This window comes from Schistocerca americana, chromosome 2, assembly GCF_021461395.2.
Source record: "Schistocerca americana isolate TAMUIC-IGC-003095 chromosome 2, iqSchAmer2.1, whole genome shotgun sequence".
Classification (NCBI taxonomy): Eukaryota; Metazoa; Arthropoda; class Insecta; order Orthoptera; family Acrididae; genus Schistocerca; species Schistocerca americana.
The window spans coordinates 459,499,224-459,571,312 of NC_060120.1; the positions used below are offsets into that span (position 1 = coordinate 459,499,224).

At 39.1% G+C, this 72,089-nt stretch overlaps 2 protein-coding genes across 2 annotated transcripts; one reads left to right on the forward strand and one right to left on the reverse strand.

The window, feature by feature from the left end:
- Positions 1-11,058: 11,058 nt before the first annotated feature.
- Positions 11,059-36,557, forward strand: LOC124595929 (transmembrane protein 256 homolog). The gene is made up of 4 exons (XM_047134845.1): positions 11,059-11,236; positions 11,321-11,492; positions 11,679-11,797; positions 35,910-36,557. The coding sequence occupies exons 1-4, from the start codon at positions 11,156-11,158 to the stop codon at positions 36,051-36,053; spliced, it is 516 nt and encodes a 171-aa protein (XP_046990801.1). The 5' UTR covers positions 11,059-11,155; the 3' UTR covers positions 36,054-36,557.
- A 4,679-nt stretch (positions 36,558-41,236) lies between these two features.
- Positions 41,237-46,048, reverse strand: LOC124594092 (follicle cell protein 3C-1). The gene is made up of 3 exons (XM_047132443.1): positions 45,794-46,048; positions 41,625-41,696; positions 41,237-41,350 (listed from the first exon to the last, which is right to left on the reverse strand). The coding sequence occupies exons 1-3, from the start codon at positions 46,046-46,048 to the stop codon at positions 41,237-41,239; spliced, it is 441 nt and encodes a 146-aa protein (XP_046988399.1).
- Positions 46,049-72,089: the final 26,041 nt, after the last annotated feature.

Genomic DNA, 72,089 nt, shown 5'->3' on the forward strand with positions numbered 1-72,089 from the left:
ACGAATATTTTCGAGATAACGACAGAGTAAATAAACATGAAACAATCGACAATTACACCAGCGATATATATTGAACCATCACAGGTTAGCCACAACACATACTTTATCTCACATCACTAAAATGTACCTGATGAACACGGATGTTAATAATAACACCATTTGACAGCAGTTTAACAGCTCCACAGTGGGTCACGCCCATGTAGAACACATTTTAAAAAAATTTAAAAATAGTTGTAGTCTTCGGAATTGAATAAATTATATATCTATTAATAGGTAATAGTCTGCAGATTCAGAAAACGCAAAAAAGTAAAAATTGAACTTTTCATGATTTTGAGCCTTTCCTGAGCCCCTTAACACTTCTTAATACAATCTAATTATACTGCACAATGCCCCCAAATGAAATTGGCCCTCCAGTATTGCCTGTGCAGTTCCTTATCTTCAAACAAGATGTTGTTCATTACTTTGTAGTTAGTTTGTATTGAGTCCCACACTAACTCTACACTTCTGCATTCCTATTTTGACTTGTTTGTTTGTTGTTTTCCGTGGAGTATGTTGTTGGTCCTAAGTCGTTGTCTTTGTACCAAGAAACTTTAAAAGGTCAAAGGATTGTTATTCAGATAACTTCTGATGGTTATTAGAATAAATGCAGTTTCTGAACTTTGAATATATATATATATATATATATATATATATATATATATATATATATATATATATATATATATATATACTTCAGTATGTCCACACTCAGCAGTAGTAACATGTAATACCTCTGCCTTCAGCAGCACTACCAAACGATAGGAAGATCCTTTGAAACACCTCTTGTATGAAGAGTTTCCAATCACAACAAATTCTGACCAAGTCTCTGTACCTCCCTTTCAGTGAACAAGAACAGCGATCTCGCACAGAGGTCGAAGATTTTATATCACTATCGATAATAATAGCCAGCAGAGCTTCAAAATATTTAATAAAATGGGTTTATGTGACTTTGAGTGAAATACTCCAACATTAATTTTAGTGTGCAGCATGTAAATATTTTAGTACGGAATTACTCGTTCTTATGATTGTGTATATATCGAAATTACTCTTATCAAACTGAAAAGATCAATACCCACTGGCATTGTACGTTTCTTATTGTATTATTTGCTTGACTGAATCACATTGTCAATCACTATTTCCCTGGTTTTGACAGTCAAACATTTTCAAAGGGCTTAAAGGGGTATTTTTGTGAAGAGATGCTTGGCATATATTTAGTACTACAAAGGATTTGTTACAAATTTCTACTTCTGTCACACTTGCTCCTCCAAACAGAAATTCTTAATCTCTGTTTTCTTAAATTTTTGGTAATTCCTGGTGCATGTCAAGGCTCCTTCTTTCTCCAAATCTACTCTTCAGAGCTGAGATGTTAACCTACATCCAGTAATATTCAACATACCTGTAACAGTACTCACTTGGTACTCATAAAGGCAGATCACATCAACTGTGTTTGATGACTCTAGATTATCACTCTAAAGAAGTAGTTTTAATTTTACTCCTCAGCCAGTATCTTTTAGTATGAATATTAAAATTGTTAGCAAATGTAGAATGAAAATGTCTATGAACATCAGATATAGATAAGGAAATACTACAAGGTGAAAGTCACATGAAGTCCTTCGCCCATGTGGTGCAATCTTTGTCATGAGCAACAAGTTTACAAACGTGTTGTTAAGGATTTGATCACAGCTAAATATTTTTGTCAAATATGACTATAAATATGATTGCTGCTCGTTTCATTTGCAGCAGTTTCTGTTGTGCTCTTAGATTCCTACAAGTTCACAGCGTCGAAAATCGCATCATATTCCGAATAAGAACAAAGAATTGGTGACAAGCAAGGCTATAATCAAATTCCCTTTGTTTTCCCCCAGTAGTTAACTATATATATATATATATATATATATATATATATATATATATATATATATATATCTGATGCCCATTTTACTCGTCACCGTTTAAGCTGTACTCTTAGATTTCTGCCTAATCACACCCTCAGAAATTGCGATACATTCGGAAGGAACCGTTAAATATTTGTTACAAGGAGGAATATAAATGTCATTGATGATTGTTTCACTCACATCAATTTCATTTTTCGTTGTTTAATCAGACTGAAGTCACAAAATAGATGGAGCTCATTACAGAGTGTATAAATAATATCAAACTCTGCAGTACATACTTCTGTTGCGTGAATAATAAACTCCTAGCATGAATTACGAATGTGAAGATGAAAAAATTCCCCAGTTTCAAACCTACTTTCCCATGTTCCACAACAGCACATCTGTAACTACACGACCACAGGAGACACACATGAAGTACTTTTTAGATAACGTTCATAGCAAATTTTCTTAGGTCTCTTACAGGTGATGTGTCATTAACTGACACTTAGGCTAATTAAAATAAATCGGAACTAGAGTGAGACATCTTCATTTCACCTTCACATTAAAGCAATATACTGTCATAACATGCAAGTTAAGATGCAGGAACAACTGAAATGGAATTAATCAAATATGGTGTTCCAAAAGTAGCAAGTGAGGGACATCACACGACCGATTTCAGCCGAGTGCCAGATATTTTTCCTAGTTTTATTCACTTGTGTGTCGACCAAAAAACGATTAAAAGGAGTTCAGTATACATTAGCTCCAAAATATGTATTGTAAGAGCTGAGAGTACTACTTCATCTTCGATACTGTGAAATAAATGTCTCCTGCTCCAAGCTCTTTGTTTTTCATATTTCGAGAGGTAGTAGTATGGAGAAAAAAAGAAAAAAATTGCAGTGAAAAAGGGCTCTAAAGTGCATACCTTAAGAGTTACGAGCACTAGTGGATGCTCATCTACTGTACAAGTGCTCACAGTTTTTGAGTCGAGAAAAAATTAGAAGAAATTTGTTACAGTGGCGAAAATGAAGTGCTCACAGCTCTTAAAGTGTGCATTTTAGAGACCATGTTTACTAGCCATCTTTTCTTGTTCTGGTCCATACAGCCACCTCTAAATCATTGGAATTCTGGTTCATCTTAATTGTGCTATGGGACATGACTTTTGAATCACACTATATATATATATATATATATATATATATATATATATATATATATATATATATATATATATGCTGTTTTCGGTATGAACAGACTCTTACAGTGTATGTATCTGTGGGCTGTTCTGTGTGTTTCAAGCAAATTAGAATAAAGATGAACATAAATTGTTAGTATTTTTTTATTTTTAATACTATGTCTTAATGAATCATTACTACTGGCTCCAAAAATATATCTGATGAGACATCTTGCCACACAAGATTATTTTTGTTCGCGAAGAACCTCCCCATAACAGAACGCCATATGTTAAGTAGCTGTGGAACAAAAAACAGTATGATTTGAGCAGGAGTGTATCACTGACTCACTGACACGGGACCTAAATTTACTTGATAAATATGTAAAACATGTTAAGTTGGTATACAGATATTGATTATTACTTTTCCACATTAATTTTAAGTCAAAATGAATTCCAGGAAGTTTATCAGAAGAACATCCATTGTCATCATCTTTACCACATAAATTAAAAAGAATATTTTTTGTTTTTTGTAATTAAAATATAGTTGATTGACTTCAAATCATGTGTGGGCCACTCTGAGACGATCTTAATTTTAATACCTTAATAGTGATAAGTCTTATCCAGCTGTAATAAATGTCATGTCTACTTCGTACAATGTGGACTTGTAGAACATGATACTAGGCAAGTCATTTATGTAAGTTATGAATAGTAAATCTCTATACACAGGCCCTTGTGGCACATCCCCATGTGAATCCAAAACATTTGATCTGCTGTTGTTTCCTATCAGTGGTGTATTATCTAATTAAAGAGATTTCTGAGCTTCTAAATTCATAGTAGTAAATAATTTTAGCAGAATCATTTGACTGACAGCTTTTTTACTAAGATTCACAAACAAAGCATTAGCAGATATTCTAGATTTAAATGAATATATTACAACTGGGAGAATATCCTCATCTGCTTTCACTGTTGACAACCTAAACAGCATTAAGTAAGTACTTCAAATTATATCCGTAGACAAATGTTAACACATTTGGAGCTGCATGCATTATGTTGGACCTTGCAGAAACTTCCAGTGAGAAACTTATTGAGAAAATTATGAAATTAAGTTTGGTAATATCTGAGACATCATTATTGCATTGCATCATTTATGCATGCATTTTATTTATGAGAGACTCCAAGTATGATGCTGGGCAGATACTTGCAAGCTGCCACCAAGATTTTTGTTGCAATAGCTCTTCTTAGTACGACCGAGAATATTCCCTATCTCCGGAAAAATTTGTTATTTGCAGCTCTTACTGACCCTTACTCACTGCACGCAACACCCGAAATCGCTTATAGATGCTATACAAAAGTCACAGTAAGCAGTTTAAGGCTAATATTGCTGTTGAAGTTGAGCAATATATCTTTTTTCGTTTGTTTTTGTGAAACCGAATCTTTGTCAAAGTATATTACAAGTCTGCTGTTCTCAGCTTGCTGTAAGTGCGTTTCACTCAAGACTTCATTCTTGCTGTTGCAATCTCTCTGTATTCCCGAATGAAGAAGACATATAAAGGAGGTCTCTGAGCTAAAATCATTACTTTTCTCATGGAGACCATTTTGTAGTTTTTTAACTGTTGGATATTCTCATACGTCATAATAACGAAATACAGTTCCACACACAAGCTCGTTGTTCAAATCGTCAAATTCTGTAGAATTTCCGTTCTCATTTATATCTTTTCTTGGAGAATCGAAACACATCTGCTGATGTTACTGATATACTATAGTGCGCATCATTTACGATGGCAGTCGAGTTTAGGTTCGTTCTGCGAATCTGACATCATAAAACACAGTCAGCCTATGACCAGGGAACGACGTTGCCAGAGCTCAACTGCAGTGCAGAGCACGGACGATTGTCTTCAGTTTTAGAAACGTTCAGTCATAAATAAAGTAATTGAAAAAAAGCAATGTCTTGATGGCAGACTTTCTTATACAGAAAGTTTGGAAAAAGCATTCTTCATACCAATTGCTTCATATTCTTTTAATTAATTAAACCAAACAAGCAATAAGCCTCCTAATTCAGGTTACAGCAAGAAAAGGTATTTGTATCATTCTCACGAACCGCTTTTTCGCAATAAAAAACAGTGGTAATTGTTTATTTCCTATTGTACTTCGACGAAACGTGAATAATTCATAGTCATACCAACAGTGTTTGTCGCTATTTTGCGTGATGTTTTAATGTCTTAATGTCTTCCAGATGTTAGTTAGAATGATGAGCTATGTTAGTGTAATGGTTAAGGTGTTGGGCTGCTAAGCGAAAGGTTCTGAGTATGAACCTTAACTGGTGCTTAATATTTTCTTTATTTAAAAACTTCATGAATTTTATTCGTTTGAATGTAATTTTTTGAAATTTCTAGTTCTTTGTCTCTTCATTATAGTCATAATAAGTTTTTGGTTTTTCTAATTTTGTCCTCCAATATTTCCTTTCACAGCAAATGAAAAGGCACACATGCAATATTCATGTTATCTGTTTTGTTTGTATATCTTCTCTTCTGGAGTCGCTGTTTTACTATTAATATTGAGATATATTCTTTGATACAGTATGAAAAGTATTATTTAGAGCAGAATTTCGGCTCGTACGTTGCCGAACTACTTGATTGTCTGACGCAGTTCTTTGCTTCACTGCTTTGGTGACATCATCATATTCAATGTTTTCGTTAACTGATCTATGTTTTGGCAAGTATTTGCTGTCCGTTGTGACAAACACAAATTTTTTAAGCACTGCGCCTCACTGACAGTATATTTTAGTTTCTATGTTTTATTACGTCCACAATTCATTTTTGTGTAATTCGCCAAATTTGTTTTAATCAAAACTTTTTAGAAAAAAGCGAAATGACTCTGATATGAATAAAACTTTTATTACAGTCACGAAAGACGGAATATGTCTCAATATTACATACAACACCTATCTGGTACTTAAATTAAATTAGATATTCTTATACAGTAAATTTTATATGAAATTTAGGTATCTTTTCCACATTTCATTTTCAACATTGTGGCAACAAAAATCGACCATACGGGAAGAATACGCTATGGGCTTCTACCTCTGCAAACTCTTCAAAATTTCATGCAATGGTTTACTATATTTAATGCAGCACAATAACTGCGTTGAACATCGAAACAAAATTAAGTCATTTATGGGGGGAAGGTATCAGTCAAGAACACGTGTAAAAATCAAATTTTTGGGCCAAATAGGTTTTGTGAAATCGAATGATAAGTGTGTCAAAGCAGTTGGAACGCCACGTGTCAGCACAGGCGAGCAGTGCAGTGATGACAAAATCATGCACAGTGTGGAATGCGGGGAGCACGTCTCTGTAGCAGCGAAAGGGTTAATGTGGCCGTGATGGTTTTACTTCATAAACTGCGCGCTCCCCCCTAAACGTAAGTTTGCGAACTATACTTTACTATGGCGCTGCTTCTATAGGTGCGTGCATCATTTGCAACTGGCAATGCGGTAGTCTCCTGCGTTTGGGCGGGCATGCGCGAGCCGCCAAGATAAAAGAATTCAACTATAATACAGCCTACAGTCGACTTCAAAATACCACCTGTATTTGCTGTCAGTTTACAAATTTCCACAAAATTCACACTATTCCTGGGTTCTTCAGTATTGGCCAGATCATTATAAAACTTCAGTACATTCCATACAATGTCTTTTCGCCCTTTACACACACTAACCAGAGTAGCACTACATGTTGGTTCTTGCTCCTGCATTTCGCTTCCTACAAACACATGTCAATGCACCATGCCACAAAAGATTGAAAACACATGTGAACAAACCATATCGCTCAGAAACACTGAACATTCAGTTAATGCTCACCTAATGCACTGTTGACAGTGTACATGTGGCAACAAATCTGTGAGTTGGGCGAACCACAGCACTTAGCACCAGCGCATAGTGGGGAGTGGGTGGCATCTTGAGTTCTCTAATTTCGTAATGGCCACTCTACATAAATAATATTTTAGTGTACAATGATGCTATCACATTAGGTTTTCATACTTAGCATTCCCCAAATAGAGGTGGCCATGACAGGGAGCATTGGTACCACAGCAGCTGTTACACAAGCCAGAGTCACGAGAAGTGACATCACTGTGATGATGGCCTTCTAGCGACGGTAAGGGAAATATAAATTGTAAATATTTTGACTTTGATTGGTGTGAGATGTGCAATCTCTGATAAACAGTTTCCCTAGATGTTCAAAGGCCGATGAACTGTCTGTAAAAGCAAGTTTTCTATTGCTTTGTTATTAATGACACAATATTCAAAGATAGCATGAGAGTGTGAAGCCACATGATGTACTGCATACGAGTACTATGTTAACAAAAAGTGGTGTGTTGCTCAGCAAAAAGGAAATGTGCGATATTGTTAAGTAAGATCTTTGACAAATACCGTGTCACGGAATGTGTAAGCAGTTAGACTGGAGATTAGAGCTAAGCATGGTACTCCTGTTTCTGAATGAGACGGACACACACAAAGCAATTCTGGGGAAAAGCTGGATAATTTCCAAAACATCTGTGATCTATGCAAAGCATTTTGAAGAAGAAGGCATAAAAGAAACTGAGATAGTAAAATATTTGCCTAGAAATGAAGAGCAGTGTCAATGAGCTCAAACAAAGTAACTTGAAAGTGTAATGCCATGGATTTTTCCCAATGTGCCACAGTACATAAATAAATGGACTAAATTTGAGTCTGGAAAACATCCAAATGAATTAATACTGATACACCAAGAAGATATTTATAATGGAAACAAAGAGTGACTAGCAGAAAATCTGCTTAAAAGCTTTACAGATGTGCATGAAAATGTAGATCGAATTATAATAAATAACAAATGGTACCATGCTGCATTATGTTTCTCCAGATTATGACTGAAAGAAATTTTAAAAGCTTCAAATCAGTCTAAACATTGACTGTTAAAAACTTATTGCTACATTGCATATTTCAGCTGAAGAAAAGACAAATAAACCTATATCCAACTAATTTCACAATCTGTTCTCTTACATACATACATCTCATCTTAGTTATTATCGGTAGGTTTTGCTGATTAAGAAACTGTGGTGATAAAACAGAATAAAGTATTTAAAGGATGCATGTGGTATCTTTAGCTAGATGACCCCTTCTGAGGTCTTCGGACATCTGGTACAAGTCTTTTTATCTGAAGCCACTTCAAACACTTAATGATGAAATTATGATGGTGATAACATATACATCCAGTGATAGAAGGGGCACTGCAGAGAAAGCCCACCATTAGACTGAACAACACTACCGTACAGAGAAAAATTACAACAAGAAGCTTCAATATATACCTTGATAAATGATTAACATTCGTAAGACTTATGATTGAAAAAGCGACAATATTAATGCACAAATTTGGCATGCAAAACTCAGCTCACTACAAACTACCACTCCAGACACTACAAATGTATCACACAGCCCTCTTTGAGTCTATTATGTGCTTTGCAGCAAGTGCCTGGGCACGTCGACTGTCACTCAAGACCCACAAAATCGCTATGAAGAATGGACAGAGAGATGTATCGCTAAAATGTCATCTTCATTTGGCACCAGTTTGTGGAATCCTTGTGTGTTGTACTTACAAAATACCCCATTGTCATAACCATTAGACACAGAGCAGCAGCATATTGGCTCAAATGGGGAAGACTGGACAAGGTACATGAGGCAACAGAGGAGCATGTTACAGAAAAACGTCAATTAAATCTTTGAAAAGTTGAGACATGACAAAAAGAATGGAAAATATCTTACAGGGGTCGTCAGGTGTTGTTCTTCTTCCTGAACATAAGGAAACATCTGAGGCTCAGATATGTTGAGCTGTGTCAGAGTATAGTACACTTCCTGATGGGCCATGGCCCTTACCCTACACACCTGCACCACACTGGCGTTAAGCAAAATAATATATGAGAATATAGGGAACGTGCATCCCCCAAAACATAACACTAAAATGCAGTGCTCTCTTCGACATAAGACTGATGACAGAAATTGAAGATATAAGACAAGCTTTAAGAGACCCAGATAAATGGAGTATGCTTCACTGGATTGCTGATGAAACATCAAGAGCACTGCACAAGACATACAAGCAGCAACGGCCATATTACAAGATCACAACCAGGCACAACTCTTACACCACAACATGATATGTGGGACAACAGAGATTCAAACACTGACATGGAAACAGATGATGACATTAACAGGCTGGTATCACTAGATACAGAAACATATTTGGCACAGTAGCAGATCACGCAACTGCAACAATGCGACAAGTAACATATACATGGAATCTAGAAATAATTCAGTAATAAGAAATAAAATAACTAATTTTTCTGTTGTTAGTTGTGTAATGTGTAAACTTTATAAGGCGTAAAATGTGAAACTGTGAATTTTATAATATTGTACATAAACATATGTATGAAGTATAGTAAGACTTAACTGTAGAAACACAAGTGCACAGCATAGATAAGAAGTGCCCTACTCTTAAGGCCCGTCCACACACAACGATCTGTCTGCGCAAATGTCTGTGCACAGCACATCTGCGCAGACAGATCGTTGCGTGTGGACGGAAGATTTGCACCAACCTGAGGTGTGTGCAAACCTGGAAGTTGGAGTTGGAGGTTTGAGCGAAACTTCTCAAATCTGTGGGTTCAAACCACATCTGCGCAGACAAGTCGGAGCGTGTGGACATGAGATCGCCGCGAATCTGGCGCGAAACAGCTGTTTGGTCAGTCTAGTGTTTGTATTTGTGCGCACAGGGCATTAAAATGTCTGATACTCGTCAGTGTTCTCGAGAGTCTGTAAGTGAATTCATTGAAATATACAGAAACCACCCACGTTTATGGAAGATTAAAAGTAAAGAATATAGAGACCCGAGACAAAAAGACAGCAGCATAGAATGCTCTAATTGAAAAATTGCGGGCAGTTGACGCCTCGGCAAACAGAGAAACGGTAATAAAAAAATTATTTCGTTGCGAACTGGCGAAATTATTTGCGGATGGATGTCGAAACTTATAATTATCTCTTAAAGATTGTAACCCCTCATATTATGAGAAAAAATACTTGTATGAGAAGGGCAATTTCTCCTCATGAACGGCTGATGATAACATTAAGATTCCTAGCAACAGGAAGGAGCTACAAGGATTTGGAATTTTCATCTGCAATATCGAAACAAGCATTGAGTGAAATAATACCCAACACATGTGAAGCTATTTACGCTTTCCTGAAGGATGAGTTCATGAAGGCAAGTCAAGTAAATTAAGTCTGTCAGTGAACCTTTTAGCGAAAAGAGTTATCCAAAGTTCAGAAATCTAGAAGATCTGGTGTAGGAGTAGATCAAGTATACCAGCCAACGTTATGATATTTTGATCTGTTTGGCTTTCTTAGTGATCAAGAAACGCCAAGACCAAGCAGGAATACAACTGAAGATGAAATTGGAGTATCAATGTGCGAGGAAATGGAACACGAGGTAATGTAAAACAAAACAGGTTCGCCCTGCAACTCTCGCAGTAAATTTACGCGAGATAACTGCTTTAGCTTTAGCAGCCACCGTCTACACAATTTTGACCGCTTTCTCTGTTTCCTGCGGTTGGTCTGAATGTTTTTTGCAACACAAGTTGCGAACACAGACCACAACAGAACTTCCTCCATTTTTATATTTGAAACTAACTGAATTAAATTTTGACGTTTACGGGGAGCGTAGTCCCTTGCCACTGATATTTCTTTTCTAAACCGACAGATGGCGGGCGAGTAGTAGATTGGGGTTTGTGTCGTGTGAACACACCACATTTGCAGCGATCTTTTGCATGTACAGACATCTGCGCCGATGTCTGCGCAGACAGATCGTTGCGTGTGGACCGGGCTTAAGTCAAGGTGGTTAGATTTGTGTACAATATCTTTTGTGTTGACGTTTTGCTCTTTGCTACGAAATGGGTTTTCTTTGAGTATTTGATCAGTTTCTTTGATGATCGGCGAATTGTGTTTGTAGATGTCACAGTGACATTGTTAAAATGAGTTGTTAATTGAGAGATAAAAACAATGACGTTCTCTGATACAGTGAATTACGTGTTCTTCACCAATCCAGTCGTGAAAACAACAACGGAATATGTGAAATATTTTGTACGTCATCTTTGAAATAATCCGTGCTAATCTTCTTAAGGAAACTTAATGGATATAATTAAGCGTTGTTCTTTTTTATTTCAGTCGTCCGCAACGATTTCATCACTTTCTGGTAGCCCAAAACCGCCACCTGTTCCTAAACCAACTATGTGCGACCTACCTATTTGGAAACATACCTATGGTGGTAGTTCTTTCGTGAGGATCGCAGGCTTGTGCGGTGCTGCAGCAGTTGCACTTGGTGCATACGGCGCTCATAGTATGTATTTTGCGTTTGTATTTTATAGTCTCATAACATAAATTTTACAGATCGTCTGATCGTATTGTACAGGAAACTCTTGAATTTTTGGCTTATTATGTACGTAGTTACATAACTAACTCTTATTTTATAGACATTAGATATGAAATGAGCCTATAGAGTTGTAACGTTTTTGGTCTGTTTTAGCTATTTATCCCAAGGAACATAATGAGGATCTGAAGAGGATTTTTGAAACGGCAAATCGGTATCATTTTCTGCACACGCTTGCGTTATTCGGTGTACCCCTTAGCCGGTGGCCGAAGACTGTAAGTTTTTATTTGAATACGTTTTCATTGTTAGCTCTACTTCTTACTATCGAATTTATGAAATTTTCCGTATGATTCGGGTAGCATGAATGTGAAACAGTGGAAGGACTGAGTTGCATATGTCCCTGATGTTAGTTAGTCAGTATACCTTTTACGGGCAGTACAGGAAACAAAAGGAAAAATTTGGAGTAGGAATTAAAGTTCAAGGAGAAGGAATAAAAGTTTTGAGGTTTGCTGCTGATACAAAAGACAGCAGAGGGCTCCAAAGAGCAGTTGAATGGAATGGGCAGTGTCTTCAGAGGGAGACATGAGGTAGCATGGAGCATAGCCTATGGAAACGATACATGGACAGTAATTAGTCCAGACAAGAAGTACACAGGAGGAGAAGGTTACACGGACAAGTATTGTAACTAAATGAGGAGGTAGCCTACTGAATAGATTTTGGGCAAAAGAAATTTCTCGTACAAGTTTACTAAAAGAAGGGGTCAGTTGAGAGGACAAATTCTGAGATCTCAAGGGATCGCCAAGTTAGTTGTAGAGAGAAGTGCAAGGAGTAAACATTTTACAGGAATACCATGACATGAATACAGTAAGCAGATTCTAAAAACTATAGGTTGCAGTAGTTATTCAGAGATGAGGCTTGCAAAGGGTGGAGTAGCATGGAGAGCTGCCTCAAACCAGTCTTCAGATGAATACCACAGTAACATTTTAATATATTTCAGGCATTTTTCTGATAAAAATGTTTGTCTGGCATACACCTTCCTAGAAATAGAACACTGAAAAGGAGCTGAACATAAATACACCTGTGCCCTAAAAACTTTTGTGTTATGCTGAGTATTGTGTGTTTGAAACTGTTGGAAAGAGGGATGCTACATTTACCCTCATGTGAAAGATGTCTGCTGTTGACATGTCCAACAACTGGTTTGATCCAGCTCTACACACTAGGCCTACTTTATCCCGTGCAAGCCGCCTCTTCTCCAAATAAGTACCATACTGCAATCTATAACCATTTGAAGCTGCTTTGTGTATTCACTTTCCTGTCTCCATTTACAGTTCCCTCCCCCTCCCTCCCACTCTACTTCCCAAAACTAAACAGATGATTCCATGATGTCTCGAATGTTCCCTATCAACTGGTCCTTACTTTAATCAAATTATGCCACAAATTTCTTTTCTGCTCAGTTCTATTCCGTACTTTATCAGGTATGCGATCTATCTATCTAGTCATCAGCTTTCTTATGTAGCACCACATTTCAGAAGTTTCCATTTCTTTTTGTCTACACTGCTTGTTGTTGATGTTTCATTTTCATACACAGCTACACACCAGACAAGTGCCTTCAGAAAAGACTTTGTAGTTCTTAAATTTATATTCAGTGTTAAGAAATTTCTCTTGTACAGAAACACTTTTCTTGTCATTAAGTCTACATTTTATACCCTCTCTAATTCTGCCATCATCAGTTATTTTAATGCCCAAATACCAAAACTCATTTACTACTTATAGCGTCTAGCTTCCTAATCTAATGCTGTGTGCCACTGATTTAATTCACCTACATTCCATAATCCTTACTGCCAATTCTGTAATCTTCTCTTCCAAGTCCTTTGTGTCATGTTACAGAATCAAAGTGCCATTGACAAACCTCAGTTTTTATTTCTTCTCAAAATTGTTCTTCAGTTTCTCTTAATGCTTGCTCGGTGTGTAGGTTTACTATTGTTGGGATTAGTGGGAACTGTGTCTCACTGTCTTCTTAACATGTGCTTCAATTGCTGTATCTGGCTTCTATACAAGTTGCGTATAACCTTTTACTCCCCGTGTTTTACCTCTGCAACTGTCAGTATTTCAAAGTGTGTATTCCAATCAGTGTTATCACAAGTTTTCTCTCTCTTCAAATGCTATGTTCTGAGATAAGTTATTGGGTCAGTATTGCATCATTAGACCATACATCTCTCTGAAATCTGGGCAGATCTTCCCCTTAATGGTTTCTACCACTTCTTTCCATTCTTTTGTAAATAATTGTGGCAGTGTTTTATAAGTATATTTTATTACACTGATTGCTTTTTAATATATACACCTGGCAGCACCTGGCTTCTGCGGAATCGGAATTATTAGAGTTTTCTTGAGGTCTGAAGGTATTTTGCCTGTCTTGTACATCTTCATCTACCTTGTCTTCCCTTTTTACAGCATCGCCTTCAGGTTCGTTTCCCTTGTATAGTCTACCAATATATTCCTTCCTTGTTATAGTTTTTCCTCTGTGTAGTACTGGTTTCCCATTGGAGCTGTTGATGTTCATATACTTTTTATGAAAAGGCCTCTTTAATTTTCCTATAGGTGGTATCTATCTTTCCCCTCGTTACACATGTTTCTGTAGCCAAGGTTGCATGTGTTCTCTTACCATTTCTGCTTTGCCGTTTTGCACTTTTTCGGTCTCATGTTTTGGACATTTGTACTGTTTTCTGTCTGTTTCATTTGATGCATTTTTATAGTTTCTTCTTTCATCAGTTAAATTCACTGTCATCTGTGATACACAAGGATTTCTAACCGGCCTTATTTTTTTATTTAGTGGATCCTCTGCTTCCTTTACTGTTTCATGCCTTAAAGCTGTCCATTCAGTTTCTAACTGTATTCCTCTTCTCTGTAACAGTACATTTATCTTGGCTGATTTAATTTGTAGGATAGAAGGCCATTAGATGTCAAGTGGCCTAAGGGTCCCTAGTTCACACTCTCTAATTGTGATGAAATTGTTTCAGGATATTTGTTTGGGTCTTACATGAAACCATGCCAAGTTGCAGATTGACAGGGTGTTCAGTGAGACCATCATCTATGCTTTTGAAAAGGCCATTTTTTCCATATTTCGACAACTGAGTTTTCATCGTTGTTAGTTACGACCTAAAGGAACTTCCATACTGAAACTCGATGATTATGCTCAACTTTTTAGATAAAATATTCTAGTTGTTTGTACATGTGCTCAGTGTACACCAAATTTATCATAGTTTGCTGCCCAAGTAGATCGTGAATTTTGTCATGACAAATTTGGAGAATGTTTGGACTTGTTGTACCTTATGATAGAATGACATTTTTATGCTAATTTTTTCCTCATTTCAGTTACCCTACATATCGTAAGATTGTTGGGTGTGATGAGGTCCTCCAGTTATGCAAAACATCGTTTTTCCCATAGCTGACAGACCTTACATCCAACAATTTTAACTGCAAACACGAAAGACACAAGAGCTGCAAATCCAAATGATGAATACATACCATAAGGTTCAGCAAGTGGCATCTTGATAAGTCAAATGATTACTGAGTTATCCAACATTAAAGTTGACCCGAAAAATTTGTCAATTTTGTTGTATATCCAGATGACTGTATCTCAGAAGGATCATCTCAGATTCAAGTTTGTTTCATTCTTGTGAAAATCCAGTTCAAAGATAATAAAGAAGTTAAAAAACATGCTTTGACTACTATTACAGGTGAAAAATGTGTGGACTGCTTGAATATGCAAATTTGATAATCAGTCTTTGACTTTGATATTATCATCGGTTTGTTTGCTTCTATGTTATTTTAGAATTCACCACACTTTCCTTCATCTAAGTGCAGTGCAGCTTTGATTTTTGGAGAAAATTCTCTATGCCATCTTACAACATTTGCATCTGAAAAAAAGAAATAAGTGTATTTTTAGTTCAAGAGCAACAATTACAAAATCAGAGAATTGAATAATAATGCCTTACTGATAATGCCTAAACATACTTTCATCACAAAACATTATATTTGGATAACTAAGAACTTATGCAAAAATTCTATTTGTGATACTTTTTGTCTAAAGAATCATTCTATGGAATGAGGTGTATGGGATGTTAACATTAGAAACAGATGAAATGTGCCCAACGTATCAAAAACATTCCTGGCAGATTAAAACTGTATGCCAGATCAAGTCTCGAATTCGGGACAACCATTGAATAAAACAGCCAGATGCGTGGATATCATTCCAGTATGGTGGATGGGGTGTAAAAAAATTATACCCTACTGATCCACTGATGCGGCAAAAATATATGAAATACTTTTCAGACCCCATTTTCAGCTAGCTTAAAACACCAAGGAGTAGTTGCAGTAAAATGGAGGGAAATTCTAAGTGAGCTGGACAAAATTCATCGACTAAATAACTGTTGACAGAAAAGTAGACCCTGAAAAACACATTTACTGCCTCTCCAGTCTATATGCATTCGCAGAATGGGATGCTTGTGCATGCGCTGATGATGAACTGACACAACCGAATGATCGTTGGTCTTTTGAGGTAATGCATGAATGGTAAACGAGAACAGGGAGTATATGGATAACAAATACAAATCCTTTTTGAAAAACAAGACATAGAACATAAGTTACAATTGAATTTTTCCAGTAATAATGCCCGTAAGTTCCGGTACCCTGAAAGAAATTCTTGAACTGTGCCAATTTAACGTCTTACAAGAGGACCATCGGCTGCATATATTGTGGAAAAGGGACAGATCTGCTGGCAGTGCCCCCTAAAGGCCTAAATATACCATACAACTTTGAAAAACTTTAAAATTGCGAAGTTATTGTTTTGTAAAAATGTTCAAAGTATTATTTTATTATTATTTTTGTTATTGTTATATCATCATTATTCACGTATGGGCCCAATAGGACCATGAAAGGTGCAAGCAATCTATGTTGCTTTTAATGATTAGCTATCCATTGTGTCCAAATTTGTTTCATCCTTTCAGAATGAAATCTGTTTAATGAAGTCTTTCTTTCGTCAGACCATGATGTTCCAGTCTGTTTTCTAATTTCCCTCTGACCAACTTTCCAATTGCATATCTTTTGTGTGAATCCTTTATTATACCGCTACATTAAGATCGTCCTTAATCTCAGCAATCCATTTAATTAGCTCAGTTTTGGCCTTCCTTCTGTTGTTTTATAATTCTGCTATTTGTTTTGTCAACGTGGTGGGTGCCATACTTGTAATGTACCCATAAAATTTAAGTCTTCTTTTTCTCATGTCACCATGTATGTTTGTGTATTCTTCTATATCCTTAACTTCTCAGCATATAAGTTTCTCCATCAGTAATTTTGGGGCGAAATATTTTCCTCATAATCTTTCTTTGTTTTGAATTTTTTTCAATATCCCTCTTTCTGTTTAAAATTAAAGGCATTCAGGTTTGAGTACGATGCATTTTTGACAGCGAACTTCATTTGGAGTTTTTTCTAGATTGATTTCCTGTATGATTTCCCACAAGTATTCAAACTGAGAAACCCTTCTTATTTTTCCATATTTCGTGTTCAGAAACTTTGGTGCTTGTATGTTACATGTCATATATTCCATTTTTCTGAATGATATTTGTAGTCTTACTTTTTCTACAACTCTTTAAGAATTACAGTTTGTTTTTGAGCTGTGGTAATGTCCCTAGTTAAAATTGCCAGATCATTTGCAAAGGTGAGTCAATCTACCCTAATATTACTTCTACCTAACCTGGTTGACTGATTTATATTTTGACTCGGATTTTGCTCTCGCCATTCTGTAATTACGTTTCCCAAAACACAGTTAAACAATAGTGGGGAGAGTCCATCTCCCTGTCTAACACCAGTCTTTGCATCAAATGGATCAGAAATTCTTCCTAGGAATTTAACTTTAGATCTAGTATCGGTTAAAGTTCACTTAATCACTGTTATTTCTATAATCTAGCCCTTGTTCCTTTAAAATTTGGAAAAGAAATTCATAATCAACTGAGTCATAGGCCTTCTTAAAATCCACAAATGTACATACAATATTGTTACTAGAAATCCTTTGGTGCCTAAGGATTAGTTTAAATTTAATAATTTTTTCCGCACAGGATTTCTGTGGTCTAAACCTGCTTGGTACTCACCAATCTTAGGTTGTAATTGTTCTTGGTCTCGGTCAAGTAAATACTGCGAGATAATTTCGTACGTGACCTGCAGAAGAGAGATTCCTTGGTAATTATTAACATTGGTTCTATCCCCTTTTTAATGCATTAGGTGAATTAGGGCAGTTTTCCAGCCCTCAGGTGTTTTCTCAGTTTGCCAGATATGTCCTATTAGCTGAGTTATGTCTTATAGTGTCAGGTCCAGCTGATTTTAGTAGTTATGCAATTATACTGTTTTCTCCAGATGCTTCATTGCTTTTAAGTATCGCAATTTGTTTAGTTATCTCAATTTCTTTAGAGTTAAGGTTGGTGTTACTAGTTTGCTGTTTGGTCCCTTAGGAATTAACACAAATTTGAACATTTGAATTTGGCTCTGGAGAGTTTAATAGTTTTTCAAAATAATTTGGACAGGAAAGGAAGATACGACTTACTATACAACAGAGTAAAGACTATGACATGGGAACAAAACAGAGCAGGACGTGCTACTATGGAAATTTTGAGTAAAGACGAAGAGGTAGTGTATAAAGATCGTGACGATGTCCTCCAGAGATGGGAAGAATATATAAAAGAGCTATATGACACAAATAGCAAACCAGAAACTTTGGAACTTGAATCACACAACAGTGTAAGTGATGAAGAGAAAGGACCGACCATCATAATGGAAGAAGTAAAGTCTGCTATTGCTGCAATGAAAAATGGCAAAGCAGTAGGTACAGATACAATACCGGGAGAAATACTAAAATGCTTGAACCACAATGGAATAAGAGAAATATTGAGGTTATGTAATAAAATATATGACAGTGGTGAATAGCCTGAGGACTTTTGACAACAGTAATGATTCCATTGCCGAAAAAACAAGGAACCAAGAAATGCAGCGAGCACAGGACAATCAGCCTCATTTCACATGCAGCCAAAGTGATGTTAAGAATAATTAATAAAAGGCTTGAAAAAGTAATAGAGGAGAATCTCGGCGAGGAGCAGTTTGGCTTTAGACGGAATAGGGGCACCAGAGATGCAATAGGGCTCCTACGAATCTTAGGAGAAAGGTTTATTGAAAAAGGAAGAGACCTATATATGTGCTTCATCGATTTAGAAAAGGCATTTGACAATGTGGTTTGGGACAAGCTGGCGACTATTATGAGGGAAAAGAGAGTGGACTGGAAAACCAGAAGACTTATAAACTCATTGTACCTTAATCAAAAAGTTTCAGTTAAAGTGAGAGGAGAAAGTACAAACTGGATCAGACTAGGGAAAGGAGTAAGACAAGGATGCTGTTTATCACCTACTCTTTTCAACCTGTACTTGGAAAATATGATTGACCAATGCTCATTAGATGACAAAGGAGTAGAAATTGGAGGAAGAAGAGTAGGGTGCTTGAGATTTGCTGATGACATGGTCCTTCTAGCCACAGGGGAAAAAGAATTACAGGATTTGGTGGACACCATTGCAACTAACGGAAAAAAATATGGAATGAAAATTAACACAAATAAAACAAAAGTATTGGCAGTAGGAGGAAATAAGGAACTAAAAATTGTGCTGAATGGAGAAAAACTAGAACAGGTGCAAAATTTTAAGTATCTTGGAAGCAGGATAGACACCGACTGGAAGTGCACCACAGAAATTAAAACAAGGATAGCAATGGCAAAAGAGGCGTTTTATAAGAAAAGGAGAATCTTCTGCAGCGGTGTGGACAGAGAACTCAGAAAGAGACTCATAAAATGTCTTGTATGGAGTGTTCTTCTATATGGCACTGAAACATGGACTATGAGGAAAAAAGACAGAGAAAGGCTGGAGGCTTTTGAGATCTGGACATGGCAGAAGATGGAAGGAATAAGTTGGATGGACAGAGTAAAAAATGAAGAGGTACTGAGAAGAGTGGGAGAGAAACGGCAGTTACTAGATGTAATAAAGAGAAGAAAAAGAAATTGGATTGGGCATATATTAAGAAAGAATGACGGACTGATAAAAACAGTTTTAGAAGGTTATGTAGAAGGGAAAAGGAAGCGAGGAAGGAAGAGATTCCAGATACTGGATGACATGATGGACGGTACAACATACAGCAGCCTTAAGAAGGAAGCAATGGATCGCAGAAAATGGAGAGGCAAAGGACCTGCTAATATAGCAGATAACTGATGATGATGATCTATCAATTTTCCTGGTTGCTAAGAGCCAAAGTGCCATTTTCATTTTTGAAGCAAAGACTTTGAGGTTGGTAACCGGTTAATTTTGTTTTGGGTGTTTCAGAAAAGTTTCTTGTATTGTTCCTTTGGAAGTGTTTTGATTACTAAATGTTTAGCATTTTCATAGTTTCTTTTAATCTGTCGGAGTAATTTAGGATATTTTTTTTTCCCCCAGTTAGGAAAGTGTTGTATGTATTTTCAGTTTTGTTACTATTCCAATTTTTGAATGACTTGTGTTTCACAATCTGCAATCCTCTAAGGATATTTTTGTTTCTTTCAAAGTGGAATTAATTTTTTGCTGTTTTGATGAGCTTTTCCTTTAGGCTTTGCCAATTGTTGGATTGTTTTTCGTCAAGTTCGCTTGTTAGAGGTGGGGTTATTGTAGCACTATCAAATTTAGGGATAACATTTTCTGTTTTGAAGAGTTTTTGAGGTTGAAGTTTTATTTTTATTCACATTAAATAGTGGTCAGAATCAGTATTAGTTCCTTTTCTTACTTGGATATTTAAAATTTCTTTGTAATTAAGGTATGAAATTACTACTTGATCGATTTTAAATTCCCCAATAAATGTGTTGGGTGCCCACAAAGTTTTTTTGTTTTGAAACTTTTTTAAAATGATTTTTAAGGTTAAAATTTTTGCATGTTTCAACAAATCTTTGGCCATATTTGTTTGTCCATTTACATGCAGGAAATCCACCTACTGTTTTCTTATACTTTTTCTCTGTATCAAATCGAGCATTAAAATCATCCATTAAAACTTTAACATGGTTTGAGGGAATTCTTGAGACAATGCTTTCAAACATTTCCCAAGCTTCATTAATTTCTTCAGGTGTTTTATGGTTATCCTCATTGACTGGCATATGGGCATTAATGAAAGTGTATGCTCTATTCGCGCTTGTAACAGAAATTGTCATAAGTCTTATCATTAATGGGTTTTACATCTGTTATTGAATTTAAAATATTTTTGGACACTGCAAAAGCAACTCCCAGAGTGGTGTATTATTGAGCATTCTTTTATCAGTTTTACTCTTAAAAAGACGAGAATTGCGTAAATCTGTGGTGTTATTGACCATCATTCATGTTTCTTGAAGTGCCAAAATGTGAATTTTCTGTTCTTTTAATGTATCTTCCAACTTACAAAGGTTACTTGGTTGCAAAAGTGTTTGTATGTTAGGTGTTGCAAAAAATGTATTTGTTTTGATTTTAAGTTGGCCGGAGGACCCCAACTTCCTCTGTTTAATTGCATTGCATTCTAGCCTGGCTGCCCCAGAATATGAAAGACCAGTTGCTTCAGTATTACTGGTGGTTGATTGACCACCTGGGGTAATATTCGATTATCGAAATGCTCCACGATGATTGTATCTGGAATCAGGTGGGATTGAGTGGACTCATTGAGTGAACTCATAGTGTTAAGATGGGAAAGGTTAGTTCCAGAATATAAATTTAAAATGTGCCACTGGTGAACAGATGCTGACCACTTTGCCACTTGCTACAAGAAAGACCCAAAGTGGATTTGGTTTTGTTTTGTCTTGGTCTGGAAGCTGTTTTACTTTTGAAAACTTTATGCAATTAAAAGAATCAAAGACTGTAGTACATACTGGTACTTTTTTTAAGGAAACTTGAGAATTTTTTAAAATTGTATTTGCAATAAATATGTACAAAAAAACTAGGATAATTATGGTGGGACATAGAATGTGGGGAGGGGAGGAAAAGGGAGAAGCCCAGGAGGAAGGGGCTAGGTAAAAGAACAACAGAGTATTACGTCATCTAACATAGGCAGTCAAAGTGTGGTGCTATAACTCTGTCTGTCAATTTAGGATTTGGTGTTGAAAATACTAATGGATCGCCTAATTTCAAACTCTAGTAAAATTTTTAAAGTGTGACCCCTGTTTTCTTTAAGTAAAATGTTTTACGTTACTAGGGAGATTGGTTATGGAATCTTTCTGCTCACAGAAGTGAGTACTGAAGCCAGGCTTTGAGCTAGAAGCCCCAAAATGTTCTGTAAACGTGGCACTAAAGCTCCTGCCAATTTGTCCATTGCGCCACGTGGGTCAGTCATTGCAAATGATACAATGCACCTCAGTTGTATTATATTTGAAACGAGTGGCATAATCTGTGTGTCTGTACTTTGTACCAACATTGGCGGTAATGAAGAATGCCTGTTCAATATGTTTGGAGCACAACTATATTGCGATCGTTGCTGAAATATTGCCAAAATGCCGCGTTTTATGATATGTGGTACCAGTGGTCTTTGGACTATCAGCATTGATAAGCAAGCTAGCCATTGGGTTATCTTTCTTTATCTCTCTGAGGATACCTTTATTAATACTATTGACAATCTGTCATGACTAGTTTCATAGGCAGTGTACTGTGTAATTTTGCACTTTGTTAAAGGCTTCCTTTGACAACGAGACATTATGGAGCCTGTGTAGAAGCAACGTGAAGGTTGAAGCCTAGTACTTATTAGTGATCAGAAGAGCTGTGAATCGGTATGTCAATGGTGATTGGCTTATGTAAATATTAAATGCAATTTCAGTGGTGATTGCCTTCTGTAAATATCAAGTCCAATTTAAGTACCACGTAAAGTAATATTAAGATCCTGGTATCGTGATGATTTCACATACTCTACCCTCCCCCTCCCCGCAATTCTGCTGAGCAGTAAAGTGAATTCTCATTGTGTAACAATTCAACTCTCACACAAACTGACAACATTTCTTGTGTTACCCGTTGAAAAGAACAGGAATGTCAGCTATGTATCTGTACTGAGGTACGATCTTGCTAGCTTATGTCGGAAAGTAAATTATGGCATTAGACTCGGAAGCTGTCATGAATATATTGGCAAGAAAATGTGATAAGGGGGATCCCATTGCAAGACCTTTAAGACCTTCTTAAAAGGGAGACCAGATTAGTTCCTGGAGGTATGAAAGTTTATTAACTAACTATCCCATGTTGCAAATGTTAGAGCAAATCAGGTGGCGATATAGCTGTTGAGGTACTCTGCGATCCGAACCCCGTACAGGCGTTAACAATTGGACAAACTGGAAAATCAACTTAATGGACTTAGTGAAAGCCTAGAGTCTTGGTCCTGCCAGTTTCATAGGAGCAGTGTTCTTGTTACTGAATGGATTTCTAAATGTATTGGTTGTATTAAGAATCTCTTTTAAACTGGTAAAATATCTATTCATAGGATCTAGATTAGACTTAATAATTCCATAATCTGTTAAGAAGCATTGCACTGTATTCACATAATGATTTTCACGTAAAATAATGTCTGTTTTCCCTTGTCTGACTGGGCAATTAGTGCTTGATGCTTATAGTTTTTTTTTGTTGATACTATCCAAAATAGCCCCTTCACTGTAAGTTGTTCCTTGACTAAACCAGAACCATTGTATTACGTACAACCTCTCTGTTACGTTACTTAGGCTAACAGCTGCTTCATTACTTTCACCTGTGGCTATATTGACACCATCAAGTGAGGAGATAATGTGGGAGATCAACGAACTGATCTGTTGTTGATCGGTCACATTATTAAAGCGGTGAAATTATTAACGTTGTAGGACATTCCTTTTTCTAAAAATATTGTTTCTTTCTCACTGGAATTAATATCAGAAAGGCTGCACACCCTAAGATACAAATCAGAACCACACTCAGTGACATCCTGGTTTAACAGTCGGGTGCCCCTTATTAAGAAACCTACTTAGTTTATCGATATGTATAGCATTCATACAGTCTTTAAACTGTACCACTGCATCTTCAATGTGTTCATGGGCCCAGTGATATACTCAAGCTTTTGGACTTGGTTCTTAGGTTGAGTTGTGGTAGATTTGGGGTACCAAAGTTGGATTTGTTGTTTGCAGAAAGGCAATCACCACTGACATAGTGATTCACAACTCCTCCAACCGCTCTATCAAGCACAAGAAATTAGCCTTCAGGTCATTTATATGCAGGCTCCATAGGGTCCCATTGTCAGAGGAAGCGTCTGTTAATATGTTCTGCAACATAGCCCATAAAAATGGTTATAACAGTGAGTTCATGAATGGTATTGTGAGGGTATTCTCCAAAATATATGGAAGCTAACCCAGTGGCTAACACCCTCATCAATGCTGCTGGTACCAGGTATCATAAAATTCCAAATTTTGGCAATGTTTCAAAAATGATCAGAAGGCAGTTGCACTCCAAGATATTGAATCAGCTTACCTCTACGCTGGTAAAGTTGTTACAAAGTATAGGCTCAGAGAATACTCTACTTGCTCCAAATACAATGCAACCAGGTTGTATTGTACCACTTGCAATCATTGTTTCATGCTGGCAGGAACTTTAGTACCATGTTTAAAGAACAGCTCAGATTTTCTAGCTCAAAATCCACCTTAAGTACTCAGTTTCATGAGCATAGGCATTTAATCACCAATATTCAAAGTAACTTAAAAATTGTAGATTGAGAAAACAGGGATGACACTGTAAACATCTTACAGGAGGTTGAAATTATGTGATCTATTATTTGCTTTCCACATTAAACCCTTATTCAACAACCAGAGTTACAGTACCATAGAATTTTGGTGTGGCAAATTTCGACTACCTAAGTTAGATGTCAAATATTAACTATAATTTTAAAAAGTATCAAAATTCAATACAGTCTTGGATTCTTTTAATGTGTAAGGTTTTAAAAAAATCTGAGTTGTGTGGTTTACGTAGAGGACACTGTAAGCAGATCTGCTCATTTGCCGTAACACAAGGGCTGTCCATAAAGTAAAGAAAGATTGTGCCCCATGCCCGTGGTGAGCCCCCACCCCACTCCACCCTACCCTCTGCCCACACAACCACAGTCACAAATGTCTTAACAGCTCCTCACCCTGTCTCAGTGTGAGCCAAGTTTTGTTGCCAACCGTTCGAAAATTCTGCCATGTGTGTGGTGTCATTCGGCTTTTGAATGCACAAAATATTTGGCCTATCAAATTTTATTGGCAAATAAGGAATTTATGTGGTAATAGTGCAATGAACAGGTCTTCACCGAGGAAATTGAGCATTATGTTTAACTGGGGAAGAAATAGTGTGACAATGAAGATCTGTGTGGGAGCCCAGCAGTCATTAAATCATCAGCATAAACACAGCAAGAACTTCATTGTGCAAGTGATCTCACTTTTTCGTGAAAGTAAAGGAATTTTTGGGTGGCAAAGAGTTTGCAAGCAATGGAGACGTCAAACAAGCAGCGACTTGCAGTAAAGGAGTAAAACATGGGAATAGAAAAATTGGTCCCAAGTTGCAATAAGTGCCTTGACAGCTGTGATGACTACTTATAGAGTAAGTGACTATAATGACTATAACTTTATTTACAAAGCTTGCTGATATCTTCTGTTTTTATTTAGTTACGTCAAAATGTTCTTTACTTTCTGGACGACCCTCATATACACATCCAGTGGTCTTCTTGCAAGTCGTTAAAACACCCTTGGTTCAAGAGTTCCTTTTCAGTTAGCATAACTTATGGGCATTAATAATGAAAATAAGTTTCAACTGTCATTGTTATATTCTATGTATCATTTTTCAAAATGTTTTTAATTATTACCCCGATATTCTTGTTTTCATTCAGCATTCATACTTTCCCCCCGAAACACCACCGATCACTCTATTGTGCCCGCCCATCATCAGCACATGCGCATGCCATCTTCGGGCTAGCTGTTTACTTTTTGGCTATCAATAAGAGACAACATCCAGTCACATTCCGTGATTACATATAGACCGGGGAAGCAGTAAGTGTTTTTTTCTGGTTCTACAGTTCTGTCAGTAGCTATTTACTTGATACACTTTGTCTGGGTTACTTAGAATATCCCTCCATTTTACTGCAGCTGCTTCTTGCCTTTTTCAAGCTAGTCAAAAATTGTGCCTGAAGTCTTTCCTATAGTTTCATCTTAGTAGTGAATCACTATGGGGTAGTTTCTTTACACCCCATCCACCAAACTGGATTGGAAACCATGCATGCAACTGTTTCCTCCAATGCCAAACTGCCTTTCAGCAGTGTTTCATTTTGATAGATTGTGAATGTTGTGTACTAAATTGCAAGCTGTTTAACTCAACTGTTTTGGTTGTGAGTACAAGTATTGTAAAATCCACAGTGCTTTAAGTCTCCATTTTGCCTTCAAACTTTGGTTTCCTTATTTGTTTTGGTATTCTTCCCTCTCCCATTTTTACGTGTTCTTGCCATTTTACCCTGTTATTCTCTCATTCAGCTTTTCTATTCCAGTTTTGTTTCCAATATCTTCATTTCTCACTCTCTCTCCTTATTGTCCCTAACATGCTTCTTTGGAATTTCAATTCACTGGCTTGGATTCTACTGTCCTCTCTTATTGTCATCGTCCAGGTCTCTGATACATATGTCAGCATAGGTATGTCATGTACTGTACTTCCTTACACTTCAGTGGCACCTCCCTTCCCCAGACTAAGCCCCTCACATGCTGGTGAAATGCAGTGCTCTGTTGTATCCCTTGTTAACTTCTTCCTCCATTCTTGCATTCTCCATTAGCACACTTCTTAGATATTTAAAATTATTCACACTTTCCACATCCTGTCATTTAATATTAGTTTGTTCCTTGCCTTCTTTGTCTCCTCTGGTTACCACCATAGTCTTGCTTTGCTCGATAGTTTTTCGTTCCCTTCATTTAAGATGCCTATTCTTTCATTTACATCCTTATTGGTGGTTCCCCACACCTGCAAATAGGAATTTCTTGGTCTTCCTTTCTCTATGACCTTCTTTTGCCTCTCTAACAATTTCAACCATCACCATTATAAATAATAATGCTGACACCATTCTTGTCTCAACCCAGTGACATTCTTAAACTGGTCTGTTCTTCCAACTTGTGTCTGGCCCTAGCTGATGCTTTTATCATACATTGCTTGAAGTATTCAGCTATTCATTTTCCAACTCCCTTTCTCTTCAATCTCTTACCTGAGGACACGATTGTAAGTCTGCACTTAAGTAAAGAAAAGTCATCACCAGCTCTTTACCATACCTCCATTGCCTTTTCATCAACTAACTCATACTGAAGTTAGGCTCTGCTCTTGATGTGCCCATATTGAAAGCCATACCATTCTTCTTCTAACCAACATTCCACATTTTCCCTCAATCATCTTTCCAGTATGCTATCCATTATTTTTGGTACTTGTGGGGTGAGTGTAATCCCTCAATAGTTGTGTCACATACTTTGCCATCTCCCTTCTTGAACACTGGAATTATTATTCCCTTCCCCATTCTTCAGGAACACATTTGAGTCCATATGCATGTTAGCATTCTGTACAACCATTGTAGTCCAGTAGGTCCATCTGCCTTAATAATTTCCACACTTATTTCATCTACTCCAGGGTCTTTCCTGTTCTCATTCCTCTAGCTTCTAATTTTGCTTCTAACATGGTAATATCTTTCACTTCTTGCAAGCCTAGGTCTCCCTGCCATACCTCTACTCCTGTTTCACATTTAATACTTTGTCAAAGTACTCTTTTCATCTTTTCCATAGCTCCTCTGGTTCCATTACTAGCCATCCTTTTCAGTTTTTCACCAGCTTTTGGTAAGTGCTTTCCATTATCTTATTCCTTGTACTTACACTGTTGATAACATTGTTTCCAATTCTCATATGAATTCCTCCCAACTTTTCCTCTAGTCTCCTGCTACCTCTTTCGTAAACTTTTTACTTACCAGGTATTTCCTTATACTTTCTTCCTTTTTATCCCTGATCCATTCATGCCCGGCTTCCTTCTTTTCTTTTACTGCTTCCTTCAGCTGTTCGTTCCACTGTGGTGTCTCCTTGTCTTTCGCCCTTAGATATTCTGCCACAGGTGTTCTCTGCAGTGTTTACAAATGCCTATTTGAATTACCTCAATTCCTCTTCCACACTTGACCATTCAGTGCTTGGGATTTTAAGCTCACTGAACTTTGCTTGTACCTTCATATCATTTTAGTTTCTACACTTCCATTTCCTCTCCCCTTTCTACCTTTCATTTTACCCATTCTTATCTTTGTCACCATTACCCAATGGTCTCCACCAAAAGCTTCTCCTGGGAATGCGATTAAATCCTTCAACTGTCAGTGATGTTGCTCTTCCACCAGAAATTAAATGGCTGTTTTTTGTCCTTTTCTGACCCCTCCCATATCTTGTCATCCTTTGATTATTTTTCTTCCCGAGACACTGTTTCCCACAATCAAACCAATCATTTCCTTTGCAAAAATCAGCCAATTTCTCTCTTTCCGCATTTTTTCTAATACAAGTCTTCCCATTGCAACTTGTGCAGTTATGTTGCCCGTTACTGTTGCTTCCGCATCCTTAATTTCTTATGCTAATTTCTCTAGGAATTCCTCAGTGTTCTGGTCTTTTATTTTCTGTCTGTGGTGCATATACAGGGTGACAATTATTGAACTGTATGAAATAAAATAGTCTCTGAACGGTTTGCGTAAGGACTTTCAATCTGCTCAGTTGGCTGCAATGTGTGAAGAGAATTACTGTGGTTTGGTTTAGCGATGAAGCCCACGTTAATTTGGATGGGTTCATCAATAAGCAAAATTGGTGCATTTGGAGGACTAAGAATTGGCATTTTGTCATCGAGAAGTTTCTTCACCCTCAATGGATGACTGTGCGGTGTGCAATATCCAGTCACAGAATAATCAGTCCATACTCCTTGATGAAACAGTGACTACCGAATGATACATGAAGGTTTTGGAAGTTGTTTTCACCTTCATTGTCCAAAGTGACCCTGATTTTACCAAGAAGTGGTTAATGCAAGATGGAGCTTGATGCTATTGAAGTAGGAGAGTGTTTGATATCGTGGAGGACCACTTTAAGGACCGCATTCTGGCTCTGGGGTACCCAGAGGTCACTGGCATGGGCCTCGATTGGCCACCACATTCTCCAGATCTGAACACATGCTACTCCTTTCTGAAGGGCTACATTAAAGATAAGGTGTACAACAATAACCCCAAAACCTTTGCTGAGCTGAAAACAGCCATTCAGGAGGCCATCAACAGTATCTGTGTTCCGACAGTTCAGTGAGTTGTGCAGAGTTTTGCTATTCCCCTGTGCCACATCACCGGCCGCTGTGGGTGTGCGGTTCTAGGCGCTTCACTCCGGACCACACTGCTGCTACGGTTGCAAGTTCTAATCTTGCCTCGGGCATGGATGTGTGTGATGTCCTTAGGTTAGTTAGGTTTAAGTAGTTCTAAGTCAAGAGGGCTGATGACATCAGATGTTAAGTCCCAGAGTGCTCAGAGCCATTTGAACCATTTGTGCCACATCACCACCAATGATGGCAGGCATATAGAACATCTCATAATCTAAATCCGATTATCTGTAGTAACGTTTACATGTTGAATGAAGTGTGTGCATGCCATAGTTTGTAACTTAATTGTGGTTTTTTACATATAGTTCAGTAATTGTCACCCTGTACTTGGATGAAGCCTTTCATTCCATTACTTGTCAGCAGGCAAATCATCATCATCCTTTCACCTATGTATTCTTCTAGGGTTGGTTTTTCTATTATACCCACTCCATTTTTTGGCCTGTTGTCTGCTACCTCAATTAAATATGTATCCTTCCCTCATTTTCTTCCTTCATTAAGCCCCAATATTTCTACATTCCATGTATCTGTGAAATCTATTGGCTCTTCTTCCTCCTGAGTCAGTGTCATCACATTAGTGATGCCCAACTTCGATGTGTCTCTGAGTTGTCGCACACTTCTCACAGTTCCCCCAGCACCCCAAGAATTGTGCAATGCATGCATGGTATGCCATAACCTTTGCTGGGACTGCTTTTGAAGTGCTGTTACATATATGGGTTGTTATAACGAGGTAGCCATTCCCTGAGGCATTTTAGAGCTACTGCCAGCATAGATTTGGGCCGCTCCTGACATGGAGAACAGATGCCTTTTGTAGCCACTCATTTTGAGTACAGGCGCTATAGGAAATAAGATACAAAGACAGTTCTTATGCTTTTTCTATCGTTGAAACTTTTGTATTCTCTTCCACTTTCAAAACGGTTGACTGTCTTCACAGGGTGTATACGCTCGGAGACAACCAGGAAATCTGAAAAAAAACGGGAATTTTTTCACCCTGGAGAAAACTGGGAAAAACATGGGAATTTTTTAGGATTCCTGTAATTTGTCGTGTTATTCTTCAGTTAAATTTTTGTGATTTTGACTTGTAAGAACTGATAAACAGCTAAAGGTGTCAAAGACAGTGGACGACTTCATAACATTAAACACCTGCCGACGAGCGTGACATCACAACTGTTTACATTATGTTCGCTTGAGCAGATGAGTTGCGTATGGGCAGTACTTTCTCCTTCTTTGGGCTACTTGAAGTGCGGTCGTTAGCTGTATCAGCAATAGCAACAAGCAGCCAGATGCTACTGGGAAAATTTTTTCTGGTGCGCCCAAGCTGCCGAATTCACGCATGCACATAGTAGTCTGAGTTGTAGTGTGGAGTGGGCTAGTCTCCATGTAAGCTGTGTTTATATTTAGTGATTTTGGTGTTTTCCTTTTCATTTACACTTCTCACTGGACCGAGCAAGGTGGCACAGTGGTTAGACACTGGACTCGCATTCGGGAGTACGACGGCTCAACCCCGCATCCGGCCGTCCTGATTTAGGTTTTCTGTGATTTCCCTAAATCGCTCCAGGCAAATACCGGGATGGTTCTTTTCAAAGGGCATGGCTGACTTCCTTCCCCATCCTTGCCTAATCCGATGAGACCGATGACCTCGCTGTCTGGTCTGCTTTCCCAAAACAACCCAGCCCAATACTTCTCACATCAAATGAAAACACATCAAATTTATGTGGTTGGAAGCTATCAAGTGAATTAAAATACATTCACATAATAACGGAAGGCTAACATAGTTATTGGTTTGTTTCCTGATTTTATTTCCACATTTTTGGCAGTCAGTCGGCTGGCACAACAATGAAGTTATTTTTGTTGTTTTGCTAATCTTTTCCTCAGAGGCAATCAATTTATTAGAAGCGAAGTGTTTCATTCCACACCATTGGCTAGTTTCAACAGTTCGCTGAATTTCAAGTGCATATTTTCATCATCTGGTACGTATGATGTTATGCCATATCTAAGAACCAAACATAAGAATACAGTAGTGGTACTCCAAGAAAATGATGCATCTCGAAAACGCACTGAAAAGCTTAATGTTAGGTTGGGGCCTACTTCATTGTGCCTCTGGGCATATGAATTTGCACTTTAAGCCGAATTATGCATTTTAGTATGGTTTATGAAATTTCAGTGCTCTGGGAGTATCCTCTTTCTTTTATGACGTCATTTAAGATCTCTTAATACGATCTGTCTCTCTGGCAACTGCTGAATGAAGGTATTTGTAACAGGTCGCAGGAAAATATTGCGAATGGTGCTTTGAAAAACGTTAGTTTCAAAGTAAATTTCCTTCTACGCAAGATGGAATTACGTTAAGTATGTGAATGTGCAATGAATTTCTTAAATCACAGAGCCTTTGACTCTCACTCGAAACTTAATACCTTGAGGACTAGCCACTTAGAAGAATTCTAGCCCAGAACACCAGACCTGGTCATTATTTAAAATTTTGCTGGCAGATTTGTGTGATGTACCTGAAAGTGTAACACATGCAAAAAAAAGACCATTATTATATATGGAAACTTAGCTTTTCATGTAGCTTACTAGTCTTAAAGACCAACACTATATGTGAAAGTTTAACTTTTCTTGTACCTACACCACATACTTTAATTTAAACAATTTACTTTTCCTATTTGTGTGTTCACACTACTTACATGATGTTGCTGTTGGCTGTCTACGTCATGTGTCCTATGCTCTGAATATCTGCCATCATTGGCCTGTGAGATCACGTGACATGAGCTATGATTGACTTAACAAAAGTGAATGTTAATCTCGATTTCAGTGCTTCGGAAACTAATGTGCTGTTTCGAATCTATACTGTCGTAATATGAATACAAAAATATGCAGCGTAAATGTTGCTGCACATCACAATCAAAACTTTTTATGCCGAGTTTTTTGTTCTCTGAAGTTCCATGCTTTAGAATAAAATCTTCACCATTCAGAGAATTAATACTTTTATAGCTCCAAGGGAAAGTATATTGCCGCTTACTGTGGAAAAATGTGTGTTTTTCACCTTGGAAGAAGTGTATTTTCATGTGGGGGGAAAAAGTGCATTTTTAAGCAGGAAATCTGGGATCCACCCAGCTTCAGTTAACTGATAGCAAATATTGAGTAACAGTAAAAAAGTCAAGACCAGGCGCAATCTTGCATTGCAACGATAGCAGTGTACGAATTTCAGGATCATAGGAAGTAGCAACATTCAGTTTCTATGTATGTTTGGTTTCATCATATCCATAATGCATTGCATTGCCCTTCAGTTTGCTAATTGAATTAACGTTAGTTTAATTGGAATAGTGTGGTACCAGAACATGAGAACATGTGTCATGCTGTTATCACTTCTGGACAGTGTTGACATGCATAAACTCCAGATTGCTTCCAAATGCATTTTCTGTGGCAGTCTTGATCTGGTGGCTGTTTCGGAAAAGAAAGGTGACCATTCTATGAATCGTCATGATTCTAATCCTGCTTGGCTTTTATGTTCTTGCTGCACTTCCAATAACCCTAATATACCCAATTCAAGTTTAACTCCTCTTCTAATCTCCCAATTTTTTTTTAATTAATTAATTTATTTTTTTTTTTTTTTTGTGTGTGTGGGGGGGGGGGGGGGGTCAGGTTGGTGGCAAAAGTTTTGCAATTTATTGTTTCTAAAGAAAATATAGACACAATGTGTAACGCGCACATGGGGCACACAATACTCGTTAAAGCCTGTACTATGGTAAGTGAGCAGGGTTCACCTTATGAGAAAGGATTTTTGTATAGATATCGACCGCGTGTACCTGAATGGTGGCAAATCAGACTTACACCCACTCTGTAATAACAATGATCCGTCAAGCAAGTTCGAAATGTAATTACACATCAGGATGGACCAAAAGCAAACCAGAAGATGCTACCTATTTAATAATAATATGCTCACCAGCCTAATTAGGCATTAACTGGGTTTCTTCCCTGTACAAGTTAGTATATATTCATGCAAAACAACAAGTAGTAACACTACATAATATAGTAGAATTTTAGAACCAGAAAAATCTATTGAACTGATAGTTTCACGTTCTGAACTGATATAGAAAAACCATAAATACATAAGACTACATAATACTACAAAACTTCGTACTGTCTATTGATCTGATTAAAATCGGGCATAGGTTGCCCTAGAAATAGCACTTTCGAGCCACACACAAAATGTCAATTTTGATAAAGGAAAAACATAGATAAATTTTGACTTTTATATTGACTAACTTTTGCTGGTCAAACCAATTTAGAATACTTCAGAATTCAAATGAATAAAAATGGGGTGGGGGGTCCTCAAACTGTTATGATCACTGTATTAAAAAAATTTATTACTGAAATAATTATGCGTTCAAGATTTCCAGTATATGAGTTACTACTCTTTTTATCTTATTTACTGCTCATTTAAATACCTTTATATCTGTCTCGAAATAATTAAACTTAATTACTATATCAAAATTAAAGTTATCTTTCAACTTCGTTAGACCTTCGTTATTCATTTACTGGTTCATTAACAAAACAGTTCCTTAAACACCATTCTAACATAGCTGGGTCTGCAAGTAATTATTATTAACACAAAATTTAATTTTTCATTTCGGGACGCTCGGATTGCACAACATTTGGAAAGGACCCTGCCTAGGTTAGTTGTGAGGATAATTAAATGACGGGAAAGTTCTGGTAAAATTTAGGTTATTATTGAACAGTTCACTCTATGGTCCATACGAATACAGTACTAAAAGTTTCAACCTGCTTGTATCGATGCGGCGGTTGGCAGGCGGCGAGATAGCGAGGCACAAAGCACACATACAACCACAGCTATGGCTCTTGACGTATCGGCACTTTAATTCTTCTTAGCGTCGCAGTACTTTTCCATTTAGTGCCTATGGAATTTTGCCATGCTGTGTGGGCGTTGGAACAGCATACTCGAGGCTCAGTGAAACTACGTCTTCCAGGAGAGCCTCCTCGCTCCAGAACGTGTTGCTCAAACCAGTGCCAGACTCCAACTCTTACTGCTGAGCCCGTTGTGCCGTGCAGTGCCCGTGCGCATTTTCCCGTGCTCACCTGCCATTCACCTTTTACCGCTCCCTTTCAGACAGGGTATTCACCCGAGGTTTTGCATTCTACATACCCTAACACATTGCCTACGTATGGACCAGATACACAATCACAATTTTAAACATCTTACAACAGTTTCAACATTTGTTACATTTCAATTCTATTACAATATTGCTTGACATTTGACATAAACATTAATATTCACATTGAAACTTGTTTACAGTTTTCTTAGCATAATGACATGAAACAAGAAAGAAATGAAATCAGAACATTAATTACACAAGTTTATCAAAAAATTAGAAGGAAAAAAAATTACTTACATGTACAGTAGTAGAGCGTCATTGTTGTTACAAATGGTGCTACTAAGGACCGTGTTATTCCTTCTATAGCCAAACCTCATGTGGCAAGGTGCTTGCATGCCCAGTGCTATTGCCTGAAATCCCTCAGTCCACTACTAATATTCTTTCACTCTGGCTGGAATACTGATATCCAAGTAACTTACATATGCCACCACATCTGCCATTTTTATACTAATTGAATGCCTACACAGCCTCTTAGGTGATACTGTCTTGTACAAGTCACTCTTTGTGGATATACATAGTTTAGAGGGTCATAGACATAGGCTCAGCAGTGTGTGTCAGTGAGCAGCTCATCCATATTTGTTCCCCAAAAGGGATTTATCACTTATCATTGCAGTATGGTTACTAATAACGGGATCATGTGAATGCCTGTATTTGACTCTTGAATTTGTGTTCGGTCCTTGTAGTCCTAACTAAACTGTCAACAGGCATCCTCCTGGTTCATAGAGGAGTCACCTTTTCGTAAAAACAAATAATGCAGTTATTAGATAATTTGTTACTTTCATAATGAACCTACAGGTATCGCCAATGCATTATGGACATACCAAAATCAGAAAAAAATTAAATTTGTCAAATTCGTGTAATCTCTTTTCTCTCGGAGGTTGTAGTGACTTGCAGATAGCCACTAACCTTAATAGGCCTGTTCCATGGATGATTCGTTATGAAAATTGTTTATTGGTGTTATTACTTATAATGGCTTGTCATAAATTTTTAAGTATCACCTCCAGAAAATAGTTACCTAATTATTTTTTTGTTGCAGGTACGTGCCTGCACTTCTGAAATTCATGCTCCGTAGTACTGTAACCTGCCCCAAGTAGAATGAAAACAAAAAGGTGTAGTTCGTTGATAAAAGATTATTGTGCATTCATTAGAAATGTTCAAGCCATGTAAGGCCAATCCAGAAAGCTACAGAAGTCATCCGGATTTTCGTGACAACTGCAACATTTCCATTGCTGACAAAAAGGATTGCTGTTCATTGGTCTGCATCATTTTGTTTTGGATCTGTTGTGGCATTCTCCAGTACTGTGGCATGGAAATTTCGGTGTGAACCAGTACTGGAAAAATGTACCAGCAAATGAACAAACATTCAATTCTGCAACCTCCCCCCCCCCCCCCCCTCCAAATTTTTTGAGATAATTAAAACTTCTTGGTTATCACTCATAGGGTTGTAGTTCACCCAGTATATTCAAAGATACAGTAATCAGATATTTTATGCCACAACTCTCATTTTCCCCTCCCCTCTTCTTTTGGAAGAATTTTTCTTCGGGAATTTCTTATAATGTTCATTGAACTTAGTTTCGGGCACTGCAGTTACGAAGTGTGATATTTTTTTTAACTGCATTATATTAAATTTTCTTTGAATTTCTTTGTTACATAGTTTTACAAGGGAGCAAAGAGATATCCTCATGGAGAATTAAATAATAATTTTATATATTTTGGTGTCGTTTTGGCTTAAAATGTATGTTTGTAGTGTATTAATCTTTGGATTTTTGCATTTGTAGAGTGGCAGTTTGCTCTTAACCGGCATGCTGTTGTTCTGTGGAACATGCTACTACCATGCGTTAACTGGTAAAGATGAATTGCGACGACTTACACCCATTGGAGGATCGCTCCTTATTGCTGGTTGGCTTGCCATGGTGTTATAGGCAAAGGACACCGAGAAAAAGGACAAACAATGTGAATGGTTTACAGCCAACATTTTAATGTTTTCAGAATCTTTTGTTTTGTTACTCTTCAGTACAACAATTCTCACTACAGGAGTATAATCTGTTTAATTACTGAATATTGTTAATGAAGTTATTGTTTTGATATTTTATAATTGTTAACATATTTATCTTTTCCCAGCTGTATTGGATGTAAACACAACTTCAGTAATTGAAATAGATATTTTCATGTTAATAGTGAATGTCGAAATTTCCTGACTCATTGGCATATTGCTGTAGCTCTTAAATATGACGGTAGGCAGTGAGGATCATTGATACCATATACCAGGTTACAGACTTGGTACTCCAGTGTTTTACTTGTGTTTGTTGAGCATTTCCTACTCCACCACAGTATACATAGATTCCACTTACAATGCTATGAAAATATTTTGTATGTTTCCTTCCTATATGATTAAATATTTTAACAATAAAATGAAAAGACCGTAACCAAGAAGCCTTTGCTACATTACCCCTTTGCTACATTGTTTAACTTTTGTACTGCCCATTTTACAAATTAAGTAAAGTGTTCCAATGTGTTCATAATTTTGATTTAGTGGTACATGTTTTTGTAATGACACTTTTCGCAGAGATCATTTAAGCAGATGCTTCATTCTCATGTATATCTTTCCAGTGCCCTTAGTCATTCTACACAAGCTGTTCTGATCAGTTCTGTTTTTGTAGCCTGCCTATGTGTGTTCCCTGGCACTGCATTACTTGTGTTCTTCCTGATTCATGTCAGGAATAATAGATGGGAATTAAGAGAGCTAACAAATAAAGAGCAGTCAATGGATACATTGGTGAACATCTTTCTTTAAAGACCATGGCAATGGAGGTACCATGTATATTTTCTACAGGTAAAGAACACTAAGGAAGGATGTTTTTAAAGAATGCTCTTTATAGGAAATGGCAGTGGGGAAAAACGAAAAAAAGTGACCTGATAGCAGCAGTTCAGTAGATCAAACAGAAATCACAAACTAATTATCTTACATTTGTTTCGCCGTGAGTGTAACTATATACAATTGTGCAGACAAAAGTAGGCTTTTTCGAGTATGAAGTAGAAACTTCATCCTGCACTCAACATAAAGGGAAATCAATTGGAAAAGGCTAATAATTCTTTGTAAAATTATTTATTTTTGTACTATGCCAGCCAATGGAATTCCAGATAACCCAGAGATTTCTTCTGCTTGGAGAGGAGAGAGGAGGTTGTAGTTTGTCTCTTAGTTAATCTGTTTGCCTACTGATGCTTGTGTGATCACTTTTGTTTTAAAATTTATGTGCCTAAAAAACACACACTGGGTCCACGAAACCAGTTCATCATGATCAGAAAACTGCTTAGTAACAAGAATGATAAGATTGTGATAAATGTTGCTTTTATCATTTTATAACAATACTATCTGGTACCCATGGCTGCAGTCACCTATCAGTAGCTTTGTTATGATGATTTATGGTTACTAAGCAAGTAAGTATGTGGAATAATGTCAATTGCCTGCCCTCACATGTCGGCCTTTTAGGTAAGCGTAGTTCATGATGTGTGCACTGCTCTAACCCCTCCCAAGCTCTCCCAACATATGATGCATCGGCACAGATCATTACACAAGTCTCTTGAGTATAGAGTGTGCCTAAGCCTTTAGTACAGGAAGTTACTTTGTTATTACTCAAAGAAACAGCAAGGGAAAGTCAGTGACAAATACCAAAGAACTTCCTATCATATGAAAAGATGAGCCACAATGAGTACTTAGGAAAAGCAAGGGCAAAATAGAAAATAAAATGAACTACAATATTTTGCGCCGAGTTAGATTGGATTTTGCAGTAAATGAGTACAATAGCACCAAAATGCCTGTAACATACTGATAGCAACACTCATGCAAATTCCTGTGTGTTTCTTGTATTTTTGGTAGACTACAGAGGATTTTAATTTTTAAGGTGGAATTTCATTAGTGGGAATAGCAGCACTTAGTTATGTAAAAAAATAAAAAAAAATTGGTGGGAGTTTTGAGTGTGTTTTAAAATGCTGCTGATGTTTCATTTCAATTCCAGAGAGAACAGAATAAGAAAAAGTTATGATGTATCATTTCTTTTCTGTAAATGGTACTGCTCGTACTCTACAGTAATGCCATTGTCATTTGTTAGTTTATGGTACAACAAGCTGATTTATAAAATAGAAAGATTGATATATACATCCTGTTCACTGTAAAACTGCTGCACATGGAAAACGTGCTTCACTCTGAGTGACAAAGTGCCTGATGTAAGAGTTTAAATGTATGCAGAGTTAATAATTTGTCATCTTAGAACAATGTACTGCACTTCATATGGATGTACCAGAAATCACATGTTTTTCAAGTCTTGAAGTTCCTGACTTCCAAGCCAAGAAATGTAAGTTTGTTTGTAGCAGTCATGATTTTCTGACAGTTGTCATCACCAGCTATAATCTGTTCATAAGAATAAACCTGACGTAAACATTACGCCATGTATTCTTCAGAGTTTGCCTGAATATCATTGGATTTCGTTTCACTTGAAGCGGAAGCAAAGTTGTGACCAGTACAGTCAAGTACAATCATAAGGATACGTTTTGTGCTATGTTATACACACACACACACACACACACACACACACACACACACACACACACACACACACACACTGAGTGATAATGTGTGGGACAACAGCTTTACTGGCACTTTAAACTTGGACAGCACATGCTCATCATCTCTCCAATTAGCCTGCAATGATGTGAGCAGTGCAGTTCAGACATAAAGAGACAAGCAAAAAAACATAGCTTCGAATGTCACTTAGTTTTTAAAGAAAATGAAATAATATTTGGAAAGACTTTAAACACTACCGCGTGCTTCTTAGGTGACCAGACGGAAAGCATAAAATGTCCTTGTTCTCACCTTTCATAGTATTTTAATTATAAACAAGAGTGATAAAAATTCCGAACTTAAACACAGGGTAATTTTTCTGAGCGAGCTATGTGTGATGCAAAACAATACTGCAGTGATTTCACCATACTATTGAATACTGTAGCCACAGAAGATATTAATTACAGTCAGTCATCTGGTAATCTCTTACCTTCATCCTTATCCGAATCCGAGAAATACATTTCAGTACTGGAACTATCATCTGCAACGCTGATAGTCGATCAACAACAGAGCCACTCGGGCGTGGCATCTTCTCTTTACTTATGACGTGCCATTCTATATATTGCTGCCTACATTCGGTAGTGACATATGAAAAAGCTGCATGTGGTGGTTCCAGTACGTCCGGGAGCTTAACAGTCGTGTTATTTCTTGGGCCAGATCCCTTAACTTGGCTCCAGATCAGTTCTGTTGGGTTCGTATTGTAATGGCACAGTGGCAAATGTAAAAATACAACATTTGTGTGGTGTGCTCGATGCTGTGAAAATGATTGTTTTTCATGCTTCTGCAACACATATCTACTTCTGTGGTGTAAAACAATGGACACAGTCCAAATGAAGAGTATTTAGTTTTTCATTTTTGCCTCCATAATTGTTATTTTCTGTTAGTTTAAGCAACCTTTATTAACAGTCTTTCATAAAATATCTAGAATTGAAAATTTATTTTTGAAATGAAAACAAGAATTTCAAGTGCAATATTTAATTAAAAACAATATGATGTGCATTATTTATATAAAATGACGATGAATTTTACGGTTACAAGATGTAGGTAATTCAAATTGAAAAAGTAAATAAACTGACTTGGGTGAGACTAACCAGCAAGCCATTTAGGTCGATGAGTCACAAAGCTATTACTCCACCGCCTCCACTGTACACTACTATACACTGGTGTTTCATCTGTACTAATACAATCCCTTGTAAAACTTCAAAGCCGATTCTGTCTGTAAATCTGTGACAAACATTAAGAACAACTTATTTATCAGCACTTTTTAAATGGGAATGGGAAGCAGCCTCAGCCACTTTCATACTGCGTATTAACAGGGCGACAAAGCACAACAGTGCAGAGGCTGTGACTATACACCATTTTTAAAATAAAAACTACAGTGTGATTTTAAAAAAAAAAAGGTTGATGACTTCTAATACATTTGAATATCTTAAAGTTTCATTTAACGTAACTTACTGATAATATATCTAATACATAAGTAGGACCTACTTCCAAGAGCGCAACAACACCAGTATATGTGTGCTACGGCTTCTGATCAATCATCTTGTTTCTGTTTGTTTACATCGGTTTTATTCTTATGATGAACGGAGTATAGTTCCTGACTTAGTGACGTTCAGGCATAGTTCCTCAGTTATTTAGGCTGTGAACTCACATTCTGGATTTGAACACCAAGCAATATTGCAGATTTCCTTCTTGTTCATTCTATGTAAGATTGTTTGCTGTTGTTAATGAGTGTATTGTTGATAATCTTCCTTCCATACTTTTTCTTCAACTACACCATCATCTGTGTCACTTGCGAGAAAGCTTACCTGCACCAGGAAACCATTGAGCAATATTCCTGAGATGACCATCCAGTTATGCATGTTAATTATTGCGTCATTAGTATCTGTTTCCTGTACTTAAAGCAACCACATAAACCTCAGGCACAAATTGCCACAGTATAAATGAAACTTGGTAGAAATTTGAGTTTGGCTATTGTTATTTGTTTCAGAATCGGTTTTGTAAAAACTCAAGCTTATAAATGTTTGACAGTAAATTTCTAAACAGAATAACACTCTAAAGAAGATTTTACTGAAAACCTAAAGCTGACTGAACTGCTTGGTAGTAGTCAGTATTTATGTCCAGGAAAATTTGAGAGGAGGGATTTTTTTAAGTATGCCAGTCAGTGGCATGCAAGAATAATAGCATTTTTCTTCCACCATATTATCAGTCAGTTTTCTTCTGTTGATATCAAATGTATCAGTGGAAATATCCTTTTACTGTTTTTGCATCCAGTTAGTGTTATTTTTGCCTTAACAAAAGATTATTTTGAATTACGCTGGTTCCCAAGCCACATGAAAATGTTCTTTTTTTCTACTGTCTCGCATTTTACACAATGAAGGTGTAAAGTGATTGAGACAACCGTTTTATTTCTGTGTAGGAATAGTAATTAGTACAATATTGATAATTTAAATGTTTAAATAAAGGATGGTAGTTACAAAATGTAGATTATGACATGATAGGACACTTATAAGGGACACCATCTTTACAACAGTATTCCCTTCCAGCAGATAGATTTGTGTTGACCCATTTATCACTGCAGTTCTTCACAAATAAATATGCCTGTAAAAAGACAAAAAGAGCTAAAGCATATTATGCATATTCGTTACGTGATATATTTTTTGGATAAAGTGTTAAGTAACTATCAGATATTGGTATACTTGTCAGCGGAAAATATAACTTGATTCACAAATGTTAACTTTCCTTTTGATTAACTGTAGTTCTAAAGTAAGGGATTATCATCTACAGAAAATGTTCCATCTTTATTTTATTAGTATCACTTACTGCGAGAGTACAATTAAATAATTAATATTTCATCTCTTAATATATCACTTACCCTCTCCTTGTAGCAATCACGATCAATAGAGCCACACAAAATAGCTGGGCTATTAGGTAGATGTTTAACAATCTAAAGAAAGAGAAATAATTTTCACATTAAAGGGGACTATTTACACTTGTCGTTGATACCAATATTTATATCAATTGACATTTTCTTTTAGTTATTGAAATACCATCAAATCTTTAACATTTAACTGGTAAAAACTAAAATACTTTAATGTTTTTAAAATGTTTGATTAACAAACTGTTACTCTATTTTAACAATTTATACTAAATTTATGTGAAGAACATTAAAGAGGTACTGTAACATATTCTAATGTAAATGAAACAAAATATAAGTGTGAAGGTGATTTTGTGCTTTTGTCCTTCTAAGAGATTTTACTGAGGCATGCAACACTGACTTGGAAGCATTGTCGTCGAAATTTCAATCTGGCTTCACGCATTCTGTGTTACACTCCACAAAAAAAAGCGCTGTGCTATTCGATGCTTGTCATTTATAGAATTCATGCTTTAACAATATTTCTGCATCCAAAATAATTTAACCAGCTCATTTGCCAATGCTTAGGGTTATTTAAGACAACCCAGTGGCAAGCCTTTGACTTAAGTGACAGTAACTTAACATCATGCACAAAAATTTTCACGTCACTTTGAGATCTTGTCGTTCAGTTTATTTCTACACCACACGGTTCAGAGTTTTTAACAATCTACATGTTCATTCCTCTCTTTTTGTTGTTGTTGTTGTTGTTGTTGTGGTCTTCAGTCCTGAGACTGGTTTGATGCAGCTCTCCATGCTACTCTATCCTGTGCAAGCTTCTTCATCTCCCAGTACCTACTGCAACCTACATCCTTCTGAATCTGCTTAGTGTATTCATCGCTTGGCCTCCCTCTACGATTTTTACCCTCCATGCAGCCCTCCAATGCTAAATTTGTGATCCCTTGCTGCCTCAAAACATGTCCTACCAACCGATCCCTTCTTCTAGTCAAGTTGTGCCACAAACTTCTCTTCTCCCCAGTCCTATTCAATACCTCCTCATTAGTTACGTGATCCACCCACCTTATCTTCAGCATTCTTCTGTAGCACCACATTTCGAAAACTTCTATTCTCTTCTTGTCCAAACTAGTTATTGTCCATGTTTCAGTTCCATACATGGCTACATTCCATACAAAGACTTTCAGAAACGACTTCCTGACACTTAAATCTATACTCGATGTTAACAAATTTCTCTTCTTCAGAAACGATTTCCTTGCCATTGCCAGTCTACATTTTATATCCTCTCTACTTCGACCATCATCAGTTATTTTACTCCCTAAATAGCAGAACTCCATTGAATAACATCGGGGAGAGGCTACAACCCTGTCTCACTCCTTTCCCAACCACTGCTTCCCTTTCATGCCCCTCGACTCTTATAACTGCCATCTGATTTCTGTACAAATTGTAAATAGCCCTTCGCTCCCTGTATTTTATACCTGCCACCTTCAGAATTTGAAAGAGAGTATTCCAGTCAACATTGTCAAAAGCTTTCTCTAAGTCTACAAATCCTAGAAACTTAGGTTTGCCTTTTCTTAATCTTTCTTCTAAGATAAGTTGTAAGGTTAGTATTGCCTCACGTGTTCCAACATTTCTACGGAATCCAAACTGATCTTCCCCGAGGTCCGCTTCTACCAGTTTTTCCATTCGTCTGTAAAGAATTCGCGTTAGTATTTTGCAGGTGTGACTTATTAAACTGATAGTTGGGTAATTTTCACATCTGTCAACACCTGCTTTCTTTGGGATTGGAATTATTATATTCTTCTTGAAGTCTGAGGGTATTTCGCCTGTCTCATACATCTTGCTCACCAGATGGTAGAGTTTTGTCAGGACTGGCTCTCCCAAGGCCATCAGTAGTTCTAATGGAATGTTGTCTACTCCCGGGGCCTTGTTTCAACTCAGGTCTTTCAGTGCTCTGTCAAACTCTTCACATTCCTCTCTTAAGGGTAAAAAAAGTTCAGTATGCACTAATGTGCAGTTACCATCCTTCTCACTATATTGCTGGGCATTTGTCTGTAGAAAGTAATGGAAACCAGTAATAGGTTATTATGGTTACCCAGTATTATGTTCCCATACTGGCATTACAAAGTTTTGGTCATTTGGATGTGCGCTCTATTATATTTTTAGTTTCTTATGACTTGCTTCATTTCAATCTTTTTGTGTAATTTGAATGACAGTTTTTTTCTGTTCAACCCTCTTTCATACTTTGTACCCAGTCTCTGTTGGTACAATGTCATTTGTATTATCTTCCTTTTTCTCAGTTTGTTCTCTCATCCTAATCTTTTTGTTTATTTTTCCTGTGTTTACCACTTTCTTATTGAGGCTGGCAAGGAAAACTACACCACAATGAGATAAAACAGAAGATACTTATTTCACATGTAACAAAACAGCATAAAAGTAAGTAGTCAGTGATCGTTGTGGTTACGTTATTATTATGGATGCATCTCAAGCTGCAGTATGAAGTTGGGTTACTGTCTGCCTGATTTGGTTTCTGGGTTTTCATTGATTATGTTGTTTCACATGCTGTGATAGTTCTTTTAAAAATGGCTTGGTCATTTTTTTGTGCCTTCTCATTGTGTGTTTAATCTGAAATGACCTCTATCTTGGACTGATGACCTCAGATGTTAAGTCCCATAGTGCTCAGAGCCATGTGAACCTCTATCCAGATTCCAGAAGGATAGTCCAGACCTGTTTTTTTTTTTTTTTTTTTTTTTTTTTTTTTTTTTTTTTTTTTTTTTTTTTTTTAGTGAACATCCCTCTTATGTCTAATTGGCAACAAATAGAGAAGAGTAGTTTCAAGGAAAACAGTGTGTGCTGCATCCATTAATTGTTTTGTGTTATTTTCAGTCATAGTGGAGAAAGTGGGTTGAAATCTGGCTTCAAACAACAGCAGAGTTTTGAATAGTTAGTACTATTTGCCCAAAATCAGATAATTCTGTTGATTTGGGGACATGAAACTGAGTGCTAAAACAGTGTGTGGGAAATGGGTCAATCTTAAGGGGAGTAGTATAGTATCTGTTTTTCCCAAACTTAACTATTTCTTAACAATCCAATGGAATGTTAACTTCACACAAAAGGACAGAGAGAAAATAATCAAAAACATGATAATTTATTTGGTCCCTTTCTCTCCAAACTAATCAACCATGCTCATGCAAAATTGTTGAGTGAACTGCTGTATCAGTGTCTTTAAACTCATTTTCTGGAAGTAAACATTTATGGCTACAATCATTTCATGCTACTTGCGATTTATCATTGAAAAGGCCTCTAAGTAGTGAATGTGTTGCGATTTTGACATCTTTATCTTCTCGCTCATAATTGGACAAAATAATTTATAAACATAGTTGATTAACTGTTAGTTTGTAAATCTGCATATTATTCATTGGATGCACTGCCTCACTAAAAATCTTTGATAAGTTAAAAGTGATTGCTGCATAGACTTTATGTAATACCATTACGTTTCACAGTGAGCCAAGTGAGCAGAAATCTGAGACAAACTCCAGTTTCAGTTTGCCACTAGTTTCTCCTTGATCATACCAAATTTCATCCACAGCTCTCTCAACCAGCTGTGGAAGTATTATTCCTGAGAGAAAATAACTTATTTTAATGAAATATATTGCTTCCTGTCGTGGATGACAGCAAGATAAAGCCTTGTGTCTGTATGTAAAAAATGCTGAGATGGATGAATCCCAGTTTTCTGCCGTATTTATATCTTTCCCAGGTATAAATAAAACTAAGATAAGGTAAAAAGTGCAATACCATTCTGAAAATTCTTATAACTGAGTGAGTGTTTATTTTGCTATCTTTCCAGTAAATATTTAGTTTTTTTATCCTAACTTTCCTCTCGGTACTGGCTATACCGAATATAAAAGCATTGCATGTACCATTAGAGAACAATATAGATTTTGTACAGTGATGACATACTGTGGAACTATCTGTACTACAGTTCAATTGAAATTTCATTTCTTTTCTGGAACACTCTCAGTGCATCAGAAGTTGTGTGATGTACTGTTGAATAAAGTTAATTTCATTCACGCAACCACATGAAACCTATTGTTAAGAAAAAAAAGAGTAAATCTGATATATATTTTCTGAATTTCAAATGTGTTGAAAGATATATAATATAATCGTGAATGACTTACGGTATCAAGACAGCGATTGATACACTGTTTGAGGCCAACAGGTGTGCATGGAAAGGGCACCATCAGTTCATGGAGCAGAGCTGCATTTCCTCGTGGTTGAGCATCACTGCCTTTCACAAATTGTCCACTGAGGAAAACACCACACGTGCACGGAATGTCTTTTGGGTTGGTTGGTGGTGCTGGAGCTGGTGCAATAGGAGTTGTAGAGGGAACTGTTGATACTACTGTACTGCTGGTGCTGGTAGTGCCTACCATGCTTTCAGCCCAACTAAACAGTATTGACAGAGGAAAAATTAAATTAATGAAATTAAAATATAGTTATTTATACTCCGGCTATATATTTTAATTTTTCTACAAATAAATTCACATGAGTCACATATTTTATGGAAAATACTAAGAGACTTGTATATTATTATCAATCTTAATATTTCAATTAATTTATATGTATTCGTACATCGTATTTTGTAGAACGTGTCTTGGCGAATCCTTAGGAATGTGAAACACAGTTATGACCAACTCAACTGCTGTCTCATACTCCACCTATAGTGTCATTTGGACATCAGTATGGTCAAGGGGTCTGTGTTTAGTATGTTCCTGTACCAGTTGTTGATGTTGACGTTTTGTTAAATTGGAGTCACTACTTCACTTTCAAGTAACTCCCCAGTTGTCCTCATGATTCCAAGAGCACTTCCCCTTCCAAGGAAAAGTCCTTAAGCCTAGTGGGAATTGAACCTAGTTCATCCGCGTGACAGTGACATGATGACCACTCAGAGAGGCAGCCTTAATTTAAGACTACTGGTTCAGGTTTTGATACTTGATTGAATTTTTTGTTTGTTGTAAAGTGATCTTATGTAAATAACAAAAATGCCATTTGAACAAAATCTTCGGTTCAGGCTTTGGATCTAATGAAATCTTTGTTAGTCTACTGGGGAAAATGATAAATAATATGGCATCAAAAGCATTCTATTTGCATGGGCAAAGTAGCATCTTAACAGCAGAGGATGGAGAATACGTTAATAAATGGTACTGCAGGATTAAAACCACTGTAAATTTCTGTGGAAATATTAAAGATGGAATCCCAGAAGGTTCTTTATTTGGCGTAGTGATTTACCGCAGACAATGAGGATTCATAATAAAAAAAACTCCTACACTTACAGATGAAGATATACTGAAGGAGGGCCCAAACACTTACATACTACATACAGTGGGAAGAACAATGAAGCAGGCCTACCCATAATCATACAAAAACTCATGCTGATGAAATTCCTAGGCATTATCCTATTGCACATCACCGCATTAAACAGGTGGCAGAAGCACTATAAGTATTTGCTTAAAATGTGTAATTCCTCACTTAAAACCACCACTGTGTTGACCAGCAGACAGAATTGCTAATAGCCTTGGCTTACTTCCACTTAATCCTGTGATATGATCTACTTGGCAGCTAAGGACAGAGAAATGGTTATTCAACAGAAGTGTGCAGCGAGAAAATTTTGTTAAGTTAGTAACTAAACTCTTGAACGATATTGTGCTTATTAGGCTTACATGCCATATGTTTACTTCCTAATGATATTTATAGTTAATACTTAAACTAATAGCATATCATGCACTGAGGATAACTGCAGTATTGAAAGTAATTTCCATACAGACTGCATGTTCCTGTCTAGGGTTCAGAAAGGAGTTTAGTATTGCAGTTTCAAAAGTTTGTAACATGTTGGTAGACACAGACAGGATATTGGGGATCCTCAGGTACAAAAATAAATAAATAAAAGAATACCTCATTAGCCAGTCCTTCTACGATTCGTAATGGTATTTATATTAACACTAGTATTAATAATAAATAGGCTTTTAACTTTGCCAATACAAAGATAGCTGATAGCAGTCTCTGGAGAGAAAAAAAAAGTTTGTGTGAAGGTGCAGGTGAAAATAGCTGCTAAGTAATGCAGTACAAAGCATTGTACCTTTTTACCGAAATAGATGCTTTTTTCTATATATAAAAATTAATTCCCATAATTATCAGTCTAAGTAGATTAGCATTAGTTACTATTTGGTGTTAATGTACTGTTCACAAGTTGCCTGCAATGGCTGCTTCAGCCAGTTAATGCATAACTTACTCTTTCCATATCCTTGAGATTTTTGTTCATATAGGAGTCTACAGAACATATGTTTCTGAATGAATGAACAAAGAAAGTATGAAAAATTACTGTTATTGACACCTACTGCTGCTGCTACTGCTACTACTACTACTACTACTACTACTACAACATTGCATTTTCTGTGCTGTTTATGAAGAATAACCATAATCTTTCCAACTGAATCACTTTAGTTAGATAAAAGATATTTACATACCACTGTGCACACCATAAGCTCCAAAACAGAAGCCACAGTGTATTCATCCTGAAACAGAGGGCAGAAGTTCATAAACAGCAATTGTTTGTTTTTCATGGTAAAAATTTTCGAAATAATAATTTCGGCTTTTGTTTATATTATGCAGATACACTGTCTAAGTGAAGCATCCAGAATGGGAAGAGGAAATGACATGGAAGCTTCACAAGTTGAAAGAATATGTTATGTTATTACAGAAGCGAGTCAATTTTACGAAGAACTTCGCATCATGAGGCCGCTGATCAGTGTGACGCTGCACAGCCTCTGGCCAGGATGCATGTACTGATTAAATTGATAGGAGTATCATAAAGCTATTGTATCCTCTCCTGAGGCATTGTGGCCCACAAATGTAACTGGTCACTGACATCCTTGATACTGACGGTAGGATGCAGTAGATGTCGCATGTTCTATCAGAGACAGATCTGTGGATTTTGTTGACCATGGGCGTAGCTCAACATAATGCACTTTTTCATAGAGGCAAGTCCTATGTGTGGATGAGCAGTGTCCTGTTGTAAACTGGCACAACAATAATGTCACATGAGAGGTAACACATGAGAACATAGGGTATCTGTAATGTACCAATGTGCCATCAGAATTCCTGAATCACTACCAGCCATGACTGAATTCACCCCTATGACTCTGCACTCCATGATACCACGAGGAATGCCGCTATGCCTTTCCAAAACATTGGTAGAATAGTACCTCTTTCCAGCTTGTCGCCATATTCACTGACAGTGGTCATCTAGGATAACACAGAACTATGATTCGTCACTGGATGCAGTGCAATCCCACTTATCAGCAGTCGATGCTTCCTGGTGGTGGCACCACTCTAAACATGGCCATTTATGTTGTGTCGTCAAAGGCGGCCATGCATGGGACGGTAATTCCATACTCTGACTGCTGCTAACCTCTGATCAATGGTGGAAGATAACACACAATGTTATAGGGAGTCCATTACTTGTTCTCAGATGGTAGGTGCACTGGTTCGGGGCTGTGATGTGCTTAGTGCACTACACAGTAATCTTCCCTCATGGTAGTTGGCCAGAAACAAGGCAATGTGCATGCCGTCGTATGCATGCCTATGATATTTCCGAAGGGGACAATTTTAAAAAATTGTTTTTTCAAAAATATGTTCATTTTGTAGCGCACATCTTTCTGGAGAGTTTGATACATAATGTATGTGTTCGAGGAAATGTAATACATGTTATTTGGTCTTAAGTATGCAAAAGTGCAGTGCCACACATTTTCACATCAGTGCATTTCACTCTGTGGAATTCTAACGTGTATGTTTAGTAATGAAAGCCATCAAATCTAAACTCATGCTCATAAATTAAGGATAATTGCAGAATATGGTGCCACACAACGTGGCACTACACAAAACTGGTGCTAATAGCATAAGCACATAGGGAACACACTCGACACAGCTCTGTATGTCCATGGTATTGGTGATAAGTTGAGAAAACCGTTCCGAAACACATGCTATGAAATGCCACTTTTTCCTGTGTATGTACCCCGACATCAATATGAAATAGGATCACAATGCACACGTACACATGCCGCACAGCGGGTTGGCATACCCTTGATCAGGTGGTCAAGCAGCTAGTGTGGTATAGAGTCCCATTCTTGCACCAGAGCTTGTCAGAGCTCCTGAAGTGTCCTAGGGGTTTGAAGATGTGCAGCGATACATCGACCGAGAACATCCCAGACGTGCTCAATGGGGTTTAGGTCTGGAGAACAGGCAGGCCATTCCATTCCCCTGGTATCTTCTGTTTCAAGGTACTCTTCCACAATGGCAGCTCGGAGGGTCCATGTGTTATCATCCATCAGGAGGAAGGTGGGACCCACTGCACCCCTGAAAAGGCAGACATACTGGTGCAAAATGACATCCCAATACACCTGACCTGTTACAGTTCCTCTGTCAAAGATGTGCAGGGGTGTATGTACACCAATCATAATCCCACCCCACACCATCAAACCACGACCTCCATACAGGTCCCTTTCAAGGACATTAAGGGGCTGGTATCTGGTTCCTGGTTCACGCCAGATGAAAACCCAGTGAGAATCACTGTTCAGACTTTACCTAGACTTGCCCGTCAACATAACCTGGGACCACTGTTCCAATGACCATGTACTGTGTTATTGACACCAGGCTTTATGGACTCTCCTGTGACTAGGGGTCAGTGGAATGCACCTTGCGAATAAACCATGTCTGTAGACTGTGTGTCTAGAGACAACTGTTCCAGTGGCTACCGTAAGGTCCCGAGCAAGGCTACCTGCAGTACTCCATATCCGTCTGCGGGCACTGATGGCGAGATATCGGTCTTTCTGTGGTGTTGAACACTGTGGATGTCCCATACTGTAGCGCCTGGACGCATTTCTTGTCTGCTGGAATTGTTGCCATAATCTTGAGATCACACTTTCTGGCACACGGAGGGCCCATGCTATGACCTGCTGTGTTTGACAAGCCTCCAGTCACCCTAGTATCTGCACAATTACTCGCTGCATCGTACTCTGACATGCACCAACACACCTCTGCATATGCGGACTGCTGCCAGCGCCACCGTGAGACGACTGCAGGTCAAATGCACTGCATGGTCATACCTCGAGGTGATTTAAACCCGCAAACCGCCCACCAGAGCGTTGTTTCACCATGTATCAGCATTATCCTTAATTTATGAGCATGAGTGTATATTCAGAATAGTGGAACTTAAGATGTCCTGTGGTGCCTCTCCTACACCCAGTCGGCCGGTTTGACATCCTATCCACATTTTTCTTTCTTTTTTTTTTTTAAGGAAAAAAACAATTAATATTGGGCGAAAGAATCTATTACCTCATCAAAGTTTATCAAACGTTTTGCTACATGAAAAATCAAAATGTCGTTGTCTGATAGTGAAAAAGCTGTTAATGCAAACAGTACCCAGGAGTAGTGTGGTTTTTCGATTTGATTCTGTCCATTTTGCCACTGTCAGCTAGATAAAACGAAATAGGCCTTTCTAATATTGCAGCAATTGTAACACACACCAAATAAGCGAGACTGTTTGGCACAAACGGTCATTTTTACTACCTCATTTACTTAAATAACACGATAGAATTCAATTCACCAAGTGCCAATATCAAATACCTAATAGGCCTACTACTAGCAAAAAATCTTACATTAGGAAATAGCTTCACATTTCATCATACGCTCCAGTTTCTCAAAGCATGAGACCGAAAAGTAGTAGTAGTACGAAATTTTTATATAAATTTGGAATCGTCTCATTCTTCCATATAATTCGTGCGATATCCTCGTTTCTTCTCCTTCCTAGTTCTAACGAACAATCTAGTCATCAATAATTCTGTAACTATTCTTGCCATTGTCAAAACATATTCGCCTGTTAACTTCACTAAACCTGCCAGTAGCACCAATTTAGTTACTCCGTGTTTATTCTACAGTTTGGTGTTGTTACGTGTTTGTACAACGGGTTTTCCGCTCTATTACGTGAATAGCGGCTGGTAACCGATGACTGCACAACTTGCCCCTAGTAGTGTAGCGAGCTGGCAAAAATTTTCTGTCAAAATTTCATTCCCTTGGATGCACCAAGAAGGTAATATGTAATCTCCCTTATTTGTTATTCGTGTTAGTGTGTATTTCCACCTTGTTAGTACGAATCTCCGGATTTCGCGAATATTTATAACAACGCGTATCATGTGCACAATCAACCACATTAACAAATAGCGATTGGGATTCACCCGTTTTGGTTTATTCGGTCCAGCTCTTATAGCCCCATCCCCTTACGTCTATGAAAAGTTTATTTCGTGATGCGACGGCGATTCTACTGGCAGAGACATCACGTACTCTATGCACGCATTCAAAAATCAACTTATGATTCGTTCAGAAATCAACTTAGAATATCTCCAAAAACCAACAGAGATACATTTTCTGGATATTCCGTGAATTGACCAGCTAGCAAATGGAGACCCAAATTGAGGCCTCTCAAATCTGTCAGGTGCTGTTAATGGTTTGTCACATGAGTACATGGCATCTCCGTGTCCTTTACAGTGATTACTCAGTATCTGACACTGTTAATGGCCCGTATACACCGCACAGACCTGGTAAACACACCAAATACTAATGCACTCCGATGAGTGCTCTGCCTGCCACAGAGAATTGCAAAATGAATTTCATGCACTTGCTGATGGTGTGTACTTGCACAAAATTACATTGACATATGACCACATTTTTTGGGTGCTTCGCTTCTTTTGTCAGGCAGTGTAAATGAATAACAGAAAAAAAGCCCTAACGGTTAATGGGACTAACTTTCATGCGTTATAATTTAATTTTTTTTAGACAGTACGGTTCTACAGAAGAATCCTTAAGGATTTTGCAAATAATCAGATAACGCTGAGGACAAACGTGTCATCTTGCCATACTACAGCTGCCTAGTCTCATAACATGCATCAGTGAATTATGGCGGCAGACATTTCTGACAACAGTACATAGAAATATAAGTGAACTATGCAATAATTTCCATCCTTGGGCAGCCTCAGCTCTTTCTCTTTTTGTCATCAAGTGATCACTGTAGATTGCGTGTAGTTGCGAACTTTTAAGCTATATGAGAGGAAGTTTTCGCTAAATAAATGATTATGGGGAAAAATTATGGCAGAACGTGTCTAAAAGAAGTAAGCAGTTGACAAGAACATCCTGAGATATCAAAGACTCTGTCAATTTGGTAATGGATGGAAGTGCAGGGCATAAATAGTGGTAGAAAGAGCCCATGGCGTGGCAGTAGTGAGTAGGTTAAAATGGGTATTGGTGTAAGTATGCAGAGATGAAGAGGCTTGCCGAGGATAGTGTAACATGGAGAGCGAGAGCTACTTACAGACACTTTCATGTCAATATGTTTATCAGCAGTGGACAAGCATGTAGTATGATGATTAGCTGCTAAGGTTTCAGGCATTATAATTCTTCAGAAAGATGTAAAATGTGACGTACTCCCTTCGTCCTAGGAGTTTCGCGACAGGTTTTTCACATTTCTGAATTTGCCATACTAAAAAGGAACAAATGTTTTTTATGCTACCTGGTATATGTGCATCCTTGAAATGACCTTGGCCATGTTTGCGTGCAAACTCACTAGGTGGGGGTCGTGCTTGCACCGTAGCAACACAAGGTTTGGGTTCTTGGCGCTTTAGTTAAGGTGACAAAAGGGACGCTGATTGTGAGCAAAGAATGAACATTAAGTTGTGCGTCAGGCTCTGGGTAATCCCTAGTGGAACGTGGACGATGATTAAGAAAGCATATGCAGGCAAGGCACTTTCGAGAATTTGTGTTTTGGGGTGGCACATAAGGTTTCGTGAAGGCAGAGATTCAGAGCCAGATGATCCCAGCTCTGGTCGTTGGTCTACGGCACAAAACCATGCAAACGCGCAGCGTGGAAGGCAGTTATTGGAAGAAGACCGTCACGTAACTGTGCATACGGTATCAGAAGAACTTAATTTGAATTGTGTTGTGTGTCAAAAGATTTTATCCGAAGATTTAGGGAAACGGAAACTTAATGCAAAACTCCTCCATCTGCTACTGAGTATCTGGCTAGACATTCTGTTATTGCCATCCCACATCCGCCATATTCGCCTGACCTCTCCCCTTGCGATTTTTTCTACTTCCCACGAGTGGAAAGGCGACTGAAAAGACACTTTCGTCAAGATATTGCAGACATCCAATGAGCTGTGACAAATCAGCTTACAAGCATCGCAGTTAAAAATTTCCCTGATTGCTTCCAAGGCCTCCAGAAACGTTGGCCACTGTGTACAGATGGTCAAGTGGTCTACTTCGATAGGAGCTAAGATCATTACTTGGTAAATGCAATTTTCGAGTGTTAAAAAAAAACCTCTCTTGGAACTTTTTACGCCAAGCAGAGTATACTGAATAGAATCAATGGATACGACAGTATAACAACAGTTTTTTAAGAAGTTCTGGAAGCTGGATTCAAAAGGAAAAAATAAAGTGTGCATGTACAGGGTGTTTCAAAAGTGACCGGTATATTTGAAACGGTAATAAAAACTAAACGAGCAGCGATAGAAATACACCGTTTGTTGCAATATGCTTGGGACAACAGTACATTTTCAGGCAGACAAACTTTCGAAATTACAGTAGTTACAATTGTCAACAACAGATGGCGCTGCGGTTTGGGAAACTGTATAGTACGATATTTTCCACATATCCACCATGCGTAGCAATAATATGGCGTAGTCTCTGAATGAAATTACCCGAAACCTTTGACAACGTGTCTGGCGGAATGGCTTCACATGCAGATGAGATGTACTGCTTCAGCTGTTCAATTGTTTCTGGATTCTGGCGGTACACCTGGTCTTTCAAGTGTCCCCACAGAAAGAAGTCACAGGGGTTCATGTCTGGCGAATAGGGAGGCCAATCCACGCCGCCTCCTGTATGTTTCGGATAGCCCAAAGCAATCACACGACCAGCAAAATATTCATTCAGGAAATTAAAGACGTCGGCCGTGCGATGTGGCCGGGCACCATCTTGCATAAACCACGAGGTGTTCGCAGTGTTGTCTAAGGCAGTTTGTACCGCCACAAATTCACGAAGAATGTCCAGATAGCGTGGTGCAGTAATCGTTTCGGATCTGAAAAATGGGCCAATGATTCCTTTGGAAGAAATGGCGGCCCAGACCAGTACTTTTTGAGGATGCAGGGACGATGGGACTGCAACATGGGGCTTTTCGGTTCCCCATATGCGCCAGTTCTGTTTATTGACGAAGCCGTCCAGGTAAAAATAAGCTTCGTCAGTAAACCAAATGCTGCCCACATGCATATCACCGTCATCAATCCTGTGCACTATATCGTTAGCTAATGTCTCTCGTGCAGCAATGGTAGCAGCGCTGAGGGGTTGCCGCATTTGAATTTTGTATGGATAGAGGTGTAAACTCTGGCGCATGAGACGATACGTGGACGTTGGCGTGTTTTGGACCGCAGCTGCAACACGGCGAACGGAAACCCGAGGCCGCTGTTGGATCACCTGCTGCACTAGCTGCGTGTTGCCCTCTGTGGTTGCTGTACGCGGTCGCCCTACCTTTCCAGCACGTTCCCAGTCCGTTGAAATTTTTCAAACAGATCCTTTATTGTATCGCTTTTCGGTCCTTTGGTTACATTAAACCTCCGTTGAAAACTTCGTCTTGTTGCAACAACACTGTGTTGTAGGCGGTGGAATTCCAACACCAGAAAAATCCTTTGTTCTAAGGAATAAACCATGTTTTCCACAGCACACTTGCACGTTGTGAACAGCACACGCTTACAGCAGAAAGACGACGTACAGAATGGCGCACCCACAGACTGCATTGTCTGCTATATCTTTCACATCACTTGCAGCGCCATCTGTTGTTGAAAATTGTAACTACTGTAATTTCGAAAGTTTGTCCGCCTGAAAATGTACTGTTGTCCCAAGCATATTGCAACAAACGGTGTATTTCTATCGCTGCTCGTTTAGTTTTTATTGCCGTTTCAAATACACCGGTCATTTTTGAAACACTCTGTAAGTGCTGTAAAATAAAAAAAAGTTGAGTGATACCAGTACATCAAAGCTATTGGTAACTGAAATCCTTATAATTCAGTACAGTCATGGTTTTATCCAATCCCTCTAAGCCTGTATGTGTAATTTGTAGTGTAAATAACTCCCATGTTAATCACAATTTCCGAACATCCTATGCCAGGAAAATTGTACTCCGAAGAGGAAGGCCTCGGAGACAGCCAATCGATTTGCTCATATTTGGTACATTGCTTGTGTACATCCTAAAATGAAAGACCAAGATATTTTGGCTCAATACCCTCCACCCTTATTTTCGAGAAGGCCACCTCTAAAGATCATGACGTGCAATCGACTCAAAATTGACGAGTTCAATAAATAATTGAAAACTGAGATATTCCAGCAATGAGCTGCAGGCGTAGTACTTCAGTGTACTATATGTACAACACGTTTTTTTATGTTTTTGCGCCATTATCTCGGGAAAGGAGTTTCAAATCAGATCACAGATTTGTCAACGCCTCGCTACGAAATACATCTCAAGGCGTAGAAAATACAGAAGATGTGCCGAAAAGGGCAGCACGCAGACGGCGCCACGTGTTTGATTGTATTGCGCGATCAACACCGACCTAACAGAATGCAAGTATCGCTAGAACATTCAACACACGTTATAGCATAAGGGAGAAAAATGAGCCATTGTTGTATCATATACTATCCTTGGTTGTATATACAAAATAACGCGTTTGTACGCGGCACAATATTCCATCACAGCGTCTGCAAAATTGCCTAAGTTTTCCTATGCTTACAAGAAACTGATGATAAATTTGCTCCTCTGGTTATACACTGTCTAGTCATATTAATGTGACCACTTGTCAAAAGCCTGAATAACCACTTTTGCAGTGCGGCCCATTGTGAGACGTGCAGTAAAATATTCAGTGAGGTTCTGGAAGATACTGACAGGGACGTGGGGGCATGTCGACTCCAGTGCCACAGCCATATGTACTAGGTTTCTCGGTTGAGGATCCATGGCGCGGACATTCCCGATCGAGGTGGTCTCTCAGATTCTCGATTGGGTTTGAATCCAGGGAGTTTGATGGCCATTGGAGAACGGTAAACTCATCGTGGTGCTCTTTGAACCATTTACGTACACTGTGAGCTGTGTGACATGTTGCTCTGTCCTACTGATAGATGCCATCATGCCTTAGACAAACAAACTGCATGCAGGAGTGGGTATGGTCCCCAAGGGTGGATGCATATTTGTGTTAATCCATTGCGCCTTCCAGAATGAAGTGATTACCCACGGAATACCGCGAAAACATACTCCAGAGCATAACGTACGCTCCTGAGTTTGCTTTCAGACGTTTCACACTGCACACACCAACGGTCATCTGTCTGATGGCGCATAAAACGTGATTCCTGTGAAAAGGCCACCCATTACTGCTCAGTGGACGTCTCGTTGTGGTACTGGCATGCAAATTTCAGCCTTCGTCGCAGATTAACAGCAGTCAGCTTGGGTGCATGAACCAGGCGCCCGCTGCAGAGGCCCATACGCAGCTCTGTTCGCTGAACGGTCACTGAGGAGACGCTGTTGGTAGCCGCTTGGTTCATCTCGGTTGTAGTTGCTCAACAGTTGCACGTCTGTTCACCTGTACACATCTCCACATCGCTGTTCGCCCCTGTTATCTATTGCCCGTGGTGCGCCACAGTTGCCTCGGCGCCAGTTTCAGATAGTGCCACTTTGCTATGCACAGTATACTTTAACGACTGCAGCACACGAACAGTTTACGAACTTTGCTGTTCCAGAAAAAAAAAAAAAAAAATGTTTAAATGTGTGTGAAATCTTATGGGACTTAACTGCTAAGGTCATCAGTCCCTAAGCTGACACACTACTTAACCTAAATTATCCTAAGGACAAACACACACACCCATGTCCGAGGGAGGACTCGAACCTCCGCCGAGACCAGCCGCACAGTCCATGACTGCAGCGCCTTGACCGCTCGGCTAATCCATCGCGGTGCTGTTCCAGAAATGCTTCCACCCCTGGCCCAAAAGTTAATGTTCATGCTCTTTTGGAGGTCATATAAATTGCTCCATTTCCACATTACGACAATGACTCCACTGATTTCTGCGTCCCTCCCCCAAATCGCCTTATATACCCTTAACTGCTGGTGCTGCCGCTAGCCATCTGTGAGTGGTTATTGCATGTCACTGGTCACATTAGTGTGACTGGTCCGCGTAGGAGAGGACAATCATTTAAATGACTCTTTAAAAATGTTTAAGACAATTCCTTCAAACCTGGGAAATTTTCAAACTCAGTTTACAAAACATGTCTTGGTTCAAATGGCTCTGACCACTATGGGACTTAACATCTATGGTCATCAGTCCCCTAGAACTTAGAACTACTTAAACCTAACTAACCTAAGGACAGCACACAACACCCAGCCATCACGAGGCAGAGAAAATCCCTCACCCCGCCGCAAAACATGTCTTGAGGACGTTTTAAAACCATGTGTTGCTGATAAGTTTTGTCGGACATTAGAGTCAGGGGTGGACAGAATGATGTCCTCAGGTACGATAGGGGAAGGTCGGGTAGCCCCGGGCAGCAGGTAACTACGGAACCAACCACATCGTTTAGGTAAAACTATTTTATGTGTGCTCTCTACATTAAAAACATATGTCCGTCCATTAGGTTGTAAACATTGAGCGAATTACTTGCAAGTGTGAGTTTTGTTCACAGCAAAAGTTTTTCGTCACTCCTGAAAAATGTCCAACTGAAGTTGGAACGATATGAACCCACATTTTCATGGAACTTTTCTAAACAGCTTTATGAAGTCATTAAAGAACTTGATAGTTGTCTGATGCCATTGAGTAGGAAGGAGTTTTTGAGATTAGCATTTGGTCTAGCAGAAGGTCTCAAAATCTCTCAGAGACGTAATAATGTAAGGGAACTGTACGAAGAAACTTCTTTTACGGTTTTAGAAAAGAATATACTGATATTGTTGTAAGATCTCTTGAGCTGACTTGCACTGTATGGGCTGTTTGGTTAAGTAAACCACAAGATGATCGTTTCTTTGACGAGATAATGACCTTCAAGAGAAATATAGATTTCCTCCCTCGTATTTACAATACCGATGAAAGAAGGGTATCAAATGTGCATGAAAATGGTAAGTCAGAGCAAGAAAAAACAAGCTGGCAAATTAACATGAGAGTGGGTGGATGAACGACGACGTGTTTGCAATGGTTGCAGCATTGTATGTAAAGTACACAAGCGGCAAGACGCAGTCAATACCTTTGCTGCGCAGTGCCGATGGTACTGTTACCGACGACTGTGCCGTTAAAGCGGAGTTATTGAACGCAGTTTTCCGAAATTCCTTCACCAGGGAAGACGAATGGAATATTCCAGAATTTGAAACACGAACATCTGCTAGCATGAGTTTCTTAGAAGTAGATACCTTAGGGGTTGCGAAGCAACTCAAATCGCTTGATACGGGCAAGTCTTCAGGTCCAGATTGTATACCGATTAGGTTCCTTTCAGATTACACTGATACAGAAGCTCCCTACTTAGCAATCATATACAACCGCTCGCTCACCGATAGATCTGTACCTACAGACTGGAAAATTGCGCAGGTCGCACCAGTGTTTAAGAAGGGTAGTAGGAGTAATCCATCGAACTACAGACCTATATCATTGACGTCGGTTTGCAGTAGGGTTTTGGAGCGTATACTGTATTCAAACATTATGAATCACCTCAAAGGGAACGATCTATTGATACGCAATCAGCATGGTTTCAGAAAACATCGTTCTTGTGCAACGCAGCTAGCTCTTTATTCGCACGAAGTAATTGGCGCTATCGACAGGGGATCTCAAGTTGATCCCGTATTTCTAGATATCCGGAAAGCTTTTGACACTGTTCCTCACAAGCGCCTTCTAATCAAGCTGCGGGCGACTGGATTCGTGGTTTCCTGTCAGGAAGGTCGCAGTTCGTAGTAGTAGATGGCAAATCATCGAGTAAAACTGAAGTGATATCAGGTGTTCCCCCGGGGAAGCGTCCTGGGACCTCTGCTGTTCCTGATCTATATAAATGACCTGGGTGACAATCTGAGCAGTTCTCTTAGGTTGTTCGCAGATGATGCTGTAATTTACCGTGTAGTAAGGTCATCCGAAGACCAGTATCAGTTGCAAAGCGATTTAGAAAAATTGCTGTATGGTGTGGCAGGTGGCAGTTGACGCTAAATAACGAAAAGTGTGAGGTGATCCACATGAGTTCCAAAAGAAATCCGTTGGAATTCGATTACTCGATAAATAGTACAATTCTCAACGCTGTCTCAGTTGGAAAGACCACAGATAATATTGTGGGGAAGGCGAGCCAAAGGTTGCGTTTCATTGGCAGGACACTTAGAAGATGCAACTAGTCCACTAAAGAGACAGCTTACACTACACTCGTTCGTCCTCTGTTAAAATATTGCTGCGCGGTGTGGGATCCTTACCAGGTGGGATTGACGGAGGACATCGAAAGGATGCAAAAAAGGGCAGCTCTTTTTGTATTATCACGTAATAGGGGAGATAGTGTGGCAGATATGATACGCGAGTTGGGATGGAAGTCGTTAAAGCAAAGACGTTTTTCGTCGCGGCGAGATCTATTTACGAAATTTCAGTCACCAACTTTCTCTTCCGAATGCGAAAATATTTTGTTGAGCCCAACCTACATGGGTAGGAATGATCATCAAAATAAAATAAGAGAAATCAGAGCTCGAACAGAAAGGTATAGGTGTTCGGGAGTGGAATGGTAGAGAGATAATATGATTGTGGTTCGATGAACCCTCTGCCAAGCACTTAAATGTGAATTGCAGAGTAATCATGTAGATGTAGATTTTAACAGTATGTTCAGCCAACAGAAATCAGTCCTGTCCTCTTAAGTGTGAAGAGTCAAGCTAGTCATGTAGCTGAGTGGTCAGTGCGACAGAATGTCAATCCTTGGGGCCCGGGTTCTATTCCCGGCTGGGTCAGAGATTTTATCCGCTCAGGGACTGGGTGTTGTGTTGTCCTAATCATCATCATTTCATCCTCATCGACGTGCAAGTCGCCGAAGTGGCGTCAAATCGGAAGCGAACGGTCGGGAGGCCTTAGTCATACGACACGACGAAAGCTAGTCATGAGGAGCTGACAGTTGTAGAATAGGCAGGTAAAAACGAAATTCATACACTGAGCGCACCACTGCACACAACTCGTTTACGTTAGAGCCTTTGGAAAGGACACATTTCAAACCTTTTAAGGATGCACATGTTGTTGCAGTTGTGGATGAAGCCTTTAGCAGAGCAGCTAGGCTTCACATCGCACAAAACTGGTTTAAATGCACAGGAATTTATCCTTTAAACGCAGAAATCTTTGCCGTCATTGACCTTTTTCTTTCACAGATGACTTGGTGCGAGACGTTTTCACTTTATGCAAATGATGTGTCATCGGTTTTATCTTACTGCAAATACCACATGTACGCTGACGACCTCCAGTTTTATCTAAGTACAAAACCAATGAACCTCAAGACACCTATTGAGAATCTCAGAACTGACCTGTGTGCACTATCAAAATGGGTGCAGGATATAAGGTTAAAGCTCAACCCACCCAAAACCCAAGCGGTACCGCTTGGCCATTCTAGTCAAATTAACCCGAAATATCGGGACTTCCTACTATCTTTAACCCTAAATGGGACAAATATCGACTTCCCTCCTTCAGCATACAATCTAGGAGTAATAACAGATGAAAGTATAAACTGCACTGAGCACGTAACTGCTATGTGCAAGAAGGCATCAGTCCTCACTACGGTCCTAATCTCTCCTCATGCGATTTCCATACTTGTGGAGCCCTGAAGAAAGATAGTCGTGCCCCTCGATTTGCTTCAGACGAAACGATGGGCACCTGGGTGCAAACATGGTTCCATAGGCAACTACAAACATTTTTCCATGGAGGCATTGACCACCTTGTCTCACAGTGGGATAAATGTATTAGCAGTTACGGCGATTACTTTTGAAATAATAAACAGTTTAATGACTTTTTATACATTGGTTTCTTTTTTATCTTTCTGCCCCTTTAGAACATGTATGAAGTATGTAAAAAAAACTGACTTTTTTTTTGCAATCTCTAACAACAATATGAAAAGGATAGATTGTTACTCAACACACAAAATAGGCATTGAGCTGCAGACATGCGTATTGAAAAGGCTGCAATTCCTTTACGCTTTGAGACAAAAGTCCCAATCTCCAAAGAAATATGTTTTTAGCAGAAGTGTTGTGGCAGCCGTGCGGGAAAAATGCGTGAACGAACTAGAGCCGCTCACGGCCGGCACAAAACAGCTGCGTCAGTATCCGTGGCGAGCATGCTTACCGATAGTCAAAATTCTGGCAACGTGTGGCGCCGACGGGCGTGGGTCAGCAAGAAGCAACGGTAGTGCGAGCTGAACCACCGTACAGTATAGAAGCGTTTTCTTGTTTCTGTTTCTGCGAGCCGCGGACCACGTGAGTCGAGCTTAACGCCCTCCGCTCACGCGCAAGGAAGTTTATTTGGCGCCCACCGTTTCCGCTCTTGCTTCGTCGAGTCTGCGAAATAGACGGCGCCCTGCGATCGCGAGGGAAGTTGCTTCCGGACACGCGTACGTTGTTCTCCGCGCTCAAGCTATGCGACGACGCGCTCTTCACCGAGGAGTGTACACCCTCCTGGATTGTTGTCCGCCGGCCGGTGTGGCCTAGCAGTTCTGGGCGCTTAAGTCTGGAGCCGCGCGACTGCTACGGTCGCAGGTTCGAATCCTGCTTCGAGCATGGATGTGTGTGTTGTCCTTAGGTTAGTTAGGTTTAAGTAGTTCTAAGTTCTAGGGGACTGATGACCTCAGCTGTTAAGTCCCATAGTGCCTCAGAGCCATTTGAACCATTTGATTGGTGTCCGAGTGGTACTGTTAAGCAAACAATTATCGCGATTGCCGGTTAATAGACATTGCGATCTGACTTAACTATGTCCCTTGTTCATTTGCTCTTTCTTGTAGAATAAATGTATTTTCGGCAAACGTGTACTTACGAATTTCCGCCACATAGAATACATCCAGAAAAGCAGCGATACCCACTTGTTCTCTCTTCAGTGTTTATATTTTTATGTATGAGGTGTGTTGAAAACTAACGAAATATTTGTTTTTTGGAAATAATTTTATACAGGGTAATTATAATTAAAGTTAAACTTTCAAAACGCTGTAGAAATAACACCACTGGTCAGAATGAGGTCAAATTGCAAAATGGTTCAAATGGCTCTGAGCACTATGCGATTTAACTTCTGAGGTCATCAGTCGCCTAGAACTTAGAACTAATTAAACGTAACTAACCTAAGGACATCAGACACATCCATGCACGAGGCAGGATTCGAACCTGCGACCGTAACGGTCGCTCGGCTCCAGATTGTAGCGCCTAGAATCGCACGGCCACTCCGGCCGGCACGTCAAATTGCAACGGAATATTATCGGAAAAGGGGGAAAACGTATGGCAGATGAAACAAATAGTGTGAAATTTGATCAATAGATGGTGCTGTACGTGTCAGAATACATAAATGAAAACACTTGTCATGCGCACGACCCGAAGCTCTTCTTGTATTAGCTGTCATGTCACTCGGCTGAAGAGCGGCGTATTGAAGTTAGTATAAACACGCCGGGTACACGGCTTTTCCTCCCTTCGCGTCTGCGACGTTCGCCATGACGGTCTCAATGCACGATCGCGCCTGCTTGTAATTCTGTATTACAAGAATGATGACAGTGCACACGTCGCTCTGCAGAAATTCCGAAACTGAAGGGTTTGAAATAAGGCGTTGGGCCGATGACTGCCGTGGGTCTGGAGAAAATGATTCGGAGATTAGAAGAGATAATATCTTTTGGTGTGCAACCTGGTTGAGGGAGGAAACGAATTGATTCGACGTCAGTGGAAGCAGTGGCCACAGCAATGCAGGAGACGAGTGGTGGTGTGCAAACGTGTAGTGCACGGAAAATCGCCCGAACATTGGACCTACCCATGAGCACTGTGTGTAAAATCCTACGAAATATCCTTCTTTGCTATCCATTCAAAATTACGCATTTGCATGAGTTGCTTCCTGCTGACCTACCAGCAAGAGAGACCTCGCTTTAAAATTTCTTGCTCGCATGGAAGTGGATAATGATTGGCCGTGGAAGATTTTGTGGACAGACAATGCCAACTTCCATCTGACAGGATATGTCAATACACAGAATTATCGAATATGGGCAACGGAAAATCCACACGCAAATCAACCAGTACTACTTCATACTGAAAATGTCACTGTGTGGTGCGGGTTTACGACATCATTTATCATAGGGCCATATTTTTTCGAAGAGAGTGGTGCTTCCGGTCCTGTTACCTGCACCGTCACTGGTAAGTGCTATGAGTGCCTTTTGCGCAACCACGCCATTCCAACTCTCCAACAGCGTGGATGTTGGATGGGCTCATTTTTATGCAAGATTGAGCACTTCCGCACATTGCAAATCCAGTTAAGCGGCTGCTGAAGCGCCATTTCCCTACAGCCTGGCCGTCCCGATCACCTGACCTTAATCCGTATGACTTCTGGCTGTGGAGCTATCTGAAAGATGTGTTCAGTTTTTCGACTGCAAATTTAGCTGCATTTGAAGGCACGCATTGCGCAACACATTCTGAACGTGAACCCGGAAACACTTCGATCAGTTGTGGAACATGTTTCTCGATTTCAATTTATATTTTAACACGTTTTGCGCCAGTCACACGGAAATTAAAAATCAGATTTGATTTTGATTGATGCTTTTTATGCGATTTATGGCCTGAGGACAATTAAAGACCGATATGATTGATGCTTTTTATGCGGTTTTTGCCCACAGGACAATTAAAAACCGATTTTTCCCATCCGATGTGATATGGCCTTGCCGTTGTGGATGGGCTTACGTAAATAGCAGTATCACACCTGTATACCCATGCACACTGAGTAGTACAGTTTAACGTTAAACGTACACCTTAGGCATTGTTGTATGATTTATTTCTCATCTGTAGTGGACCATTATTAAATAATGATGCTTACAGCGCCCATCTATTGCTATATTTTGTAACTATTTATTTTTCTTCTGCCATACGTTTCCCCCTTCTCCGATAATATTTCGTTGCAATTTGACGTCATTCTGACCTGTGGTGTTATTTATACAGCGTTTTGAAAGTTTAACTTTCATTATAATCACCCTCTATATACACTACTGGCCATTAAAATTGCTACACCAAGAAGAAATGCAGATGATAAAAGGGTATTCATTGGACAAATATATTATACTAGGACTGACATGTGATTACATTTTCACGCAATTTGGGTGCATAGATCCTGAGAAATCAGTACCCAGAACAATCACCTCTGGCCGTAATAACAGCCTTGATACGCCTGGGCATTGAGTCAAAAAGAGCTTGGATGGCATGTACAGGTACAGTTGCCCATGCAGCTTCAACACGATACCACAGTTCATCAAGAGTACTGACTGGCGTATTGTGACGAGGTAGTTGCTCGGCCACCATTGACCAGACGTTTTCAATTGGTGAGAGATCTGGAGAATGTGCTGGCCAGGAGTGGCAGCTATGCGCAGCCAGCCGGCACGTAGGAGATGGACCTCAAATTCAAATGGCTCTGAGCACTATGCGACGTAACTTCTGAGGTCATCAGTCGCCTAGAACTTAGAACTAATTAAACCTAACTAACCTAAGGACATCACACACATCCATGCGCGAGGCAGGATTCGAACCTGCGACCGTAGCGGTCGCTCGGTTCCAGACTGTAGCGCCTAGAACCGCAGGGCCACTCCGGCCGGCAGAGATGGACCTCACACTGCTTTTGTTCACTGGCAGGTCTCCACAGACATCCAACAAGCGCAGACATTCTACAAGCGCCTTCGATGCTCCGGTTTTCCGTCGAAGGAAAGTCAATGACAGATCTCTGCTTGTAAGGCACCTCCGTTACAGACGCAATTTTGAAGGCTACAAATAGTGCCGCCACTTATCGGAACTTCATGAAACTATAAGGGCTGAAGTAGGAATATTCCACGATATCCCACAACAAATTCGGCATTTTTTCCGACCTGATATTGGTGGAGAAAAAAATTGTTACATTAGTTATTGAATGCTCCTTTTTCAGTAAAAACTATAAGCTTAGGCCTACCAGGAAGAGCTAGTTTTCTGTCCACCATCTCTGTTTCTGCTGGAGTCGAGAAGACAGGCCCTAGATGGCAGCTGTTAATACTTTCAAGCTGTCAAGTATGAATGTTACTACATTCAGAACACCAGTGCTCAAGTTAGTTGTTTGTTATGTGACGTATTTAGCCGGGGCTGAAGGGGTTAAGGACTTGATGAAATGTTGACTGGAAATGACAGCTTACTTTACTAAATGACCTGAAGTGCACGAACCTGAGGATGAAACTGAGCTTGAGGCACATAAAAGACCCAAATATTGCTGTCCTTCTACCCCTATTTCTTTAATAACAACAGATTTGCTGGTTATGATCACTTCCCATTCGTTGATGAACGAACTTCTCCACGAACGTGTAGATTAACTTCATGTAACAGGACAATCAAAATCCGTTGCGAGAAACAGTGTACGGAATACACTCTAAGACAAAAAAAAAAAAGACGCATCACGGAGGAGTTATCCGAATATGACTGAAATCAGTAGATGTGATGTACGTGTACAGACAAATAAATGATTACAATTTCAGAAAAAAACTGGATGATTTATTCAGGAGAAAGAGTTTCACAAATTGAGCAAGTCAATAACACATTGGCTCATTTACGGCCCTCATGCAAACATTTTGGCATTGATTGACGGAATTGTTGGTGTCCTCCTGAGGAATATCGTGCCATATTCTGTCCAATTGGCGCGTTAGATCGTCGGAATCCCAAGGTGGTTGGAGGCTCCTGCCCATAATGCTCCAACGGTTCTCAGTTGGAGAGTGATCCGGCAACCTTGCTGGCCGAGGTAGGGTTTCGCAAGCATGAATACAAGCAGTAAAAAGTCTCACCGTGTATGGGTGGGTATTATTTTGCTGAAATGTAAGCCCAGGATGGCTTGCCTTGAAGGACAACAAAATGGAGTGTAGAATATCGTCGACGTACCGCTGTGATGTAATGGTGCTGCGGATGGGAACCAAAGGGGCCCTGCTATGAGAAGAAGTGGCACCCCAGATGATCACTCCTTTTTGGCAGGCCATATGGTGGGCGACAGTCAGGATGGTATCCCACCACTGTCTGGGGCCTGTCCTGACACGTCTTCGGCCTGAAATCTCATTGGGTGGAGTGGAATTGTCTTCAGTGATGAGTCCCGTTCGAATTGAGCCCCAGTGACCAGCGAAAACGTGTCTGGAGACGCCCCAAGCAGCAGTGGGACACCAGCTTGACAGTCGCGCGGCATATGACACGACAACCAGGAATGATCATCGGGGGTGACATTGTTCTCATAGCTCGACCCCTTTAGTTGTCATCCGCAGCACCCTTACAGCACAGCAGTACGTCGACGATATTCTACGTTCCGTTTTGTTGTCCTTCATGGCAAGCCATCCTGGGCTTACATTTCAGCAAGATAATGCCCACCCACATACGGCGAGAGTTTTTACTGCTTGTCTTCGTGCTTGCCAAGCCCTCCCTTGGCCATCAAGGTCACCGCATATTCCACAAATCCAACCATCTCGGGATTTTGACTCTCTATCGCGCCAGTTGGACATAATTTGGCATGTTATCCCACAGGAGGACATCCAGCAACTATCAATCAATGCCAAACCGAATAACTGCTTGAATAAGGGCCGGAGGTGGACCAACACGTTATTCACTCGCTCAATTTGTAAAGCTCGTTCTCCTGAATAAAAAATCCAATTTTTTCTGAAATTATAATCATTTGCTTATCTGCACATGTACTTCAGATCTACCGATTTCCGTCTGGTTAGAATAATTCATTCGTGGGGTTTTTCTTTTTTTTTTTTTTTTTACTTGCCAAAAATTGTTTCACAGTCAGAGCTAATAAGGTGGTAGTCTATTAGGGTATTGTTAGTAATTTCTCAATGACGGTTTTCCAGTTTGTTCATAATTATTTAAATTTATAGGCCTATTCCAGTTTAAACATGAGTGAATAAAAAGTTTCATGCAGTTTTACACACAGAAGTTAGTGTGTTTCATTATTACGAATAATCCCTCAGTGATTGTTAACCTATGACGTTAATTAATTATTTAAATTTATATTCTTGTGTACACATAAAAATGTAAAGTATGTAATTATATGTGGACGTGCTAAACATGCAGTTTGTGTGTCAATCACAGCTCTATGCACTTGAGAAACTTACATATTGTATTTTATGAATAACCCTGAACCCGCACAAAGGTTTTCTTCGAAAACTTGGACAAAAAAGTTTTTTTTTTTTTTTTTTTTTTTTTAGAATGTTTCCTGACCTAACTGTAGTCTATAAATCAATTTAAAACGAAAAAAATCCAGAGATGAAAGGGAGATACAACATCATCAGCACCTTCTCTGTGATTAGGCGGTAATTCGTAATCATTTCTTTCTCTTTTTTCACTATCTTATCTTTTAATAATGTACTGGGACATTCAGGGCTCTCGTCATCTTCAGCGTCTTCACGGACTTTTTCGAAACGCTCATGTCACTTGTAAATTCGTTTTTCACTTATAACAGACTCACCAAAAGCAATATTTATCATTTGCTGCCATTTACTCCGTTCTTATACCAAAAATTAGTACAAATTCTCTGATTTATGTTTACACAAAATAAATAATTGTCGACTACTAATACACGTCTAACCACGGTTAACTCTGTACAGATACTTCTCAGGCATATTTACAACGCAACAATGAAAAAAATCTCGCGATCCGCGAAATAGCCGGCTGCTGTGGCCGAGCGGTTCTAGGCGCTTCAGGCCGGAACCGCGCTGCTGTTACGGTTGCAGGTTTGAATCCTGCCTCGGGCATGGATGTGTGTGATGTCCTTAGGTTAGTTAGGTTTAAGTAGTTCTAAGTCTAGGGGACTGATGACCTCCGATGTTAAGTCCCATAGTACTTAAAGCCATTTGAACCTGCGGAATAGCAACATTCCCCTTACTTTTTGAAAACATCTTTTATAATATCAATTTCCAAATTTCAGGACTAATTTTTGGAGAGCGAAGTAGCACGGGAACAGAGTCTCGAAGACGGCAATGTGTTGGAACGAACGTGCAACTTACGTTGGATACTTTTCAGCTGCGTTCATGGTCTGCTTGCGATCCAACAGGTAACATTTCAGCTGGATGGGCACAGGCTGACCTACTTGCTGCCAACAATAAATCTGACACGGTTCGTGAGTGCACGGCTCGCTCCGGCGAAATGCGTAAGGTTCAGTACGGGAAGACAGAAAAGGAAAGGCCCTCTAAGAAAAAGAAGTAAAACAGATTTCCAGAACGTAGGCGAAAACGACTATAGTAATCAGCATTTCCCTCATTTACACCCTGGTATAGCCATAGTTCACATACCAGACCATGGTCATGGTGAAAAACTGCTAACAGTGAATATGAACATTGATTTTATACAGTGTAAATTATAACGTCGTCGTAGCTCCTATTACAGTTCATGCGACAGATGTAGTTCTCAAAATTTTCGACGTAGGTTTTTCAAAAACAATATTTTCTGAAAAGCAATTTCTATATGATATGCTTAAGCGTGCACCCGTGGTCCAGGGGTAGCGTTTATGACGTCCTGGGTTCGATCTTCATGACTGCTTAAATGTTGAGCAATGTTGCCCGATGACCCTCGTTCTGCCAAGGGCCGTGTTAAAGAGGGTGCATAAGTAGACAAAGGTTCCGGGCACTCTTTTGCCGTTGTTGTTGGAAACTGCCCCTAAAAGCGGAAGAACCAGCAATAATCAACAGAAGGCCATGGAAATCAGTGCATTAAACACACATAATGTGTATCTCTAGGACATGTGGCCTGTAATTGAAAAAAGTGTCATGATGTTCTCTCCATTGGCCAAAGATTCTAGACTAGTCCCCCATTCAGAGCTCAAGGAGGAGACTTTCAATGGGGAAGTGACCCTGAGAAAAAGATTGAATAACCAACGAAAGGGTAACGTTCTACGAGCTGGGGCGTGGAATGGCAGAAATCTGAACGTGATAGGAAAGCTGTAAAATCTGAAAAGGGAAATGCTTAGGCTCAATCTAGATATAGCGACGGTCTGTGATGTGAAATGGAAAGGAGACAAGGATTTGGTCAGATGAGTACAGAGTAATATCAGCAGCAGCATAAAATGGCATAACGGCAGTAGAATTATGAATGGAAGATAGGGCAGAGAGTGAGTTACTGTGAACAGTTCACTGATAGGGTTGTTCTCATCAGAATGGACAGCAAACCAATACCGACAACAGTAGATCAGCTTTACGTGCTGACGTCGCTAAAAGAGGATGAAGAGACAGAGAAATAAGAGGACGATACTGATCGGGTGATTCAATACATAAAAGGAGGTGAAAATGCAATAGTCAAAGGGGACTGGAACATGGTTATTGGGGAGGGAGCAGAAGAAATGGTTGTGGGAGAATACGGGCTTGGTAGTAGGTACAAGAGAGGAGAAAGACTGAGTTCTGCAGTACACATCAGTTGACAATAGCAAATACACTGTTCAAGAATCACAAGAGGAGGAAAAGGCCGGGAGATACGAGAAGATTTCAGTTAGATTACATCATGATCAGCAGAGATTCCGAAATCAGATATTGAATAGTAAGGCGTGCCCAAAAGCAGATACACACTCAGATCACAATTTAGCAGTGATGTAGAGTAGTCTGAAGTTTAAGAGAAAGAAGAATCATTGTGTAAAGAAGTGGGATGCGGAAGTACTAAGGAATGAAAGACACGCTTGAAGTTCTCCGTGGCTGTAGCTACTGCGTTAGTGAGTAGCTCAGCTGGCAGTTCAGTTGAAGTGGAATGGACATCTCTAACAAGGGCGATCACAGAATTTGGAAAGAAAATCATAGGCACAAGGAAGGCAACTGTGAAGAAACCAATGATAACAGATGGAATAGTGCAGCTGATAAACGAAAGAAAAAAGTATAAAAATGTTCAGGGAAATTCAGGAAATTGAAATACAAGGAACGAAATAAAAAGGGAAGAGCAGGAAAACTAAGGGAAAATGGCTGCATGAAAAGTGTGAAGAATTCGAAAAAGAAATGATCGTAGAAAGGATGGTTTCAGCACACAGAAAAGCCAAAACAGCCTTCCGTGAAATTAAAAGCAAGGGTGGTAACATCAAGAGTGCAACGGGACTTCCACTGTTAAAGGCAGAGGAGAGAGCGGATGAGTGGAAAGAGTACAGTGAAGGCCTCTGCGAGGGGGAAGACTTGTCTGATGGGGAGACTTGTCTGATGGGGAGACTTGTCTGATGGGGAGACTTGTCTGATGGGGAGACTTGTCTGATGGGGAGACTTGTCTGATGGGGAGACTTGTCTGATGGGGAGACTTGTCTGATGGGGAGACTTGTCTGATGGGGAGACTTGTCTGATGGGGAGACTTGTCTGATGGGGAGACTTGTCTGATGGGGAGACTTGTCTGATGGGGAGACTTGTCTGATGGGGAGACTTGTCTGATGACGTGACGGAAGAAGAAACAGGTGTCGATGGGGAAGAGACAGGGGATCCAGTATTAGGATCAGAGTTTAAAAGAGCTTTGGAAGACTTAAGAGCAAACTAGGCAGAAGGGATAGATAAACATTCCATCATAATTTCTATGATCATTGAGGGAAGTAGCAACAAAACGACTATACACGTTGGTGTGTAGAATGTATGAGACTGGCAATATACCATCAGACTTCGGAAAAACATCATCCAAACAATTTCGAAGATAGCAGGAGCCAACAAGTGCGAGAATTATCAAAACAGTCAGCTTAAGAGCACATACATCCCAGTTGCCGACAAGAACAATATACTGGACAATGGAAAAGAAAATTGAACATGCATTAGATGACGATCAGTTTGGATTTAGAGAAGGTAAAGTCACCAGAGAAGCAGTTCTGACGTTGCGGCTGATAATGGAATCAAAGCTGAAGAAAAATCGAGACACGTTGATTGGATTTGTCGACGTGGAAAAAGCGTTTGACAATGTATATTGATGCAAGATGGTCGCAATCCTGAGAAAGATAGGGGTAAGCTATAGGGAAAGGCGGGTAATATATAATGCGTACAAGAATCAAGAGGGAACAATAAGACTGGCAGACCAGGAATGAAGTGCTCGGATTAAGAAGGGTGTAAGGCAGGGATGTAGTCTTTCGCCCCTACAGTTCGGTCTATACATCGAAGAATCAATGAGGGAAAAAAGAAAGGTTCAAGCGTGGAATTAAAATTCAGGA

Bases quoted from the DNA above. Each gene is read 5' to 3' on its own strand.
- LOC124595929 (XM_047134845.1), top strand. From the start codon at position 11,156: ATGACGTTCTCTGATACAGTGAATTACGTGTTCTTCACCAATCCAGTC. The intron at 11,493-11,678 runs GTATGTATTTTG...GGTCTGTTTTAG, and splicing joins TGGTGCATACGGCGCTCATA to CTATTTATCCCAAGGAACAT. The intron at 11,798-35,909 runs GTAAGTTTTTAT...TTGCATTTGTAG, and splicing joins TTAGCCGGTGGCCGAAGACT to AGTGGCAGTTTGCTCTTAAC.
- LOC124594092 (XM_047132443.1), bottom strand. From the start codon at position 46,048: ATGGTAGGCACTACCAGCACCAGCAGTACAGTAGTATCAACAGTTCCC. The intron at 41,697-45,793 runs GTAAGTCATTCA...CTCTTTCTTTAG, and splicing joins TCAATCGCTGTCTTGATACC to ATTGTTAAACATCTACCTAA. The intron at 41,351-41,624 runs GTAAGTGATATA...GTCTTTTTACAG, and splicing joins GTGATTGCTACAAGGAGAGG to GCATATTTATTTGTGAAGAA.